Source organism: Pterocles gutturalis, unplaced genomic scaffold, assembly GCF_000699245.1.
Source record: "Pterocles gutturalis isolate BGI_N339 unplaced genomic scaffold, ASM69924v1 scaffold9415, whole genome shotgun sequence".
Taxonomy (NCBI): Eukaryota; Metazoa; Chordata; class Aves; order Pterocliformes; family Pteroclidae; genus Pterocles; species Pterocles gutturalis.
In genome coordinates this window covers 1-58023 of record NW_010145956.1, presented here as the reverse complement: position 1 = coordinate 58023, position 58023 = coordinate 1, and the positions used below count along the sequence as shown (strand labels likewise).

The window sequence follows — 58023 nt, the reverse complement described above, 5'->3', positions numbered from 1 at the left end:
AGCGAGCCCATGGAGGTAGTCCCTGCCAGTGGGCCACCCTGCTGAGAGCCCAACAGACTCTCGTGTGTCACTGTCCAGATGGAAAATGACAGCAGTGAGTCAGTGTGACATGAGGAGGAAGACAGAAAAAGAGGAAGCCCAGAATGTTGACTGTATTCTTGCAATTGTGTTCCTTGGCACACACAAGAGGGTCAGTTAGTATTAATGGGAATTTTTAGGGGTCTCAGCTGAAAATCTGGTGACTTTGATAGCTCTGTTGCGTGGGGCTTTCTCAGTGCTCCCAGATTAATCATCTGTCTTCTCTGTCTGGAAGGAAATAACCGGAACAAGAGCTTGCTCGCCACAAAAGGTACAGAGACTCTTGCCCTTTATGGTGCTTTTTAGGGTCATTTGTTGTGACATTTGCGGGTTTGGGGAAATAAGCACACTATAAAAAATAAACAAATGGAAGTCTGGTTGTTGTTCGACAACTTCAGGCTCAGTGGACAGAGAGGCTTGAGTAAAAGGCAGTCCAATTTTTTGTTCCAGGGCTCTTCAACTTGTCTTGTAAATCTCTTGTGCTCTGATGTATGCCCTAACCTGGCGGTGAAAGCACTGTGATAGACTGAGTAAAATCTCTGTGAACTTGTACTCTATTGCCAGGGGCAGACCAGAAAAATTACTTTTCCTTTATTAAAAAGAAAAAAAAACACAACCCCCAAACAAAGGCAGCGTCCCCCATTATATTGTTCTACATAAATGAGCAGCAAAAATCTGTGAAGATAAATTTTCTTTTAGGAAATAGTACTGACTTGAGGGCAGAATGCTGGGCAGAGACTCTGGAAGGCCAGGTTGTTTCTGCCACTTGTTCTGAGTGAGGTGGAGGAGGTCTCTGTTCTGCTCTCTACTCCTCAGAATCCATTTGGATCCTTCTAGAGAAGATGGATACATTCAGAAGAAGGCCATACTTGCTCCATCCTTTGGGGTTACATTAGCAAAAGATGCTCTTTAGTGGGTGGTCTCCTTTAAAAGCTTGATTTACTGGCTCGGCAGGTATCTGTTCATCTGGATATGGAAAATAAATGTACAGATATCCCAAACTCTGTGCTCACTGTAGCTTGACTCAGTACCAGTCGAAGTGTTGTTCTTTCACAGCATTCATGCCCTGTCAGTTTTAATGGTTCTGTCTTATAAATAGTACTGTAAGGTTATTGTATTTGATCAAGAACTTTCTTCAGGACACATCAGTTGAGTCTTGAGGAAGGAATTTAATTTAAAATTGTGATGTAGTGTTCCAAAAGCAGTTGCTATTTTTAACAGTTAACTGAAAGGTATGTGTATATATACACATGTATATGTATATATAAACTATACACCCAGTCATCAGATGTGCCAGAATAAATTATCTGGAACTTAACTTGTGTAATTTAACATTTTTACATTAAGAAAAATCCTAATGAGCCCTTTGCCAAGAGTTTTTGGAGGAAAATATTTTTTTCAGCATTTTGTTTTATAAACAGTATTTAATTGTTTCCTAGGTGCAGGGATTTTCATTAGGAAAGCAAGAGGCAGGTAATGGCAAAGCATACTTGAGCCAAAATGTTCACAAGTTTTGTATTTTTTAAGACCATATGTTTAAATTATGCTTGTCTAGTCTGACCTCCCTGTGTTACAGAGGTCTGAAATCCCAGCTGGGGATTCATACTTGGAAACCAAGAATCCGATGTCCCAGTTAAGTGTGACACCTGGCACACAGGCTGTGGGGAATGTGGTTGTTTAACATGCGAGTATTGTTACTGCAGTAATCCCATTCGGAATTATGAGCTGTACTCTAACATTTGGACCTCTTCTTAGAAGTATTCAAGAGTAGACGAGAGAAGTGTGCGGCTGTATTTTCTGTTTTGAGAAAAGTAATCAGAAGTTCTTTGTGCAGTTCTAAAATTCTTCTTTCCCCCTACTGGCAAAGCTGTATTAAGTATCAATATTCATTAAATACCACAGAGATGATAATGTAATAAAGCAATAATCCTCAGACCCACCTCTATACTTCTCTCCAGAAGAGCTAAGGTTGAGAATATAATTAAAGATTAAAACTCTGTTTGCATTCTGGAACATGGAGATATCTTTTTGTACATGATGGGGAATTGTATTAATAAGGAAGAGATCAGTTTCCAATAACTTCCGATACTAGGAGCTCATTTAATATCCCTGTTCGTGTTTAAGTTTCTCACGGTATTCCTGTAGCTTGACTTTAGCAAGATAGTGTAGCAGGAACTGTAAAAGAACATGTTGCTGAAATATGTGGCACTTTTGCTCCACAAATTAATACTTTTTTATATGAAGAAAAAAAGATTAAAAATTTGTTCTTTGTATTGTAAGACAATAATATTTACGTACGTAGGTTTAATTACTTTGCAGCTGTGTACCATGTAGATGGAGCATTAATTTTAGTATTTGGTATCCTGTGCACAGTTTGGATCACATCGTTGTGCTGTCTGCTTTTTATTTTTTGTAAATTGATGAACACCTGTCCTGCAGGTGTTTTGTGAAGCTGTTGTAGTGTAAGTTACAGCGTGTTGCTGTATGGTGAGGCTGCTTCTATCCCTAACTGGCCTACTGATCTTAACGGGTTCAGAGGTCAGCAGCACATCCTGCAGGGTCTTTTGATACTCAAGTTTCTAATATTTCACCTGGTTCAACTACATAGAAAATATCTTTAGAAGTTTCTATATTATACTTCATCAGCTTGTTGAATAACACTTTCCTTTAAAGAATCTTAGCCAACTGGTTCTTTGCTCTTTCATTTTTTTCCTGCCTATGTGTATGGTTTTGTTGAAAAGTGAGTAAATAAAACAGGTTTTTCCTCCGTGTTAAAATACACTGTAAAGTTTATTTAGTTTAAAGTGTAAAGTCAAATACTACTTTGTCTTGCTTTTTAATAAACTCCGTAATTTTGCACAGAAGGTCCAAAATATTGGCTTTCCCCCTCAAATACACATTTTAACTACCATATCTAACCTAGCTAGGTAGAGTACTAGTTCTTAGTAACCTCTGGTAAAAAGGATTGTGCTCATTAAGCAAGTGGTTTTGTGAGCATTGGTCCATTCCCTAGAGGAAAATCTATTTCAATTATAAAATCCATGCTGTGCATTCCAGGGGTTAGTATTCCATTCTTTGGTAAATACAGTGGTAGGGGGGAGTATGATGTAATGATGCTGGTGCATGGTATGCATTCCCCTAAAATTTTTCAAAGGAATACAAATAGTGTATATGTAGTATTTAGTTCCTTTGAAGGGTGATTACAGAATAATATGATCCTATTCAAACTGCTGCTGACAGTACTGCTTCAGAGAATAGCAACGTCCCCAAGTGAATTTTTTCAAACCATGTGGAATATAATAGAGAAAAATGAGCAAACAGGAAACCACTATTTTGACAGCTTTGTTACAGGAAGATAAGTGCTGAGAAATTCAGATCATAATGGATTTTAGCAGCTATTGAAATGTGATCGTTTTAAGTTATTTTAAGATACAAGCACGTTTTGGTTTGTTTTGGGTTTTTCTTCAGGTTTCCTTTCTGCCTACCAAGCAGAGATGACAACAGTTGCTTTTAGACAAGTTGTTTTAGGGAAGTGGGACTGGACCCTGTTAGGGAGAGACCTTTCGTTTTAGGTTTAGTGAGACCCTTGGGTACTTCTGGTTTCCTTAAATAAGTATTAAAGTTGTATCTCAGGGAATGGGAGGAAAAGTTATAATTACATAATCCTAATTTCTTCATTTTCTTCTCAACAGTGTTTCCCCACCACTGAAAGCTAGGAAATCTGTTTGTCTGGATTACTACAGAGTACCTTTGCCACCACAGTATTAGAAATTCCCAGTTCAGTTACCCTTAAACTCCATGGCAACATTTAATAGACGGCTTGGAGCTGGTCTGGCTCTTCTCAGATTCAGTAGCTGGGCACTCAGATCCCAAAGCTGAGGGAGGATCTGCCATGTTGTATTACAGAGTACGAGGGGAAATTCCTGGGTGATAACACATCATTAAACTTTCTTCAGCTGAGTTTTACCAAGAGAACAGCTGTGCATGTGGGTGTCACGTTGTTCTTTCTGGTTTTCAAATGTAGCACAAGAGAGTTAGCCAGTCCTATCGTTTGGATAAAAGATGATTCGAAGCTTTTAAAGAGAGATTTTTTTTTTTTTTTTCCTAATGTCCTGTGTCAGCAGCAGTGACAAGCAGTTTGTGGAGCGCAGTAGCCGGCTGTTCTCAGGTGATGAGCCTGCCGTGGCTTTATCCTGTTTCTTTTTGTGTTGGTTTACATACTGGGGGAAGAAGCAGTCTGCTGTGAAATGTAATAGCAATCTGTCTCTTTTAGTTAAGTGGTGTTTACTGTTTAGCAATCAGTATAATTTAACTGGAAAGAAAAAAAACTCCCAAGTATTGTTTTGATTCATAAGGGGGTTTATTAGACAACTCCAGTGAGATCAAATCCAGTAGCTTACCAGAGAGATAACACTGATTAGTCATCTTGCTGTGTGTGGCCAAAGACACTTTACCAAGCTCTGCTCAAAAAAAAAAAAAAAAAAAAAAAAAAAAGGAGAAGGGGGTAATCCAGTTGAACTTTTGATTTCAGTGTGAGAGGTAAATTCTAAAATGAAGTGCTATTAATTTGTTTAATGTCTGTGCTTTGTTTTCACTGTAATTCACTCAGGTTATCTATGGTGTTTAGCTTTGGAGCCATGTATGTGTTTTGTAACCTGTTTACATATCAAAGACAGAGAAAGGCAGCCAGATGATTTTTTTTTTTTTCCCTTTTTCAGTCTGTGGGCTCTTGAGGTCAGTTGATTGTCCTTTTCTGTGCCTTATTAAGGATGTATGCAGTTTCTTTAGTCAGTGTTAAACCAGCATTCAGACAGTAGGAGAAACCCTCTTATAGCATTAATGTATTTTGGGTTTTTCTATATATTTATCTCCAATCAGTAGAACTGTTAGAGCCACAGATAGAGCTGTATGACTTGGGGAGTGGGGTAGGTTCTCAACTAGACCCTTAAACTATAGAGAGGGAGCAGTTCCATAACATCCTGTTGTGGATTTTAGCAGATTTGGTCCCAGTACGTCCCAGTACGTGTGACATGAAGAATGGTGGGTGGGGAGGCTCTTCCCTGCTTCCTGCTCTTTGCCCTCCAGCAGCAGTGGGTCACAGAGTGACTTCTGGGCAGCTCACTAAGTGGTGTTAAATCGTCTGGGAACACTCACATTGCTGCTACTTGGCTACAATGTGACTTTGTGTGTAAGTTTTTTGGGTTTTAAGGTGGCTTTTTTTTTTTTTTTTTTTTTTTTTTGTGTACATTTTTTGTTTTTTAAGGGGTTTTTTTTTTTTTTTTTTTTTTTTTTTTGGGTAACAGCAGCTGTTCTTGCGGCTGGTGATGCTGGGTACCTCAGTCCTGAGTCAACACTTCGCTGTTCTGTGCATCTTTAGAAATGTGATTCTTTTAAAAAAATTAATCTTGATCTAATCTCCTAATATGTTGATGTATTTGACAGCAGGGTTTCTGTAATAATCTTCTTTGTTTTGTAATACCAGATCAATGCTTTTTTTTGGCCATAGTTTCATTTCATTCCATTAAGTACTATACAGCTGCATATTTCCTTACAAAGCAATTACATCAAACCAGCAGGCATTGATCAACACAGATTGTCCAAAGTAAAGATTTTGATTAAACCCAAATGTTCCTTATGCTATTCATTAACAGGATAATAATTTCTGTCCAGGCAAGTATAAGAGACAAGGGTCTTGGATGTTGCTTTAGCCCTTGTAAATTACCAAAATGTGCATTAGTTGTGTTGTAAAACTTTACAGTGTATTTTAACACAGAGGAAAAATCTGGTTTATTTATTCACTTTTCAAGTATTATTCTAACCAACCACTCTGGAAGGAGAGTGCATGCAATTAAGATTTCATCATTTCTTTACAGTGTCTAGAGCTTCGCTTATTAGGGTGTTCTGAGCTGTTGTGGACTGATAGTGTTAGCTCAGATGTCCTTCTCATGGACACCTCCATGAACGTGTCTGTCTTGAAGACATGAGCCAGAAGAGGCCTGGGGCTGATTGCTGTTGATATTTTGATGTCATATTCTGCAAGCTAATCCTGCAAATAGAATAGCTCTGAGTGTGCTGTGCAGCCCTATGTTACTGAGCACGGTGATTTGAAATAATTCCCATCTCCTTTGCTGAAGATGGGCTGGATCACTCCATGGCTGGGAGATGGAAACGCTGCATCTCTTTGGAAGGTTTGGGCCATGGACCAGCCGAGATCTGGATGTTCATTTTCTGGAATATGGCCAGATCCAGAGCAGCACGTAGCCCTTAGTGAATGTTAGTGTTACGGGGGATCGCAGCTCTCTTGTAAAAGAGCAAATTTCTGACTCTTTTGATGTATGTTTGCCTCAAAGGTAATGTTTGCGAGAGAACCGTGCCATTAAAAAGTGGCAGTTAATTAAATGTTGTTCCACAGTCCCAACTGTTAGAAGATGCCCTTGCAGCATTTAGAGCAGAACACTAATGTGGCACTGTACTTGCAGTAAAAAAGAAAGTTAAGGATGAAGATTTTAATGTGTAATTAAAGGCTACAAATACTGGTGTAACTGCTTGTTTCTGTGTCAGAAAAAAAAAAAGAAAAAGAAAAAAAGGAACACACACTACCAGGGGTTGGACTAATTAGACAGTGAAGAACAAGCTAGATAAGAGAGGAAATTTGTATGAACTTAATAATGATATCAAAGCTTTTACTAAAGCTGTGATTTTATCATATGATTGCTTTAACCCCCCCTTTTTTTTAGCTTTACTATTTGGGGAGGGGGATTAGAGGCTGCTTTACTGCAGCAATCAATTTGCAAAGAATAAATTAAAACTGCCGCTTGCCAAATTCCGAAACGCATTACAGCAAGTGTTTCCATCTGCATTGGTTGTATATTCCCTTGTCAAAGATGACAAGCAAAAAAGCAGAACCGTGATGAGGTGGAGGGAGAAGGTCTCTATTTTGGTGGTTGAGCAGGAACGGCGTTATTGCATGATGATATTGTATAATGCGGTGCGATATGAAGGTATTGTGAATGTGCTTATTAATGACTTTATTTCTGTTCCTCTACATGATTCCAAGTAACCTTTAGCTATTTGAGAGAAAAATTGAACAGCTAGACTGTGAGGTGGGATAGGAGGACTTTCAAATGTGAAACCCGTACTGTTATGGAGAAGGCAGCTCGAGGTGTACCACAGTACGAAAACTTTGAAGTGTAAGTCATACCTGAAAATAAAAGTAATTAGGAAGTCCCCTGTAGTTTTGACAGTAACTCCACAGATAGGGAAAGTTTTCCCAAGTAACAAACTGCGGATGGGGATTCACGTGGGGACTGAAGTGGCTGGTCACTGAGGACCGCAGGGGATGGTGGGCTGGCTGTGCTGCATCGACTGCATTCAGCACCCATCAGCTGACCGCAGTTTGGAGTTTGAGAAAGGCAGTTAAATGCCCTTTCTAACTAGAAAGGATACGTAGTAGGAGAGCGGCTTTGCTCTGCTTTCTTTACTTGATGTTAAAAATAACTGTTATTACTTTTTAATTTCACTTTAGGGCATTCTCTGGGTATTCATGTGTTCACAAGGAACCCGATGGATGGGTTAAATGAAAAAAGCTTGGTTAGCAGAATCTAGCTGATGACTTCATAGAGTTTTCCTCTAAACATGGTCTTCATTTGTAATGATTTGGAGTATTTGGGTACAATTATTTTGCTTGTCCCATATTCCCAACTGCCAGTGAAAAAGAAATATAAAGTGGAACCATGAGAAGTTTCCCTGGGTGAAGTGACATGGTTTTAATTGTTTTACAGATGTTGTTTTCTGTTATTTACTGTTATTTTCTTTCCTAGTGGTTTAATTTTGCATGGCACTTAGTCTTTGCTGAATAGATTTTACCTAGTAAAGTCTTAGCACTGGTTTTGTAATTTCAGTCATGTTACTGGGTAGGATGTGTATAGCATTTTGGAAAGAAGCATCTTAATAGTGTCACGCGTATTTCTAATTAGGCATAGATACATTTGCCGTGTTATTGTAGTTTATTTCCGTGATTCTTACTTTTGCATGGGCAACACAGGCAGTAAAACACTGTGGACAGGGAAGCCCTTGTTAATGTTGGCAGATTTAGTTCTGACTTTTTTCTGTGGCTGCATGCAGTTTCTTTATTGCCTGTGAGTCATGGCCAGGGGAATCCTGTATTAAGTCCTCTAATTTTAGCAACCAAAAGCATCTCCATGCAGCACTTTTTGCATTGAAATTAAATTTTTGCTAAGTTTATCTGGACACCTTCAATGAAATGAAGTAAAAATCACATTCATTGATCATTCTTCTCCATTATTGCCTATAATACTTTGTTTCCATCTCTTACAAAATGTGATTGTGGAATAGTGTTTGGCCTTTTCATTCTTTACCACATACATGTAAGAGCACTTAAATACCAAGATTCCTGACTAAGTTACTGTAGAGCAAATTACTGTTTTGTGGAGTTGCTCTATGCCTCAGTTTCTCCGTGTGAACTGTGTGAATTGTATCATCTGGGAATAATGTGGGAGTGCTGAGAGTGGCTCGAGTGACATTTGTACAACGCTGGGGTAAGGGAAGGCATTAACTCTAAGACAGATGCCTTCATACAGGGAAAAGTCTGGATTTTTGTCTTCTACTGTCAGTTGTGTAAGACCAGTTAATTTTGTACAAAATTCCAAGTCCAGGAGTGACGTGTTGTGAAGAATGAATGACTGTATCATTCCTACTTGCAAGAGCTAATAAGAAGCTTTAACTATCCACTGTCAGCATTCATTCTGGTAAATGAATGGTGATGAATTATTCCCTATCCTTTGTGTTCTTGCCTTTAGGTGTTCGTTTCAGTGATGGAAAACAAAGTGCATACACATGAAATAATTACACAGTAAGCATGGCTGGAACCTGTCAGTCTGTGTCAAGCTCCTTAGACTTCTTGAATCTCTAAATTGTTGAGCTCTTTTGCTGATGGTTGCGTTCAGGGTTTGGCGTTAAAATGTGCTCTAGAAATGGCAAAAAATACCCTACTGTTTTGATGTATCTTAAGTCAGAAATTAATATCTGTGTCCAAAATAGCTCTATAAAACTGAGGTCCCCTCAAGCCAAAAACCAGGCTTTTCTACTTTCCTATTTTACGTGCAGAACCTTCTTTCTTTTGGCTTTTGCATTTTGACAGTTGCTCACTAAAGATGATGCTTTTGCTCATGACAAATTTGTGTGTGACTTGTAGACAGGTCTTATAAAAGAGCCTTTTGTGAGGGACTGAAAGACAAATCAAACTTGGATCTAAATTTGGGGGTAATCAGCTACATGGCAGACTCATACTTTGAAGATTCATAATCCTATCTAACAGTGCTTTGCCTTTATTATAAATAATACCTAAGTTTAAACATTTACTGCTTTTAAACTTTTCTTATGGTTTGATTTTAGATTTAAGAAAAGAGGGTATTAGGCTCATCAGCCAAATGTCACTGAGGTGTGTTGTTAGCAAGTAACCCATAAATTTGAAAGTTTAGGAGAGAATTCCTGGTTGATAGTCATTGGTTTGGTGTCACAGTTACTGAATTGCAATCTGTCCACTGAGCGCACTGAGTACACCCCGTAGTTGTTAATTCCTCCGGCTGTTCTGTCTTTATTCTTCAGGTACCATCTCTGCTCACTCTGTGCCTGCTGCAGCTTTTTGCATTTTCTAGTAAAGGTGGCACTCACGGAAACCTCTGCTCTGGCAGTGGGTGCTCCAGACTCTCAGCTCTGAATTCTCTTTGATTTCTAGTTGGAGACTGAGTTGGAAGGGACCTCGGGAGGTCATCTAGCCCAGCGTCCCAAAGATGGTCTCTTGTCAGCAGCTAGATGAGATTAGCCATGATGGCTGAGTCGTGAAAACCTCCAGGGACAGAAGACTGCACTTGTAGCTATCATCAAAGCAGTTCACCTGCTTCTAGAGGTCCAGTTAGTGCTGGTCTTGTTTAAGCAGGTCAGCTGAAAAGCAGCATCTTGAAAATAACCCAGTTCTAAGGAGGGTTTGCGAGGGGGTGGCTGATGGAGGGAGAAAGATCTGTTTGGAGAAACTACACTAAGTAGTAATGTAGACTATAATAGGCTGCTTAAAAAAACACAGTGAGAAGCAGGTGAGGTAACTAAAAGGAGTGCTTAGGATGTGAAATAATATTTGTATGATTTTTTAAATCTACAATTTAGTTTAAAAGCAGTTTATATGTTGATACTTCCATGATCCTTTCTACTTTGAAAGTTGCTCTTCATTTAGACAGAAGGTTATTTCTTCAACAGCATGATTTTGTAACATAATAGATGATAAGCAAATCTCGTGCTATCTAATCGTAGGTATTTCTGAGGAAGTGAAACTAATTTCTTGACATCGCAGAGCAATGGCAGCCCTTGTATGCCACTTGTAAAATGAGCTTGTTGGCAGAAAATGCCAGGTAGGACTATTTAACATGTGATTATGCTTTTAAAATGAAAATTTATTTTCAGTGCAAAGAGAGCAACTTTAACACCACAGACAGAAAATCAATTATAATTTTTGCTAGTACAGCTAAAATATTATCTGCTGCTACTAATTTCTTTTTGTTATTCCACAATTGCAGTCTTCCCTCTGTTTTTTATTAAGTCATTGATGAGAATAGAAATTCTGATATTGAAGCCTGAGTGGTGTAATACCTTTCTTTCTCTCCTGGTATGTACTTTTGCACCTGTCTGCTGGTACAGCAGCATGGTTTTGTCATCTGCTTCTATGCCTGTATGTATGCATTTCAGCCACTTAATTTTTATCATGTCTTCTGCATCATCCTCCACCAGCATCCTCTTATGCAAGTGAACCACTATTTGCTTTTGCTATTAATTGCTTTTTTAAAGAGTCAGTGTCTACTGGGTCTTAAAGCTCTGACTAGTTGCAGCTTACAAAGTCTGTTTCCAGTATAACAGGATGGGTTGCAGAAAGGCAGTCAAAGCAGCAAGCCGCTGAGTAGTGCAGCTGAGGATGTAGCTATAACTGCATTTCATTTGTTTTCAGTCAGACATTCTTTTTCAGTTTTCCCATCTTCATGGTCCTTTTTCAGAGATGTTGTACAGGTGTTGGTCTTGTATCTTTTGCCAAGTACAACATTGTACAACAGTACTTGTACAATACAATCAACAACTAGTATATTTGTCTCCTTTTTAAAAATACCAGTAAAATGCCATTAAGAATGTGTCTGTCTTATTAGGTGAATTGAAATGTATTTTGTGTTTTGATGATTGCAATTAGTCAAAAAGTGAAGAAAAATTATTAGACAGAAGTCAAGTAGAGAAATGCGTGTCAATGCAGTGAGCAGCGAACGCAGAGTGCGCATGAATGGAGAGCTCCCTTGAAACATCTGCGGATTCACTGATGTTTGGAAATATAACTGCAGGACAAACCTTTGAGGTGATAGATACCATTTGTTAGTATTCTGTCTGTTTGGTTAGGACATCAGCTTCAACTGGTTTACTTTCAGTAGCTACATGTTAGCTAATTAATCATATAATTTGTTGCCATGTTTCTAGGTGAACCTGTATCCTGGTAGCAGCATGAGTTTGAGATAATGGTTTCCTAATGATCGAAAGAGCTGTAATGGCCCCGGCCCTCGTGGCTGGCTTCAACTTTCCTCTGGTTGCTTTTAGAAAAACCTTTGATATAAGGTTACTCTTAATGAAAGTTGTGTCTGCTGATGCGGATAGTTTGCAGCTGTATGTGTCAATATAGCTGAGTGACATTCTCTTCTTCATAGAGTATATTCTTAATTAAAACACCGTGCTACAATAATATATTACTATATAGTGTTGATGTGTTTGATATCAGACTATTCTGCAGCTTTCACTCTCTGATGAAGCAGAGTTTTTGTTGTTTTTTTTTTTTTTAATTGTTGGGGTTTTTTTTGTTTATGCTATCATCAAACCTTTTCCTAGGAAAATATAAAGCTCTCTGTTGGATGGAATACTACAGAAGGTTTGCCTGGAGAGTTTTTAATCAAAAAATTATTGAACTCTTTTTCACAAGAAACCTTTCAGCTTAGACAGTGTAACTGTATAACGTGAGGAGCCGTCTCAAGTAAAGGAAAATATATAGAGTAACTTTAAAACAAAAAAAATCAAAAGTAACCTTCCCTTAAAATACGCTATGATTTATCTCTGTAGTTAAAATTTTGTCTGTGTGCAGGGAATGTCTTTAGTCGGTGTAAAAATCTAATTAAATCTGCTCATGGTAGTGATTCATAGCTGACCCTCTCTTTGTTGGAGCATCTTATTAGAATAATAAACCACTCCCTGCTGAGAGATCCTGTCATTGACAGACAGGCGAGACACTTGGGCTGCTGATTAGAAAAGGTTGATCGGGCTCGTATTGTCTTCAGAGTCTGCAAGAAATCTTTTACTGTCCCTTCCGTAGCGGAACTTTTGAGATGCCATTTGGCAGAGTCCGAGTTCTCCCTTGTGACCATGTACAGTCCCATCCAGTGCCGGATTACTTCATGCCACTCATTCACATTACAGAGGGCAGTCTTTTTTTTTTTTTTTTTTAACTTTTGGGTTTTTTTTTAGATTAAGCACTGTGACTGCATAGAGACTTTTCTTCCTCTAATCTGTTATTAGAAATAATCTGAGAATTTTGAGTTTATTTTGGGTAACCAACTTGACATTCCTTAGAGGAATTTGCTTTTTACAAGTTTTGAGCTCAATATTCATGAATACTCAGGGAAACGGGCTGTACAGGTGATCATTTATTGGAGTGTTTAATCTTTCTTGGTTTTTTTATTCACCTTCACTTCCCTAGTAATTACAGAAGAACAGAATGATCTTAAGTGTCCTTAAAGGCTGGTATCAAGTATCCTAAGTACCCTTACCCTGAGAACTAGTGCTATTAAGACTTGTCTGTTTTTACCATAGCTCATAATTTTAATAAAGCACTAGATCTTGAAGTGGATGTTTGTTATGAGTGGCCGCTTGAAGTTTATTGGTGAGAATCTTCACTTCCTAGTCCTGTGTATTCCAACTTCTTGTTCTATAACGTAATTCTAAAGGAAGAAATGAGAAACATAGTAATGTGTCACTGTGAGGACTTGAATGAAATGACGGAGACCACAGTTTTAAAGCCTTTGTGTCTATGATGGGGTTTTTTTAGTTGTGCTTTTTCTCTTGCCTAATTTGCTCATTCAGGAGCTTCTGTTGTTATCGAAGTATGCTTAGATGTTAGCATGGTTACGAGCTTTAGAAACCCCTAAATACAAGAGTCCAGCAGAGATTCTAAGGTAATAGGTAGCACTGGCTTAGCTTGGATCTGTAGGAATGAAAACATTTTGCGTAAAAGCTATCTTCCTCCCAGTAGCTTCTGGTGGGTCATGAAGCATTAGAGATGGTAGAGTCAATAACTGTGCAACACATCCTACATGCATTGAATAATGAAGGGTGAAGCTCCGGTACGTGTGCTGATGCCTGCATTAGATGCAGACATGGCAGAGACAATAAGCTATTCTGGTTTTAGCTGAAGTTAAAAGGAACATATGGTAAGAATGAGACAAGTTTTCAGAGTACTGATCCATTGTGAATTTAAAGAATATTTTAAAATCACATGGTACTGCCTACAAACCATCAGAAAGTGATGGAAGTAGGGGACGCTTTTTTTAAAAAGCAGAAAATGTCAGTGCTTTGGTAACTTAACTGGTACAAACAAAACCTGTCTTATGAAATGATCCGCTCTGCTCTCCTGTTTTGAGATGTTAGTCATTCCCCAGAGGGTTATATCCTTTAATCTTCCCTTCCTCCCATCCTCTGGAATTTGAGTTGCCCTCACTAAGTTCTGGGACTTGGTGTGCCTGACATAAATGATCACTAAGATCTCCTCCTTCCAGCAGTGGTAGGTATATGGTCAAGTATAGTGTAGAAAAAGGTCGAACTGTGCAAAATGTAGTGTTTCCTATTCATCAATCTCTCCACCCAAAGGTAAAATCTTGCTGGTGTTGATAGCTATAGAATACATAATAGGTGTCATGCATCATCTGTTGCTTTTCATGGAGGTAAGTACTGTAATTTCCCCTCTGCTGAGGGAGAAATAAAGCACAAAGAAAGTAAGTGAGAAGACTTTGCTGTTGAAGTAATTCTTCAATAGCAGAGCTGAAAATAACATGTTATAAAATACTGAATTGTAGCTTTAGAAGGCTGAGTTCAGGAGCAACAGCAAGGAGTAATGTGCAGCGTCAGGATCCCAGCAGGCGGCCAGTCCCCCCAAGGGACCTTCCCCATCTGCAGGGAAGCTTGGTTTGGGAATCTGGCTGGGCAGGTGCACCGAAAACCAGCTCAGCCCGTTACCTTTTCTAGAAGCCGGACTGAACCTGATGCGTTATTTTGAGGCCTTTGTCAGAGCACCGTCTGGTGCTTCCTGGACATCAGCGGGTCACAGCTGAATCCTCTCTCCCTGGCTGTGTGATTGACTGGCGAGGGCAGGAGAGGTGGCTTCACCTTGCAGCGCAGACCCAGGCAACCCCAGGTGAACTCTGCTGCTGCAGGTGGGGGGGAGGGTGGGGACTGTCCATCTCTGAAACCCCATGGGGGAGAGCTGGGGATAGTTTGTGCAAGCTTTTTTTTTTTCTTTTTAAAGGCCAGCTGCATCTCTTGGCTTGAGTTTTTCCTGTATGGCGCAGCTTTCCTGTATGGAAACATGTATGTGCATGTGCAAATTCAGGCTAACAGGTGGGGCACAAATAGCTTGACAAGTTAGGAGTAATTCAGGAACCATCTTCGTAGTTAAATGCTGATGTCGTGTTTCTCATTCTCATCCAGACCCTTGAAAATGACTGTTGTTAGCGTTTATTGTTGGGCTGTGGAGCAACATCTAGTTTCAGGAAGAAGTGGTAATATAAACAATACATATGTGCTGTGATGTATTGCTTCTGAAATTCTATTACTACTGATGCTGCATAGTTAGGGAGGGCTGTTTTACGTCCTGAGGTATGTATAAAGGAGTTAATGATGTTTTCCATAAAGCACAGGCTAGTGACAGGCTCAGACAAGATCCTGGTGATGACTGTAAAGCAGATGCAGGCTTATTTTGTTAACCAGCTTTCACACATTCTAGTATCCATGTTCCTCTCTTGATTACTGCTGTGAATTAAAGCCATTTTGAAGAGTGTTCCACATGAGTACAAAGGAAGCTATTTCCGTGATACAATAAAATCTCTATGGGAATTTGACTGCAAGGTCTCTATTTGTAACAAAGTTTTCCTTATTAAAGTTACGCTTTTTGAGGTGGTGCACTGGAATGTGATATTGCAAACAGATGTCTCTCTGTGTTAAAAAACAAACTATGCACTGACAAAATTTGTGGTTTTTAGAGTGCATTAAAGAGGTATTCATATTTAACTTAAATGTGCAATTGTCCAAAGACTCTTTGATTCAGGGGCAGGTTTGCATTCTATAAGCATTCAGCATGAAAACCTGCGTGCATTTGTAGTGTCACTGTCAGCTCACACCTTTGAGGACATTCCTTGCAGGTTTACACCAAGTTGCTTACCGATGGATTCACAGTAGCACTTAAGAATTCAAATTGTGTTTGTTGTATAAACAATACAGTGTAAGTAACAGATTTTATCATAAACCAATATTTTATTGTTGTAGTAGAGTGACCCCAGTGTACAATATTCTTGGCCCACAGTGCGTGATCCCGGCAGGAATTGTGCTGGCGCACAGTGTTTGCAGCCGCACGGGGAGCTGAATCAGGAAACTGGTTTAGATTTAAACCAATACTTTTTATTTTTAAGCCAGATCAGTTGTGTGATCCAGCTCTCCCAGCACAGCGCAGTTGAAGTGGCTGTATGCTGCAGCGTGCAGGAGGGGATGTGTCAGTGCCTTATGTCACTGTTGGTGCTAAAGGCTGAAAATTGTTGAATCACAGCCTCAGGTTTCTAAATGTCTTTGTAAATCCAACCATTAAACACTCTGTCTTGGCTTTTAGAGAACTGTCCAGATGACTTTGCATGCCTTCTTAAGTGCTGCACCAGGTTTGGCCTTTTGTGAGTGAGAAGTGCAGATGGTTAAGTGTTTACACAGCTATGTGTGCATATGCTTTTGAAGCAGACCACCCTGTGTTTATATGTAAACACTTCTAGACTATTTAGGCACACAACTTAATCTTTTGCATCCCCTCAGTAATAAAACATAATTCCTCTATGGCCGAAATAACATCCCTAGCAAAGCTGAAAACAAGCTAACTTGCAAGAATAAATGGAAATCTGCCTTCTTTCAGGTTTGGAGTTGAGTCTTTCAGGGCTTTCAGAGGCATGTTGTCTCACTTTGCCACTGCAGGGTGGGGCGGAGTTGGGCATGAATCTCAGCAAGTTTGTTCCTTAGGACCTTTACCCAAGGATCTTTGTCCGTAGTTATTAGCAACTTTGTTCCTTACAATCCGTGGATTCTAGGTTGCTTCTTCCCACACGTGTGAGTTCGTATTACCGAGACACTCCAATGCCAAAACTCCCTCGTGCTGATCAGATGTTGTAGCCTCAAGACTGAAGAACTGTGTATAACTCGAGAGACTCAGGTTTGCCCCTTCTGCCCTCAGCTTACCTCATGGTAGTTAGAAGTCAGTTAGTCGTTTGTAAGAGGTAACGTTTCCTTTATAGCGTATCACGAATAAAGATTTCACAGCAGGAAGGGAGGCATTGAAGGAGTAGCAGAAGACTGAGTTGGTGTGCAGGTGAGAAGGGAACAGAAGGAAACAAGAATTGCCAGGAGGAGCCTAGCTGGAGTCTTCCACCAACAGAAACTTGGAAATTGGGTGAGAAGAAAGAGGAAACCACTGAAGCAGTATGTTCGGAAAGGACAAGAGGACAGTGCTGATAACTGTAAGAGAAGACAGCCTGGCAAGGAGGTTTATAGCTAGAGGAGAGCTTGGTCAAAACAAGCAAGTGATTTTAGTACAGGAGCCGAGAAACATGAGCATTTTTATAGAGGTTCTAGAAAAGAAAAGAGCAAGAGCCTGAGTTAACAATAGGAAAGAAGGAGAGAGGAAAAAACCAAAACCAAACAAAAACCCACCACACCACCCCAAACCAAAAACCTGTGGAATTTGGGGGAAGAGGCAGAGACTTCCAGGACTGGTGTACAGACGTAGTGGATTGTGCCAGCTGCCTAACTTAGTCTTGAGACTTGAAGTTGCTTTCTCAGTGTGAAGAGTTCTTGAATTTCTTTTCACACTCTTCATTGCCTATCCAAGCAGGAAGTGTCATCTCACAGAAGCTGGCAGAGGTCACTTTTAATAACTATTGTTAATTGATGCTTCTGAAAAGCCTTCTATCAACTTGAATTTGCTGCCTGCAGAGACTTGCTCAGCAGGTAGCTAACTCAAATTAAAATCTTAATTCTTTGATTAATAAAAGACACTAGAACTGTGACTACTTTGTATGTTTTAAAACATAATATTTCTCTAATCAAGTTGCCTGAAAGCTATTTAGTCTCAGTTTAAAATTTATAATATTTGAAATCCTGCCCCTGCTAAAAGCTTTAAGTAACGTATTGAGCCTGGTTCTGCAAAAAATAGCTGTTCCGTAGGTCCTGGAGTGCAGGCAGGCTCCTTGCACCGATGCCTTCATTCGTGAATGCTGCATATGCTAGCAAGAGTCTGCAGGGCCAGCCCATGCTTTGGAAATACCAGACATGTGAAAAGAAATTATTAGCTGTGTTGAAAATAGTAACTGAAAGACAAAAAAATATTCAGAGAGCAAGTAAATACTGTGCTAGTAACTGAGAGAATGTGTGGAGAGTTTCCCCTGCTGCTGTTCAGAATATAATGAATTCAACAGAATTGTAGAGTTTATCTTCATCTCGCAAGTGGTGTTTCCACTGAGTGTATAGGAAAGATTGTGCTCTTTTATGTTAGGAATGTGTATTTTTTTCTCTCTTTTTCTCTGTCTCGCCAAGATCATTTAGCAAAGTTGTCTTTCTTCCTGAAGATCTCCTCAGAAAATTATTGTTAATAGTTCTAGTTCTAATCTTTCAATTGTTGTATTGAGTGGAAAAAATGAACAGCATGGAAGTGAAACACTGTGTGGGATAAATGCTATTTAAATCTTGTCTAAGCTGTTAAACATCACACTAACATTGGATCGCTGGATCTACTCCAGTAAAAATAAAAAAAAGAGAGGTGACATTAGAGAACTAAGCCATCTGTCCAGTGTAGAATTGAAAGGCATTTATAATGAATTACTTTTCTATATTACTGTTTGGGGACCCTTTGTGTGAATCAAAGAGATGTTACAAGACCGTTTATCTACAAAGATGGTTCCTGAGCTATTTCTACCTTGTCAACCTGTTGTTTTAGTAGGAAACTTCTCGTTAAGCATTTTGCATAACTGATTAGTCCCTTGTAAAGAGTATTTTCTGACTGGCTTCCAAAGTGTCCTCTGTCCCAGGCATTGTTCCTCTGATACGGACTAAAGGGTTCATGTGTATGCTTATTGGCACAATGGCAGAGATTTTTCAAAGAATATCTCTGTTGCTTTATTCTAGTGTTGATTTTTCTTCATGTTCATAACAAGACTTCATTTGGAGTGTAACATCTTGAATTAATTTTAGTTTTTGCTTATGGTCACGAAGTAGATTGTTGTGTTTTGACTTTTGCAGTATTAATATAGCATGTTCATAGAAAAAAGAATTCTACTCCATTAAAATGGAAATAACAATTTATAGTGTTGTCAGCCTTGGAGAGCGTCTGGTGTCAGGTCTGATCGTACTGGCTGGTTCTGTTGCACATTCAGATGCATACTGCTGAATGATACTATTTATCATTTTTAAAAGAAAGATTTTCTGTCAAAAATATAATTTGAAAACCTCCTTGAAAATTATGAATCTGTGTCATGAAAGAGAGAAGTATGAGAGAAAATGGGAGAGGGAAGTTGGTACAAACCTGCTGTTAAAGCTTCTTCAAAAATCTTCCCTGTGACCAGTGAAATTACATTAGCAAAATTGCTTTAGTGTTTGGTATCATGATCGGAAGTCCTGTAGGTCGAGTCTGTTCTTTTCTGACTAGGGTGCATGCGGGTCTGGATTATGCTGCAGGTATTGATGCAGTTACTTGAAGCTTTTTTTAATAGAATGGGACTAACTTAGGATGTTGGCAATTGTGAGGTGTTTGTGTTGTCTTTAGAGGCCTAGAAGGATAAGTAAGATGAATTGGTGTCTGTAAAGAGTTTAAATACTGTCCCGTAACTGAATATGGGGATTATTGGGGGTGATATTTTACAGTCCTTTGCAGTCTGTCTTCAGACCTTTTTGAGCATCCTTTGCATGAAGCCATGGGGAGGGAGTTTGTCTGGAAACTCTGTTCAACCATTTGTGGGTGGAACAGTGTCTGCTCTATGACAAGAGGAGAAACTACTACCGTATAATTCCTTTTTTTTTTTTCTTAAGATTAGTAAGTGGCAAATGTTTGAGCAAATCTATTTCCATTTGCTTTTCCCTGCTTTGTGTCATTTCTTCTGGGTTTGTAAATACTCATTCCAACCAGCATCTTGTGTAAGCAGGAGAAAACTGAGATGTGGTAAGTACATTGAAAGTTAGAGTGCTTGTTGGCAAAGTAAAATTAGACTTTTCTCCATCCTTAAGTGCTACGCTTCTCTGAGACTGTGTAAGAGGTTCTGTAACGTAAATAGGAACTATCGTATTTTTGAGCTAAAACTGATTGGACAGAGATGTGTAAATTGTGACTGCTTATTTTGGCACTCAATTAATGTATTCCAGTTCTGCAGAACAAGTTCCAGACAGCAGCTTTTTCTCTGACCCTCTTTCCAGACAGTCTCAGGAGTACACTTTATCTTGTCTTTATCATATGTTCTGCAGTTTCCTCTAAGTCGTCACCAGTTACACTTTTACTTTGCTGCATCTGATTTATCATATCCATCCTTTCGCAAGATGTTTTACCAGATGTCCTCTCTGAAGGGCATATCTGTAGAAGAATTTTGCCTTAGATTAGGTTGTTTGTCATTTTCTATTTGAGGCCGCCATGTAGTCAGGCTAATTTAGTAATTATGTATGCATCTTTGAAGAGCCCTTCTGTTCCGATGAGTCCTCAGGAAACCCTGATGTCTACTTGACAAAAGGCAAAGGGGCAAACCAGAGGTGTGTATATCAGTGCTGCTTGATCATACTGGTCTTGGATTTTTCTCTAACATCCTCTTGATGAGAAGAGAAGGAGAAGGCTACCAGCGTGGATGGTCCTGACAGAGTTGCTGAGCCTTGCCGAAGTAAAACATTGTATTTCCTTAAGTTTGTGGTCTTAGTTTTCTTTTTTTTTTTTGTCAACTGACTTATGAAAAGTGGTACAAAATTAACAGGCTTCTAAGCCCTAAGGGTCGTAGTAACTCACCTTTAAGTTCTTTCAGGAGCTGGTTAATACAAATGAGGAGATTTCTCTTTTGCTGTATGCGTGGTTTCACTTAAAGGGAAGACTCTTGAGAAGTTCCCTCTGAATTCCCTGTTCTGCCGTGTACTGCTCAGGTAGCAGAAGGTGGTGGTTGGGTTTGAGACAAGTTTTAAGGCACACGGTCAAGACAACTTTCATATTTAAAAAATAATCAGTTCTAAGAACGAACTGAAGAATTGGTTACCTCCAACCAGCCTGGATCACATTTTCGAAGGATAAACGTACATGTCCGCTGGGATTTTTCAGCTGGATCTAAGCAGATTAAATGCCTAAATTGAACTGTTGTTTATATGATTTAAAATTACTCACATTTTCCTTCCTTAATTCATATAGGTTGTGTCAGTGTCTTGTTGTATGCAACTTCTTTTTTTTTTTGTTTTGTTTTTTTTGTTTTAACTTACAATTGCCAGAAGCTTGGAAAATTAGAAAACTCAAGTTACACGATAATCTGCATCGCAGTGTGCAAGGCTGTGACACATTCCGAACCACATACTAATCAAGAAACACAGAATCTTTTTTTGCCTATTTCTCAGTCAGTCATCTTTATTCACGCGCAAGCCATAGCTGAATTTATTTGCGGAGCCCAGAGTAATTGCATTTACGAAATGGTATAAACTCTCATGCTGTATAAAAAAACGGATGGGATTTGGTAATGTTTAAAATTAGTTAGGTGCGTACTGTTGATGTGTAGCTTACTCATTCTGAAGCAGTGTCTTATGGGTCTCCTCTTTCACAGTGCTGAAGAAGTTCTTGGCTTATGGATGTTTTGACTTTGCTTATCAGCAAGCAAGCTGTTAATGAGTCATTCAAGTGAATGGGGAAACTTTTTTCTGCACAACTAGAAGTGCGGATTAAGATTTTTATGCAAAATTGTCATAACTAATTCTTTTGTTACTTTTAAAAGTGGGATGACTCTACCAGCTGTGTGAGTGTAGCTTTCTTGGGTTTTTTATATGATTTTTAATCCCTTGCAAAATAGCAATTGGAGCATAGCATCTCATTGTTTTTTGGGGTTTTTTTTAGCAACTAACATAAGAACAGAATAACTTTGAAGAGCAAGAATTCAACATTTTTTTTGCCTTTTGCCTTTGCCTTGAGCAGGTTAAAGGGAGATAATTAGATTTTTTCAGTTTTACTGTTAAAATACCTGGGGCAACTGATTTTTCCAAAATATTTTTTTCAGAGCACGTCTGTGGGCTAGCATGAAACCAGTTTATTCATTCATGGATCTGTGATGAAGTTGCAGAGTTTGTAGATGCGTGTGATAACAAGGCAGTAGTGCCTCTCCCTTCTGCGTCCTTCAGGAGAACTGAAAGCGTACCAGAGGATAGATCAATGCACAGATGATACACACTGTCACGTAAACTCTGTGCATTTGCATGTGTCCAGAGGAATGGCTGAAGGATGTGAGACATGCCCATGGGATGGGGAGATATGCCCTGGGAAACAAGGTCTCTGAAAGGAAGTTTTCACTGTTAAAGGATGTCACCAGGGAGCAAAGACAGATGTGTGCTGGCTCACTTTGGCCTGTATAACCAGAGGGGTTATACCCAGCAGAAAGGATTTTACCTTTGTGTTTGATCAACCCAGAGAAACTCCAGGAATGCACTAGCCAATTTCAGAGTCACTGGTGCATGAAATAAATTGGAAAGATTCAAGAAAAAAAAAAAACACAACCCTAAGAATAGTCTGAAGTCTTTAGGAAAACTTCTATCTGTTTAGTTTATCAAAGAGAGGGTAAGGAGATGATAACGTATGAATTCCTGTGCTGGAAGAGTAATTGTGATAATGGATCCTTTTAACTTCCTGAGGCAAAGGTATAGAAATATGATGGCAAGAGTTTGAGGTTGACCGATTTGGACTAAAATGGATGCATGTTTTTAAGGGCAGAGGAATGAATTTTCAAAACAACTTAGATGGGGCTTTGGTGTATTTCCTCTTATCAGTAACTTTTTGAAATATGTTTACGTGCATTTTTGAAGAATATGCAGGTATCAAAGAGAAAATAATTCAGGAAAGTTCTGTGGACATAGTTAAAAAGCAATAATCATCTGACTCTGGGGCAAGGAGAACGCGTGTTAATACTCTTGTTTTGGTTTGTTCGGTAGATACGTTGATGATGTGATCAATCGCATTGATAGGATGTTCCCTGAAATGTCTATCCAGCTATCTCGGCCAAATGGAACCTCGGCAATGCTTCTGGTGAGTTGGATCATTTAATCCCTTTTCTCAAGGGATTGAATTACTGTTCCTAAAGTGCAGGTTATTAAAGTTTGGGGTTTTTTTCCAGAAACATGCTGTTCTTCATTTGTCGCAGCAATGTAGGATCTTTTTTGCTCTTAAGCAAATGAGTGATAAAAAAAATTTCACCTTTAAATGAAAGACCTGTTACTTTTTATTGTTAAATGTGATTGTAGAAATATGAGTGCAAACTCATCATGATAATTAAGAAGGAAAAGGCTGGTGGGAGGAAGAAAAGAAGAAGGAAATCAGTATGATTTAAATTTGTTCAAATTGTTCTTGGGTCAGTGAATTTCTATTCTATGATGAAGTCAAGAATTTGCTTTTGAAGTAAATGAGCAGTAAAGGCTGTATTAGAGATAAACAAGTCCAATACATTTGACTTATTTCTGCCCGACCAAGCAAGATTTCATTCCGAAAGAGCCTATTGTTCACATCAGTTTTCACAGGCAGCTGTTGTTCTTATAGCAAGAGAAGTCTTTAAAGCTTTTACTCTGAGACAGCAATGCAGAAGCGGAATTTGTAGCATGGCAGTTGGATGCTGATTTTCCTCTAGTAGGACGAAAGGCAGAAGTTGCATCTTTTGCAAACGTTAAATACACTGCACAGGTGAAGAACTGAGACCGCATCAGTCTTTTCCATCTCGGATTTGTCATGACACTTGCTCTTATTTTTTCCTTTCTTACATAGGCTATTAAAAAAGTTTTGGAGGTAGTGTACATGGGAGTATATTTCTTGCTTCCAGGGAAATGGTAAAATGAATATGAAAATCAGATATTTTGTCGAAACAGAATTGTTGAGTCAAGATAAGTCAACGTTAAGGTCATTTCTTAGATTTGACATTGGTTTTAGAGTTTGTTTACTTTAGAACACTATTATAGTTAGATTTTTGCCTATATTTTTCAAAAGTTCTAATAATTTCTCTGTAGTTAAGTATAGCTGTGATTATGTTTAGTTTTAGTTAATCAGCTGCCTAACATCCCATTATTAACTTTCTTTGAGCAGCCCCAAATTTGCAAGAGATTAATTGAGTCAGAGGTTAAAATAAACAGCTGGCTTTAAAACATTTAATCTGCAATTGTTGGATTCACCAAGTGGAACAATATATTCCAGAAAAGAATTGAACTCATCAGTGCGGTCTTAAGAAGCTATAAGTCTTGGAAGCTTTTGCATTTCCTCTTAAGCTGACTTTACATTTGACTGTTTTCCTATAGAAAAATGTCTGGGTTTACTGCCTTACTTTGAAACCCTTTCCATTCTCTTAGAGCCCCTTTTTGCATATGGTAAGTGCCTTCCACTTCTAAGGGCTTCTTGAGGTCAGAAAATAGATGACACTTTTCAAGGTTCAGGTGCAATTAGGAAATCAGGTAAATTATCTTGTGTGTAGCTGGTTAGGAATAAGGTGGGGTAGATGGGGTAATTGTAAAAGAAGCGGTTTTTACAAGCAGTGGTAACCGGATTCCATGTTGCAGTCACTCTCCAAATCAAGGACGCTATTGCTGCTACACGCCAGCAGCCCTGTATTGAACCAGTGGTATGTGTATTTCCTTTGGATCAGAGATCAGAAAGATTGTTTTTAAAGTATTTTGCATGTGATTGTGTGATGGTTTTATCATTTTTTTTTTCCTTTTAGGCAGGTTTTCCCTCTTTCCCATCTGTCTCAGTTGATGTTGCCAATATGGCACTTTCCATCTGGCCCCAACTGCTACAAAAACTTTTGCTGTTTTCAGCCACGAATCATTCAGTGAAAGGTGCTGCAGGATGGGCAGTGTGAAGAGCACTTCCCCCAGAATAAGGGAGGTTTCTTCAGAACTTGTGATTTCTCACTCTGAACTCATCCCAAGTTAGATTTGGAGATGCTCCCTTGCAGCAGTGTGGTTTACCGCAATACCGAAGGATTCAGATAGCGCTTATTTTATTTAAAAATATTTCATAACCATGCTGTTTGCCTGGAGTTAATTAACTAAGTGTATAATCCCAACCATTTTCATCCTTGGAACTGTTCATATCATGCCTGCTGTTGCTTATGAAGGTCTTTGACGCACGGGTCCAGTTGTTATATTAAAACATCTTTAAACATAATCATCCTATTTACCAGAAAAAAAAAGAAAAAAAACGCGTATTCATTCTCAAAGGCCCTGGTAAGCACTATACATATTTTAGGAATGTGCAAATGCTTGGAAGGAGATGGGGAAGAAGGGGGAGGGAGTGCCTGTGAGATTCTTTGAAACTTCAGAATAACTGGAGAATTTGCCAAACAAATCATCTTTAGGAAGAAGACCTAATAGAGAAAGTTTGAACCCCAGACTCTACAACTTCATGCGCGCGTGGAAATCAACTTACGTCCTTAGCTGTAGAGGTGGGACTTCCATGGTCTAAGATTCGTCTGGTGTTTCAAGAGGAATAATTAGCAGCTGTGTGAGCCTGCTGGTCAAATCCTCTGGCAAGTAACCTTTGTGAAAAGCTGGGTTCTCCCTAACCAGGGTCCAGCTTTCACGTAAGCTGAGAACTTTAAGCAAAAAGAAAAATAAACTATTCCTGAGAGCATGAATGCTGTGTCTTGAAAGGTTGCTGCCTCCTCGTCCTTTGAGGTTGCTGCTTCCTCCAGACAATAAGGAGGTTTTTTTATGCTTTAGATTTATACACAGCAATTGTGCCTCATTAGTCTGGATTTATGCTACACAGACCAAACACATAAATAATTGAAAACTTTCAGAGCGGTGTGAAATCCTCAACTGATTTTAAAAGCAGTTTATCATGGCATTTCAAGGTGCTGTTTAATCCCAATCTTCGCCAGTGATTTTTCAATTAATCCTTTAATCTCGCTGTGCATAAAAAAGACTAAACATAGAATTATATCAGCTTTAATACCAGTGTTATACAAAATTAATTTCCAGCTGCAGCAGAGGGAACTGCGGACTCCTTAAGGTTTTTGTGAGATTTTGTTGCTCAAATGCCAGGAATTGTAAATAGATAAACCTCATCTTGTATGTTAAGAAAACATGAACTGATTTTTAATTAATTAAAAATACTTAAGATTTTTTTTTTCCAGTGGTTAGTTGTATTCTTAGATATACATTATTTTTTCTAATAAAATAATTGGATGGTATATGTGATTATTTCACACATCTTGTTTCCGTAATCAAAAATCAGTGGGTTTTTTGTGTGTGAAACAATTCCTGTGTACAATTCATTCGTTAATATCAGAAATATTTCAGAAAACAGTAAACATTAGCCCCACTTTTCCAGCTGACAAGTATTACTTCCTTAGGGTCATGTACCTAGCTAGTCCTAGTCAGGTTTAGAAACTTAATTTCTTGTCTTCATCTGGGAACAACTTTGTCTTTAACATCGTTTGTATCCCCAGTGTTTGTAAAGCTGTATAAAAGCACTACTGTAGAAGATACAAGCACTGGGTAAATATTTTTACAGATAGTTGAATAGTTTTCTGTAATTTGAGCTGTTCCTAAACCATACTGATATGTGTAACTAACTTCCAGTTTGAAAAATCAGATTGTTTCTGCCAAACCAAAACTCATGGCAGAAATCAGAACAACTTCTTTTCATGTTATCTTAGAATTTTTTTGGTGGTAAATTAATTTTATAAATGTATACTGATGCATAGATTTTTAATAGATCTCTCATATAAAAGTATGAAACAAGTTTTTACACTGTTTTATTCGTTCTCCATAGGATCAGACACATTTGCATTTGAACTTTCAAATCTTGTTCCAGGCATTTTAAACAGTCTGATTGTATGGAAGTGGGCTGTATTAATTTCAAATAGTCTAGACATCTGTTCACTAAAACTGAATAATCTCTTGTGTCTCATTTTTGTTTATCAGTGTTTTACATAGCATTGTTATTATTTTCTGTTGGAAAATTGAATTACAAAATTTATTATTTGCCCACCAAACAGATTTTTGTTCAAGAGACCCTGATAAGAACTGGGTGGGGGGAGTTTGCTAAGTGATTTGAAATCAGTATTGATGTCATACTTGATTGGAAACAATTTAATGCTGTTATTTTCAAAACAATCTCTTTTCTCCAAGATGCTTAGCAGTGTAAGCGCTCCTCCTTACCCGTCTGGTGATTCGTTAGGAAACTAGTGATGAGGAGGCACTGGGTAAAGGCAGGCAGGTTCCTGGGAGGGATACCGGTGTGGTGGTCACGTTGGGTGGCTCAGGCACCTCATTTTAGGCACGTAGGATGAATATGCATTTAAGGGTTTACTCTCTTGGAAGCACTAGCTAGGTTGTGGTGTTTGACGGAACTGCTGGGCTGTTTAAGGGTCTCTGGTGTGAGCTGGATTCTTGAGGAATTGCTTTTGAGCTCGTAGCAGGACTGTTGTGACTGCAGTGGCTTCACTTTGTCTCTTAAGAACCAGCATTTAAAAAGCATTACGCCAGCATTTGAGGTCACATATGCGGAGGAAGAATGTCTTAAGTCAACAAAGTATTTGAACAGGGGCTGGCAAGTAAGTTGTAAATTATTCTCTGCTTGTCTAATATAAGAATGCGGAAGATGAGGAAGAGTCTCTTGATGGGAAGGTGAACAAGAGTAGAAAAAGTAGAGAAAGACCTGGGAGAAATTTCCTCAGCTTTGCTCCCTCTGCAGTGTTCCTGTGCCCCAGGGCTGCTGTCGAGTCCCAAAGGCTCACAGGTCTGTGGTGATATTCCCAGAGATGTATATTCTGCAAGACATCGTTCTCCATTCTGAATTACAGCACACCAGGGATTTTACAGGGATAAAAAGGAGACAGAGTCCATTTCATCATCTGTAGCAATGCTGGACGAGGGTGACCCTTCCATAAATGTGACTGGCCACTGGCAAAATTGTCTTCTAACCTTTGAACAATATTCTGTGCCAGTTTGTTCGCCTTACTCAGAGAATGTGCCGCGTTACTGAGGGAGAGGATCACCAGCTCATCCCTTACATGGCAAAATCATTTAAAATCCTTCATTTATGTTGATTTTTTATCATGGACTATTGCAATTAGGTTAGACTAATGAAAGGTAAATTCCAGCCCTTACATAAAAAGAGAAATCCTTGTAAAGAACCTAATTAGTATGTTTGTTTATTTAGACTCTAATGGCTTAATTGCATCTTATCTTGCTATTTACAAATAGGCATCATTAAAGAATAATGAGCACGTGAGGAAGAGCGCAGCGTTTGTACCAGCACCAGATGAGACACAGGAAAAAAAAAATAGTTGAGAGTCTAGGTGGGGTTTTTTATTTTATTTTTAATATAAAACCTTATTTTTCAGTGTGTATATATATGATTTCCAGGTGTTGTACTGATTAGTAAGACAGATATGCACCTGGGAGGATAAGCTGATGGCTGGCTGTATGGGAAGAAGCAGGTGTCTGGCCTTTTGCTGGAAATCTGCTCAGCTTGGTTACGTCTCCGGTTTGATGTTGCCTTATTGTTTTCTAAGGTGAATAAAAAATGCATACAAACTTGTGCTCCTTTTTATACAAGCAGGGAAGTACCCATGGTAATGGAAAATAATGTTTTCTTTCTTTTAGCTCTGCATTGCAGAGCATCTGCATCTCAAATCAGCAGCAAATTCCCTGGGATGCCGAGAGGAAATCTGGAGCTTTGGGAATTCTTTGCAAAGTGTTGGAGCTTGGTGTTGTCAGCATACGTTTTCTTAATATCAAACTTTTAAAATACATTTGAAGGAAGAATATTTGTTAATGCATTTTAAAAATTTGTTTATAAAAGGGCTTTTCATGTGGTATCAATTTCAGTGAGGAGGCAAAATTAAAAAGGGGAATTTGAAGCTCTTTCCTCCAGGCAGAATTCTGGCATGGTAAATGAATTTTGATCCTTTTCATTTCATAAACTAGTTTTGACCCCAATTCGGGCTTATTTGGAGAGGTACTTCTTTTCCAGTCATAAGTGATGTTAAATGGGAACTTTTTTAGCAGTCTTAGGAAATTATCTAAGGCATCCTCACTGATTATTCTGTTTCCCCCTCCCCCTTTCTTGGCGTGCAGTGTCTGTCATATGCTCTTTGAGAATTAGCTTGGTGATAGACAAAATATTTTTAAAGCTGGGATATTTCAAGAAGATTTTTATTTTATATATCTTTGTCAGAAAAGCTGCGTAATATTGCAGATTTCAATCAGCTGCCTGTCCTACCTACTTCTGGAGCTTGCCATTTTAGGAAGCAGGAGATTTATGAATAACTTAACTGTCTGAATTTAGCATACTTCAGTTAAAAGGAAGTTAGAAGTACATTGTTATTGCCCAGACCAAAACAGAAGCTACAAAAGTATTTAACTTGCAACTGTTCCATTTTCTGCTCGCAGAACTGTGGGGCATATTTTTCATTCATATTAATTGAATTTTAAAGTGACCTTGTACATGTATTGATTTGAATTAAAATTTTCTACATGAAGGACGAGTTGGCATATATCCTTCAGGCGAAATATTAAAAAAAAAAAAAAGCCAAGTGCTGTCTTAACAGAATATCAACAGAAGAAGTTGAAATTTAATAGGAAAAGTTGGCTTAGAAAGGAAATTGTTGCCTTTTTGTCACAATTGAAAGGTGTCTTTTCTGTGTAATGAAGTTTCTTTCAGTTGATACCTGTGGAAACGCAGGGACATTTCAGTGCCTGTTAAAGAGGGACCATCTGGGTGAGGCTTGACCTCAAGGAGGAGAGACCTGCACTACTGGAGCTCAGAGTGGAACTACCAAATTACTTTTTTTACCAGAGCCATTAGGTTTTTATTACCTTCTTTCAGGTGGTCTGTAGGGACACAGTTGTATGACTATAAGTGTAAATTATGTTCCATACATAGATCTTTTCTGAACATGGACTCCAGGTAGCGAAGTTGAGCAGGCATTGAAAGAAAATGGTTTGCTGGAAAACATGATTTGTAAAATATAGTTGAGGTGAGCAAAAACATTAAGTCCTGAAAACAGTTACAAGTCTTGATTATTAGAGGAAAAAATAAAGGATATCCCATTTATTGTGTACAATACGGAATGTGCTTTACTCTGAAAATAGCTGTGGGAACATACTTTTTGGCTTCCAAATCGAACAGCATCCTCCAGTCTAGTGACAGGCTGTTCATTCTTTGTACTACTAGCCTCATTCTTTCAGTGCTGTTAAAATGATGAACTATAATTGCTGTGAGGTACACGTAGTTTTACAAAATTTCTGCTTCTGTCAGACTTAACTAATAGTACGGTCCTACAGAAATCATCTGAAAGTCCTGATCTCTCTTCCAGCCCGTATAAAACCTCCAGGAGTCCCATGTCAAAAGTACAGTGGCACAAAATGGGAAACAACAAAACTGTCTTTCTGATTCCAGTGGCTGATCAGCATTATAGATCAAGGCACCTCTGGGTCCTTACTTTGTATTTAGCTCAGTTGATACAGCGGTAAGTGCTGAAATAACTGGCACTTTACTTATTTGCAGACCAACTGGGTCTTATTACAGCATATCCCAGTAGGATACGACATTTACACCCAAATTTACAGTACCTGGCATCATGATATGGTTGTGTGAGAACACTGGGCAGTTCCATACATGTTCAGAAAATCCCAATCCATTGTAAGAAGGCAGGAACCAGAAAAAGCTGTTCATGGTATATGCGTAACACAGGCCTTGATACAAGTTACCTTACTTCAGCCTGGAACGTCTTTTCTTCCAAAATTCTCCCATTCTTCTGAGCTGCTTTTTCTCTTCGTGTTCTTGCAAAATTATGCCTAGCAGCCTATCTTCTTGAAGTCTACCATTGGCTTTTTTCCCTTCTCCTTTCCCTGTCCTCTCTCTTGCTGTCAGCTTGTTCTTCCCTGTTGTTTAGACTCATCTCTCCTAGAGTTGCTTTCTCCATGTCTCGTGCCAAAGAATTGTCATCACTTCTTTTCAGGATTTTTAACTCTGTTCTGTTATATAGTGATATAATAAGCAGCATTTAGAGTAGTTTGGGTAACTGTTCTGCAAAGTCCTGTATTGGCATCCCATTCCCAGCCTTTCTGACAGATTTCCTGTCTTCCTCCTGGGGCGGGGGGAAGCATCTTGGCACTTCAGAGTTGATTTGCCTGTTAGTCTCTTAGTCAGCATCAGGTTGAAGTTACTCGTGTTGAAACAAGATGGTAGGTAGGAGTCATTAGCAGGAGATAAAAAGGAAAAACAGGTAAGAAATCAATAACGATAAATATTGACTGATTTCTTTGGGTGTGGATTTGGCTGCTGAGGTTAGCAGTAAGAACACAATTGTTCCAGCATGTGTTAATCTATACTGGATGAAATGTTGGAACACAGACAATAGAAAATGAGCTGCTGCTGGGTGGGAAATACTCAAATGAACTAATTGTTTCTTTTTGTGTCAGTTTTATGCTTTCGTGGGTGAGGAAAAACTCTGTAATAATCTCGGTATAACAAAACACAAAGAGTTATTGTTAGACACACGTTTTAACAATATTGAAGTGCAAGTTCATCTTTGAAATGTAAATTGATTTTTAGATTAAAATGCCTTCATTATTGCATTTTTTGTCAATAATATAACTTAGGCTTCTTTCTGTTGTTATACCCTGACTGACCCTATATATTTTCCATGGTACTAGTTTTATTCTTTGCACTTCATGGCTTTCACAGAAGAAAATTAAACCTTTGAAAATGTGACATTTTTACTTTTTAGCTGTAGTTTCCTTTTAAATAATTTTACTTTTTTATTGGACCTAAAATGTTTTCCATTAAACTCATGGTATGATTTTAGAAGCTAGCATTAGAAGAGTCTGATTCTTTTTTCAAATTATTTTTCTCTAAGTGGACTTATATTGGAGACCATCAAATACATCCAAAATAATCACATTTGCTCATTGTTTTTGACAAGTTATTGAGTTGTGGTGTTAATAAAATTGAGAGAGTTGCTTGGCAGTGTCATGCCTACACAAGGGAATTCTGTGAATTCGTACATTTTTGGTTGCAAATGAATGTTTGCTCTGCACTTTATGGTCTGTCTCTCCCTCGTAACACACACACACAGTGGTTTTAGATCTTTGTCTATAAAATATTGAAAACTGAAATTGCATCAACTTAAGCTGTTAACTTGATGGTCTTGTGAATTCAGACACCATTGACTCTCCTTCAGCTTGTTTTACTCCTTCTCCTGTTCTTCACAGGTTACCTTAGGAAAAGTGTTAAAAGTGATAGTGGTGATGCGGAGCCTCTTCATTGACCGGACCATAGTAAAGGGGTACAATGAAAACGTCTACACTGAAGATGGCAAAGTAGGTTATTGAATATCCAGCAACATTAAATTTTATTTTTACCTGATATTTGAATGTTAGAGAACAGGAATGCTAGAAACATAAAACTGTAAAAAGACTGTAGTGTAATGTTTTGCAGAATGCTCAGGTTTAAATTTATCACACTTTGTTTGGATTTTGTCTGATTTATTTCTAAGTTCTGAAGCCCTTGCCTGAATTTCTAATTTATCACCTTAGACCCCAGTTGCCTTGTTAATAGTATCTACTGAGAAAACATTTTTTCAGTACATCAGTAGCCCACAGTTCAGATTTCTCTTTTCTGAGAGCCGTTGGGAAATCTTGGGCTAGTTTTGTGCTCAACTTGATAAACACAACTGTGTGAATCACTCGTAGGTAGTCCTCAATAGTTTGTTTGTCAGTAATAGCGCGTGTTGGACGGCAGCTATTAAAGCAAGTGTTACCTGTTTCCACAAGTGATTTGTTTTATGAACAACTCACCCTGCTTGAACCCTCAAATTTCTTCTGGCTGCACACACTCCATATGGCTCTCTTTAGCACATCAGGAGATGTTAATGGGACCTGACGGCCTTTAGCTCAGTTGGTTTCTTTTTTCAGGGTGGAATGGTCTCTCTTACCGAGACATCCGCCAGGACTCTCCTTTGCCAGTAACAGTACTAAATACCTCCATGTTTCACATTCTCTCTCTGGAGCTTTCTCTTCTGATTATGAAGCCTATTAAAATAAAAAGTTCATTATATCAAGAGGAGTACTTGGCACCCATAGGCCATGTTATAATGAGGTGAGACTTTTTTCCTTTCAAAAGTGATAACTGTGTTGTAGCACACAGAAGCATGTTGTGTACTGACCCAGAGTTCAGCGGCTCTGTGTCTGAACCTCTGTTCCCTAAAAAAGGCCAGGAGCTGATCTGCTGAAGGAAATCGCACAGCTGTGTCTCCTGGATGAGAGATTCTCCCTCAAAGGGTGGGGGATTGGCTTAAGGAGTAGTAAAATAACAACTGCCTGATTTTGCTTTGCATTATTCAAATATGCAGGTTTAAATACCACATTGCTGCAGAACCACCTGCACCACACTGCCTGTGTATTAGCAGATAGATACAGACTTACAGCACCAGCCCCTCTTCACCCCAGGTTCTGCTGGGAAGTGAAAGGCGAGTCTACCTAAAGAGCGTTGACAGTGCGTGATGGATTCCCGTGTCACACTTCGTTTGGGTGTGCTCATTTTCTCTGATGAATCCAGTTTCCTTCGAAGCTCCCTTGAAATATAATAATGCTGTATGTGCTGGAAAGCTAAGTAAAAGAGTTCCTTTCTGAAACTCGGCATCTGGCGTTGAGCTTCTGTTTAGCTCCAGGTGAACTCTCCTGAGAGCCGCGTACCATTTCTCTGTCATCGCTTGCTGCGAGGGGGAGAGCGGACTGGCTGAGGCCAGCTTTGGGCACGGGGCACTAACCTTTGTCTGCTGTCAGTGGGGAGCAGTTCAGCTTCTCCAGAGCATCAGCGCTAACACCTGGCTTGTTTTCATGCTTTAAGCCAGTCTGCAGGGGAGTCTGTTTTCTCCTGATTTAGCTTTGTGTCCAAAGCTAGGTTATGTGACTGCTCCCACAAGGCTGCAGGAACCTGTGACCTTTACGTGGCAGTTTGCTGCTCCATTGGGCCATCCCAGGGCTTTCACAAACTTGAAGGTCTGTGCTTTAGGTATAAATAGGAACATTTCATTTGACTGACATAGAATTGGAGTTGTAGCCACTTAAATCATGAGGAAATTTGGCTTGGAAGATTGAATAAATGTGTAGCTTGCTAGTTTTGCCAACTGGAACACATATTGACAAACAGTGAGCTCCCTCTTTTTCACTAATTAACTACACTGGTAATTGGAGAATAAGAATAAGATGGTGCTCTTGCAATGATTCGCTTATTGTGCCTGCTGGGAATGAGCGATTGCAGTCAATTGCAAACATAGTCCATTCCAGTTCCTTCCCTGTCACAGCAGATGATGTTGGGAAGCTACTCCTGTTAGGTTTCACCATACTATTGTAGCTTCTCTGTTTCTGGCCTTATAGAGGGGAAAAATGCACTAGCACTCAGAAGAGACACAGAAGAGTATGAAAAAGGAGATCAGCGAGTACAATCTTTATTAAATAACAAAAATACGGAGAACCCTCAGGATCACAGCAGGAGGTGATAATTTTCCCAGTGAGCAGTTTACATAGTAATTGCTGATTTGGGGGTTAGCTTACGTATTCGGAGGAAGCATTTAGTATCTGAGCAGCAGTGATAAGATTAACTGGGGTGTATCATACAATATGGCAGTTCTGAAGCTCCTGTCTTTTCTGTAAGCCGTGTTGAAGAGGGGACACTGGATAAGCCGTTGTGCTTCTTTACACTTAAATAGCTGAATGAGAGTCTCTGGAATAATTCTCCTAACTGCACAAGGGAGAAGTTCCTTTCAGTAACAAAAGTGAAATAGAGCAGGGTTTAGGGCAACAAAATATATTCAACAGTATTCAACAAAAGGAGAAGTGGCCATCATTGGGAGACAATGATCACACAGACAGTAAGTGAAAAATGGACTGTGCACAGAAGAGGCCAACAATTTGCTTGCAGATCAGAGGAGTCAGCATTTATCTCTGAAAGTACACCTGTTCTAGCAAATGTCACATTTCTGGGAAGAAAAAGGGAAGAGATGAGTGCAAACAGCAGAGGCATGGATAGTCTGGTCCCTTAGGTGAGTTCAGAAATAAAACAAATGTGGGTGTTTCTCGCAGTTGTGGAATTGTGCATGGTGGCATACTAGGAGTGAGGCAGGAAAGCTGACACTGCGTTATCCAGGTTGCTGTAGCTTGCTGTGTGCTTGTACGTTGTACTGTGTAGGTTGACAGGTACTTACGTGAAAGCTTCACGTGGTTTCTGCTGTACTGAAGTCTAGTTAAATTGGATACTCCCTCTTAGAGATTTAAATACTTTCAAAATTAAGGTGAAAAAATAGAAGTCTTAAGTTTGCAGCGAGTAAAATAAGACACTACATTCTGGGGTTTCATTTTCAAGCTTTGCTTATACAGACAAAGAATCATTGCATTTCCTAAGTGCTTCATGTACTTCTCTCGTGAATTATTCACAAACCCTGCAGAATATGCCTTTGCCAAGTTCCCAGCTGCATAACTTAGACATTTTTGGTGACACTTTGCAAAAACAATAGGTGAGATCTGGCAGGCTCTGTCATGTCGTGGGTTCTGTACGCTGATCGCTCTGCAGCCTCCCTTGCTTACCGTACTAACCCATTGTGTCCACCACGTACTGATGCATTTTAATTAGCGCTGTGGTTTTAGTGATGGCACCATGCCACCCTTCATTTCAAACTTTGACATACTCATTGTGCCCTGGAATTTAACCAGGGATAGTAATTAATTACTAGTGTTGTCCTGATTCCTGAATAAATGAAGCTATGCAGCTCACCCTTGCAGGGCAGGCTTATTGTCAGCTGAGCCATTAGTAGCCCTAGTCTGCCAATAAAAATAAAACGTATCGGGATTTTTTTGGCATAATAATGCCGTGCTTTTTTTGGATGCAGAGACCAAGAACCACCTTGACAGGATGTATTTAGAGTGGGTACTTCACATTGCTACCTAGCCAAATTCCTATTTTTGCATCCGTTAGACTTAACTAAGGAAACATAAGTGTCTCTGTTGAATTACCGTGTTAAGGAACTTGGGTTATGTTAATGCTCTGACTTCATTAATTACCCCATATCAATAAGAAAAGGCAGCTTTTAGCCTCCTAGCATAAGAGAGGAAAAGAAATAGTAGTATCAAAGGACAGCTTCAAAGACAGGCAGAGCTGTCTCTCGGGTAATTTCTGATCCCTGCATTCTTTCCACTTCAAAGCTGGATGTGCGTGTGTTTGGGTGAAGGGGGGGTTGAATCCGATTTCTCTAATAAGTGTTGGCACCAGACCTGTTTGATATTAGATGCAGGGAACATTCTGATTTGTTATCGCCTTTGAAATCGTTCAGACGACCTTCAGAAAATGGCCTCTTGTTACTTATGCTGGGGGTGGGTGGGGAGAGTGGGGCATTGGGGAGAAAAAGCCCCAGTTTAATTCACATGCAGAGGATGCCCTGAAATTGTGCTTTCAGCAGTTTTTTAGTTACAAATGTGTGTCTTGATTGAAAGTGAAAAGTTGAAGAATAATAGACCTATAACGATGCATTCTTTAATCTGCCTCTGCCTTAATCCACTGTTTCGGGGGAAAGGTGGGCAGTCATTTAGGATATATGCGTGTGGTTTGGGAGGTTTGGTAGCTTTTTATTTTTCTTTTTTTTTTCTTTTTTTTAAAACATGGATAACATCATATCTGTAAGACAGACATTCATTACTTTTTCAGCTTTTCAATCTTTATGCCAGCTAATGAACATTCCAAACCTGTTGGACTCATCTTACTGCAGCATCTGAAGCAGACTTTTTTTTTTAGATCTTGAGTCTAACTAGAGAGGATCACATACTTGGTTTGATCACTAGAGATTAGCAAAACCATGTATACATTCCAATTATAGCAATTCTGTCTTCAGCCAAAGAAAGCCTTAAATTACCTGAAAACAGTTTTTTAAAAATGCACATTAATTTTTTTTATTTTCAAACGTAGACTTTTCTAATACAGAAGTGCAATGCTTCCTTCCCAACAGGCACAGGTCTGTTATTAAATCAAGCTCAGGTCCAAGTCCAGGCTGAACCACTGCTTGTGGGCTCTCGATTGTAGACTAAGATTCCTGAGGTTAATGCTGTATCAAACACCTTTCCTGTGACAAGTTTTATGTATATGGAATTTTTGAGTACAGTGGGATCTGTAGAAAAAAATGTGATTTGCAAGTCTGGGATTGATGGAAGCTCCTCTTGCTCATCCCTGCTGCTTTTCCTTGACGGAATATAAGATATTCCACAGGGCTGGGCTAAAAGAGCATTAGCATGTCAGTTGAAATTGTTTAACCTGTGAGCCATGTGGTTGTTTAACAAGGGCAGCCTTACCTTCTGGTTTCCGGGGCTAATTTTGTTCTTCTAGTTTGTGTATAGTTGAGCACACATTTAAGTCATGGATATGTGCAGTTGTCTACAACCTTAAATCTCTTTTAGTGTGATTTTTGTCTGCAAATGTAAATGCAGTTTCCTAAGGGATGTTTTATTTAGCCCCAGTAGACCAGTGCTTTGGCGTAATTCAGCTAAATGTTCTTTGTGTCGTTTGTAACTGAATCACTTATTCAGACACAAGACAAGCATAAACTTAGTAAAAATGCCCTCATTTTAGAAACAGACTGAAGCTGATGGGTATTTGCATAGATCAGCCACAACCCCATACAAATTAAGATTTTGCTGTTTTTAAAGAGAAGGCGTTAATTCAACAGGTCTCGTATATATAATTGGTTTTTTATTGAAACTGTGATGAGCTATGTTCATTCTTCATTGCAATACAAAGGAAATCTTATATGGTTAATTCCCTTTCCTGGGTTGCAACAGGTGAAGGCAATGGGTCAAAATATTGAACTGGGAAATGTGTCTCTGTAGATCTGTCTGCCTGCTCTTTTGATTTGAACAGCTGCTTAGCTTCTTTTTCTCTGTAATCACGTGTGATAATATATAACTCTTTTTTTCCTACCATAGCTTGACATATGGTCTAAATCCAACTATCAAGTTTTTCAGAAGGTAAGCCTCAATTCATTTCTCTCTACATAATGCGTATAGGAGATATGTGGAGTTTATTTTAAATATCTTGGCCCTTAAGTAAAATAATCCAGAATTTATTCCTTTGTCATCACAACTCGCAGGTAACAAACAGTAATCTGTAATAATGGAAAACTGTGAGTAGAAGACGAGATCGCTTCTGCTGTTATTTAATTTGGATTTACTTCCTATCACAGTTCTAGTCCATGGTTTGGAATAGGAAATTGGAGATTATACTACTCTAGCCTTAAAATTTAATGAAGAATCTTGAAGTTCTCTTTTTGTATTTGAAATCTTTTGGGTGAGGAAGGACTGTTTCAGGTTTGCTTGGATTTCGTTTTGTTGTTTTCTGTTGTGTGTCGTGTCCCCCCCCCCTCTTCCTGAGGGCTTATGTTTATTCAGTAGAACTCACTTTCCAAAATGAGTTTGGAAATTTTTTCCATGACGTTATTGTGCCTGCTTGTCTTCCCATGACGGTATAAGCAAAAGGAGTAACTTCCTGAAATCAACACTGTTCCAGAAGTAGGAAAAGACCAATGAGAGAATGGGAGCAATAGGTATAAAACTACTAAGAGGGTTCAAGTGTGTTTTGGAAAGACCTGTGTCTTGCTATTTTACAGGCAGGGAAGAGGAGATTTTTCTTTTAAGGCCTCTTGTCAAAATGCTGTAAGTTCAGATTGATCCAGGTTGAAATTCTGATTTCTTTACCTTCAAGCCACAGTTCAAGGAGCTGGAGTCTCCAGCCAGTGTGCTAGCTTCCTTTCATCTACTTTTGTACTTTGTGTAACAAATGGGGGTCAGGACTCAAAAGGGCATAAAAGCAGGGGTCAAAAGTATGGCATATTAGCTGTATCTGTGCATCTTCCTTCCAAGATTACAGATGCAGTCCAAAGGAAGACGTTTGCCCTATGATATTAACCTGCTAGAGATCAAAGGATAGCTTTTGGGGAGGGTGGTTGCTCCCTTTCTGCCTAGCATTAAAGCAAAATTTTGCTGCAGTTGATTCTTCACTCCAGAGATTAGTGGATTAAATATTCTTTCCTTTTTTTCTCACTCCTCAAAAATATTAAGCGTCAAGTAGGGTAATACAGCAGAAAGTAAAACAGCATTAGTCTTAGTAACCTGTTTATCAGTATGCTTTTAAATAATTGTAAGGATCTATAATTAAGTGCATCATCTCAGTTTGCCCATGTGTGTTCAGTTATAAACTCATTTGGGCGTAACATAGTCTTCCTGGATGTTTTGGTTTAGGATAACTTGGAAGGGTCAAGTCCTGTTGACATCGTTTGTCCTAAATTATAATAAATCATGAGGTTTTGATGATATCATTTTAGTTGTCTATATGCAAGGTAACAGAGTAGATTAAACGTACAGCTTTGTTCAAAAGTCCAAGTTAAGGACTCAGGGAGTGAAAATACATACAGTAAATTTCTCTTCAGGTCCAGGTGATGGCCTTCAGCCCAAAAGTGAAAGAGGTCAGTGCATGAAATGCCCCTCTTACTGCTGCCTGTGTCACTGCATTAGGGATAAATAAGAATCTTTATTCTCTTCCTAATTCTCCAAAATAATGTGATGTGACCTGAATATTAAGTTTCTGTCCTCCACTTCTCTCGCTGTAGATAATACTAAATGCATTAATATTTACCAATTAAAAAAAAAGACTGTAGGAGACTGCCTGTAACGAGTTGAACAGCTGGATGTGGGGTTTTTTGTAGTAGTTTTACACAGTTTGTTCCCAGCTCTGTCTCTGTGTTACCGTGGGCAGCTTAACCTCTCTTTGGATCAGTTTCCGCATCCCTTAGGCTGGGGTAATACTTGCTGACTTCACTGGAGCTACTGCTGAATTGGTTACGTAGTGCTCTCAGGTTCTTGAGTGAAAAATGTAATAAAAATGCAAGGTGACGGTATTTCCTAATCAATACATTCTGCACTATTGAGCTGATAGGTACAGAAGTTCAGACTAGATCCTAAGTCGAATTTTTAGATAAACAATAGAAAGTGCTTGTGGTTCAGCACAGTGAGTTCTCTCTGTGGTGCTGTGCTGGGTTTGGTTTTGTCTCCGTTCTCTGAAGGTGCACTTGCATCCAACACCCAGGAATAGTGATTTAGCAGTAGCAAATGAAGGAAATAAAGGATAAAGTAGAGCAACTATTATACTGTGTTACTACTGTAGAACCTCTGCTGCAGGATCGTCAGAACAAATGTTTTCATGCCATTAAAAAATCATCGGTAAAAGTGTCAGAGCACATCTGAATGTTCCTGAAACGTGTTTCTCGTGGCAGTCACCAGTAAGGCAACGTGGAAGTGCTGTGCTGAGGAGGAAAAATACGGCTAACTGCTCCCCCTGAGGAGGCTGGGCGGCCCCTTCGGCTCTACCGCCTTTAGCACTGTAAAATCATCACCCTCTGAAGGGCAGGGCTGTTTCTCTTTAAAACCCGGACCAAGTTCTCCGGCTCTGTCTTCAATGCTAATATAACAACATCTGGAGCTCACAAGATATCTGCCTGTGGCAGCAGCAAGCCTGTCAAATTCTCCCAGGGTTGCAGGATGGCTTTCTAGGTTAAGGACCGGAGACCTCTGATCTTCAATCCAACCCTGTCAAACAAAGCTAAATTTGTCCTGACTTTTTGTTTGCAAACGTTGGCTGTGTCAGCAAGCCTTTTCTCTCTCTCTCTCTTATTAGGCAGGATACCCGAGCGTGTATAATTTGATGAGGGACGACTCCCAGAGGGCCCATTACTGTTAAACTGTACAGTCATTTTCTGAGTTCCCTGGAGACTCCTTGAATCTGGTCCTGGGGTGAATAAGCTTTAGAGGCATTGAATCCACCAGCAGGGTTAGATTCAGAGAATGGAGCTGGGAAAGAAGAGAGGGAAGGCTGAAAGGACAAAAGCGCAAGGAGCAAAGAAAAGGTTTTTCAGACTTCGACGTTGGTCTGACATTTAAACTCTGTAGGAGCGGCAGCTGTTTTGATCTTAAACCTCCTTATTTTAACACCTTGTATCTCTTGATCCACTAGCACAAGAGGAAGAACAAAACAGGAGATAAGAAAATATTTTGGGGCTTAAGTCTTGGTGAGAAGAAGAGTGTACATGAGGGCTGCATAATTCCAGGTCATTGTGCAGAGGATTAAAAAAAATATATGTTGTAGAGAATGGTGCAGTACTCATAACTTCACATTCAGAAAAGAGACAAAAATATAGAATAGTGGAACTGCTCTGAGTGGATCAAAATAGGAGATGGTGTCAAACATTAACTGTTTCATGTATCAAGCTGCTCAGTTAAGAGCAGCCACAGCTGTTTTAACTGTGTAATATGAACAGTTTGACTGTTTAAGTCATATGTGTAGGCTTTAAATGCATATATTTCATTCTGATCTCTGAGTCCCATTCTTACCTAAATGATCTGTGAATTTTAGCATGCCACAAACTGGTTTTGGTTTGGTTTGATATATTTCTTCCCAAGGTATGTTTTCACCTAAATTGGAGAAGCTGTTTCTGCCTATCCAGCTGTTTGTGAGCTGGGTGATCCCACAGTGATGGAACTCTGAGCACAATTTTCACCATGACAAGGGCACATAAGTATTGTAATGTATGAAGATGTATTCTTGTCAATAATCTCAGAATAAAATCACATGCAGGATGAATGCATGCATGAGACAAATATTGGGCTATTGATGATGTCTGTTCAAGGACAGGAGATGGACGGTTCCAGGGTCACCTGCGTGATCGCTCCGGTGCATGATCAGTACTTGGCTCTGCTCAAAGACCTGCTTAGGTGAAAAAAAATCTGTGACCCGGTCCAAATAAGCAGAACAAGCGAAATAAAAACTTAAACACACTGTGACTTCTGAAAACAAGGGATAAATCCTATGCTTCAGAAAAATCTGGTAGTGCTTTAGTGAATGGGGCGTGGGGAAGGGTGCATAAAGGATTTGTGCGGAGTTTGTTAGTGTCTGTTCCTGGAGGCACCATCTATCATCCTTCTGAGCCCCTCTCATGCACCAGGCTCTGCGCACTGGATTCCCTCCAGAGAGACTCAAACGTGGTCCTGGAGAGAAGGTTGAGTAATGGGAATCCTTGGAAATGAGCAGAGGCACTCATGCAGTTTTCTACACTGTAAAATGTCTAAACACTAAGAAAATAACTTCCTTTTGTTCTTTTAGCACTGTGATCATCCTCCAGAACTCACTGCTGCAGGCTACTGTTAAGGCCATGAACTTAGCAGAGTTTAAAAAAAAAATTAAAAATCTTTCAGGGGATTTAGAGAATCCCTTTATATTAGACAGAGTTCTCAGTGCCTCACTTGAGGGGATAAACCAGTGAGTGAGTGGCAAGGAAAGTTATGACTCTTAAAGGAAGTTTTGCCCTGACTTTTGAGAACCACATTTACTGGCAGTGAGATAAAGTACTAGAAGAGAGGCAGCTGCTATCATTTAGTCAGGTGGTGTTTGTATTTTTCTGTTCCGGTTGTTATGCCAGGTATAGGTTCCTACCCCTATGCAACACGTCTGTGGTGGAGCAAAGCTGTCCCATAGGTCCTTGCTTTTGTGCTGCTTGCTCCAGTTAGAAGAAGCACTTGTTCCGCTTTCTCAGCCTGTGAACTGGGAATGCTACAGGACTCATGGGTGTCGTCAAGGCCAAAGAATGCCACTCTCTGGATGTGTCACCTTTGGACAGCACATTTCAACAGAGCAGTACTACCAAGTGGGTAAAGAAATGCCCTAGAAATGACTGGTGTTGGTTCAGTTGAGACAGCTAGCAGGGATTTTGGTTTCTGCTCGTCGCTGTGCGTTGGTCTCATGAGCTGTTGATAACTTTACCAAGCAGCCGGCTGCAAGAGGGAAGCCAGGAGCCTGTCTCCCCATGGCTGCAGAGCAGCAGCGAGGCTCAGCAGGTATTTTCTCGCAGCGGGCCGGTACCAGCCATCCTGCTGGCTGTCTGGGGCCTGCTTCTTCGCCAAGAGCGACAAGTGTGTAGGATTCGATTTGCACAAAGTCCCAATGAAGATGAGGTTTGATCCTGTTTTGTATTCCTGATGTACAGAGTGCTCTAGACAAGGGAGCAGAGATGCATTTAAGAAGTACATGCTTGTAGTCAACTTGAATTTGGAAGTGAAAAGGAGAAAAAAATAAAATCTCAAGTGGTGTAATTAATTATTAACAAGAAGGGAAGTTTTCTTGTTCAAATTGAAAACAAGACTGAACCTTACAAAAGCAGAAGCATTTCATACAGCCCCAGACAGCTTAGGTTTGTTCAAAGGAGACCGAGACTGTCTCTTTGCCAGAGTTTTTTTTCTTCCCATATAACTGAAGTCTCTTTTGCTCTGTCTCAAAGTGGGAACATGCTTAGTTAAACAATAGCTATTTTATTTAGCAAAATTGTGGCTTCAGGAGATTGCCTTGTCTTGCCTTTTTTTTTTTTTTATTTCCCCAGACAAAAATTCCAAGTGCCTCTCAATATATGAATTGTGAAATATTGAGCTTTTCTGCAAGATTACTTGAAAATCTATTTCAAGGTCCAGAGAAACAGCTGTCCCAATCAATGTGCACTCTTCTGAATGTGCTCCTGTAAAAAAACAGGTAGAGAAATTAGAAAGTGACGGATAACTTAGATAGCAGTAGGTAAAGTATTGCAATAAAAGTGAGGGGAATAAAATAAAACCCTGAAATGTACAGAGTGTCATCCTACACCCGGAATAAATTAGTTTGTGATTCCAGTTTGGCTGGAAGAAGGAGTGTGTCCCCGAAGTGAGCTGGCGCATATGCAGTTTGTTTTGCTTTGCTTTGGTGTGAAATCGTGTTGCCATTAGTAAAGCTGTATATTGATTCCCCACCCCTCACTCCCCCCCCTTTTTTTTTCCTCTTTTAATCTTGGGCAGTTTGTGCTTTCTCTCATCATCTCTGTTACCTGGGGGGGGTTAATTCTCCCCTGGGCACTGGCCAGTTTATCATTTGCCCAGCTCTTTTCTGTTGGACATCATGTTGTTTGCTAGTTTGGGGGGGGGTCATTCCCCTACTCTTCCTCAGATTTGACAGTCACTTTGATCTTTTTTAGAAGCACTTTTTCAGCACTTGCTTATGGGAGAAAATCGCCTCCTTTTTGTTCAGAAAACATTATTAGTGTTCTAGCAATGCTGGGATGGCTTTTATCTCCCTGTGGAATCTCATTAGCTTTACATTACAATAGGAACAGCATATGTGCAACTTTACCAAAGTGGCCAGTCAATTTAAATTTGTTAATAGCAGTATTTTTTTGTTTTTAAGCAACTTTCTTCAGTGCCAAGAGAAAACAACTTTGTTGTTCAGGAAAAAAAAAAATAATACAATTTGTTAGAAGTAGAAATACAGCAGAAGGAGAGCGGCTGCTCATAAATATCTTCAGAACTTTCTATTCTTTGGCATATCTGGTACTATCCTATAAAAGCGCCATCTTAAAAGAAAAATATTCATATAGCTACTAGGGCCTGGATTACAGTCATTTCTGAAAGCTACATGAGATGTGTTTAAAAGAAATGACTGATTTGAGTTATGCGGGGCTGTTAAGGCACTGTTAATTGCCTTTGGGTTTTTTTTAATACGGTAAGATATAAATGGCTTAAGCAGGTTGAGGTCCATTTTGTGACTGTTTTTGCAAACTCACCAGAATATTCCCAGTCCCAGAAGTTTTTCCTTCCAAATGCCAGAATTGCGTGTCCTCGCTCACGCTGAATGGGGCTGTGTTTGGAGTCAGGTGTGTGCAGGAACGCTGGGGAGCAGAATCTCTTTCTAAAACGCTGGTGTAACTTAGAACTGGATTCAGTGTGGGACAGCCTGAGCTGATGTAGTGTTCTGCGGGGGAGGTTGGTGTGGTGTGAACTAGAGCCTGTCTGTACATGGTTTATTCAGGAATACATCTTCTGTAGATGCACCTCCCTGAATAGCTTCAAGCACGAGGCTCTTTCCCCAGCGGAAGTTTTGAGCGCTTCAGCACCGTTCTCATTGCTGAATTAGACTAAATACAGATCAGGAACAAGTGGAGCTTGCTGGGAATAGCAATTGTAACTTGAGTTCACACTTTATCTTACTCAGAATTTACTACGGTGTATAGACAAGCCCTGGGAAGAGCACTACTTCTCCCTGTTAAACTGGAAAATCCAATTTAATCACTGACTAAATAAGCATGTAGTTTGTTGGATGATATTGGTGATGAGGACCATTAATAGATTAACAGGTTAGAGGATGTGGAAGTGGTTGTGTTGTCTTGAGTTCTTTAATAGTCCAGCCCAAAGTATTTTGCTAATAATTTCCGCATTAAGCTCTGAGAAGCAGCAAGCTGTTGACTGTGCTAATAACTGAGGAAGCTGACAGGCTGCTGTTAGTGAATTGTACCACAGCTGTCAGAAAGTGCCTGCTTCCACAATAATTTTAAAATGGTAGTGATTTAAAAAAAAAATATCTATCAAAGCATTGGTTGGTTTTCCTGATTTTTTTCTTTTAATTATTATTATTATTATAAATACGCATTTTATATTTATTCTGTCTAGCTGTAATTCTTAGATGTAAGATATTTATACAGCTTTGGGAAATTAAAAAGCTTTCTGTTACAAAATTAAAAAAAATCTGATAGAAATCTTTTACTAATGCAAGTATTTGTAAACCATAATCATATTAATTGGTTCCTGGTTTCAGAGGAAATGAAAGTGAGAGCTCAAATCCAGTTTGTTCAACGTAAGCAACCTGAAATAGGACAATAAGAGTTAAATATTTTAAGTTTTCCCATTAAGAAATGGAGAGGAACATACTCATTTTTCTGTTAAAATGTGTTTTCAAATCACGGCATCTTATCCTGTTGTTTTGTTTTGCTTTTTTTAATAAAACAGACCCTAAACCAAAGCCCTGGCTTTTTTGGAAGTCATAACCTCTATTCTAATAAGTTAGTCTTCCAGAAGTATTTAACTGAGCTACATTATTAACTGTGGTTTTTCTTTTGTTGAGCAAATCATCATAGGTTAATAGAATATATTCTCTATAAAAAACAACTAAAGCAAAAAATGGGAACACAGAACGAGAAGACCAAAGTGCTTTCCTCTGGCGTGATTTGTTTAGTGATTTTGCTGGTTTCTGATTTCACAGAATACATGGGATTTCAATCACAGGAGCACAGGTTCTGCTCTTACGCTGTAGACATTTGAAACTCAGGCAGATCATTTGCTATGAATGCTTTTATTTTATATAGTAGAGAAGATTTTTTTTTTTTCTTTTTACAGCTGGGTTGGTAGCCCAAAGTGGGAAGCAAAGCGTATTAGTTTAGTATTGTTCCGTGTGGCACAGAGCTGGATGCTTTCCTTATCCCTTGGCTCACATTAGCCACCCATCTAGATTCCTTTATCAACACTCTTGGGTTTTATAATGTTTTTGAACTTACAGAGGTGTGCTTGGTTTTACTGTATGCATATGAAGTATTTCTTCTGTAATGAATAAGAGTATATTCTCCTCTCGTCTGATAACAGGTAACAGATCATGCAACCACTGCTCTGCTGCACTACCAGCTGCCCCAGATGCCAGATGTGGTGGTCAGATCGTTCATGGTAAGTGGACTGGAGAATACATTCTTCCAGATAGACTTTAGCATGCTTTCAGTGACTGGCGTTAGGCAGTTCTGATGCAGTTGTAATTTTGCCAATTTAAACAAGGTAGGCAGTAGAGATTGACTATAATTCTTTGTATCTCACCCCCGGACAAGGATGAGGAGCTGTTCCTCATGACCTTGGGTTAATCGGTGTTGGAAGGCGGAGCTGTATACAGTTCTTATGTCCCCAGGTCTCAGTATTAGCTTGATAATTCCTGTTTGCAAAGCTCATCTGGGTCATCTCTAAAGATCCCAGGAAGAACTCTCTGAACCAAAGGCTTTGCTATGGCCCAGCCCTTTCACACTGTTTGTACTGTGCAAGGAGCTGAGTTCTGCATGTACAAAATCTGCTCCACTGAAGGTTCCCCAGTAAGAGAAAAATCCCAGGTAGCGTGTTCCCAGCTGAGGCAGGTTGCTTGTCAGCTTGTCCAGGATGGGAAGGGATGAGAGGATGATGAGGGAGGAACACCACTGGGAAGAGTCCATTTTGCTGTGTCCGCTTTCAGCCCAACTTTGTTCCTGACGAGTTGCATGTACTCACCCAGCGCAACAGCAGCTGGTGAATCAAGGAAATGCTTCCTGAAGTGTTCTGCTGTTTTCTTACTGAGTAAAATGAATCAAATACTGCTCTACCTTGATATACAGATTTAAGTTTATCACCTTTAATTCTGCTTGTATTTAGAATTTTATTAGTGAAGTAAATTGTGTATAAGCAGCCTGGTTAATCAGAGGGTTTATGATTCAGAATTCCTTCTACTAAGGTGAATTTTGGCTGTGGAGACTCATGCTGTTCTCTCTGCTGCAGTCTCTCAAAGGAGGCTTTTGAGAGAGGTTTTCTCTGCTTTTCAGACTTTTTCCTTCATTGACTTCCATTACCTTACCCCTTCACTTGGATCAATATAACTGAGACTTCTGAAAACAAACATCTAATGTTGCCATTCACAATTTTTAGGTGTGTACAGTAGCATTGGGGGTTTTTATATTTTTAATTTCCACTGTGTAATTTCAGAACAGTCAGGCTCCCTTACCTGCTGTGCCGGTTTGTTTATTTAACAAGAAGGCTACTATGGTAAGAGATTTGTGATGGTCTCTTCTCTTAGACTGCGCCTTAAACTAATAGGTTTTGAAAGGTGAAAGCAACTCTTACTGGTCAAATCCATGTTTCAATGTGTTTCTGAAAATTAATGTTCGATAGAATGAGTAGCACGTTTGCTTAAGCCATGGACCTGCTTTGTTGATTTGATAAAACTAAAACTTTTGACAAAGCAAAACCAGATGTACGCCAGAAGTGTCAATATATTGGTCCTTTCTCATGTCAGTTGTGCAATCCACGTGACAGGATGTAGTGGAGCCCTAGTTTTCTGATGGGAATGAAGAACACATTCTTTTTTCCTTTCAACAGATGTCTCAAGTGCACAATTTAACTTCATTTACCTATTTTTGTGTTATGGTTCAGAAAATTTGATTTCTCTGTAGTGCGAGCAAAGCCCATCCAAGCTGAAGTAAATAACAGCAATTTACTTGTAGTGTTCTGCTGCCCTTGTCCCCGCATTTGCTGCTAAACCGGGAGAAGATGTAGTTCTTTTGGAGGAGAGTTATTGACGGCCAAAGGTTCGGTTGCTATAGAGGAGGCTCTGATGAAGATGGAAGGATTTGTTTCAATAAACTCAGCTGACCTCTTCTTCAGAGAACAATTTTGTCTTATCGATGTAATTCAGTAGGACTTTAAATGACAAGATTCATGTGCATCCTTCACAGTATAAATCTGCTGGCCTAGGTGGTTTTTAGTTGCATATCTCCTTGAGTTGGGAATTGAGTTATGCAATGCTCATCGCTGTGTGTGACGATGGGAACAATCCACTTGAGAGGCAGGAACTTTACCTACAAAGACCTGAACTTACTCTGTGTTGTTCAGCACTCGCCTTTTATAGATGTGTTTACCAGTGTAATCAGATTTCAAATGGTACGGTATTTTTATGACCAATGAGTATTGATCTTAAAATTGCATTAGAGAGGAAGTTAGTTAGCTTGCTGTGAGAGTCCTTCCATCTTCAGCTCTGAAGAGTTCAGCCCGTTGCAGTGTGATTGCAGCAGGGGTGTGATAGATGATCATAGGAAGAGACAAACCAATATTCGGCTGAAGAAGGTACCCATCAGGAACAATTATACTCCAGTAAAAATATGAGGAGCATTACAATACCTGCCTTCTACCCCTGTTCTCTACCTGTGAATACCTCCTGCTCAGAGTACATGAATTTCTATTAATAAATTTGCCTAAGTGACTAAAAAAGCAAAAGATGATTAATCAAGTGGGAATTCAGCTATACAGTGACCTTGTAATCTTCAGCACGTTTCTGTTTATAAAATCTCTGTATACCTCACTGGGGCCTCGCCAGAGTACATCCGCTGTCCTTGCTATCGCTGTTTGACAGGAATGATGACAAAGAGGAACATCCGTATCCAGGTTTCTTTATTTCTCTCTCTTTTAGACCTGGTTAAGAAGTTACATAAAGCTGTTCCAGGCTCCGTGCCAGCGCTGCGGAAAGTTTCTGCAGGATGGCCTGCCGCCCACGTGGAGGGATTTCCGAACACTTGAAGCTTTTCATGACACTTGCAGGCAGTAGCAGCCCAGCCGTTGATCTGCAAGGAGTGAACAATTTGTCGGACTTGGAAGAGAGCTGATGGTTTAAGGGATGGTTCCATGCCTGAACCTTTCATCCTGTACTAAGTAGTGAGGTTGCACTAATACATTTGACTGTTTAAAAGCCATCAGTTTGCAAGGTACGTGTGAGACTGATGTATTTGGAAGAAGATGGTAAGAAGCTGTGTGGGATCTCTGCTTCTGAGCTGAGATGATGTGTCTGGGGAGCTCTGACAGTAATAATCATTATTCTAAATCTTAATGAAAATATCTGTACAGTTTGTGTTTTGTGACAGAATTTTGCAATGTTGAAGGCTTTTGTAAGCTTGAAATAAATTTTATATTCTGGAATTTGTGGTGTTTATTTCATTATTTCATCAACAAAATGGTTGGTTTTGGTGTGTATTTTTCAACGCTGCTCTTTTCTTTAGAAAAACGAGAAACATTTAAGCATGCATGCTGATACGATGGGGGGGTTTGTTCTTGCTGGTCTGTTCCTAGAAGAGATGATGGCATTGATTAAACGTGGAATTTCAAAGGCATGTGGCAGCTTGGAAGATGCAACATACTTTCTAAGGCAGGGGGAAACAGATGTTTCCCTTTATTAAAATTGTAATGAAAAATGTTAGCAAAGTCTGCATGTATTAAGTGGTTAGAAAATGTGTGATGAGCGGTGGCAGTGTGTGTAATTCTTCATGTTTTAGGACTGAAAGCAGTAAAATAATTCAGCCCTAAAGCACAGCTTCTGCAGCGCAGACACACAGCGTGTTCTCTAAATGATTTAAAATGTACATGCAGCACGCCAGCGAAGAGTAAGAGCTTCCCAGCAATCGTTGCACTGGGGATGGATGGGAGTGTTCAGTTCCTTCGAGCTGTTTTTCCTTCACCCAAAGATGGGAAGGTCCCTGGTCCTGTCCCAGTGGAATGCTCGCTGGCCTGGGGCTGTAGCAGGTTAAGTGTCGTCTCTGGTCTTTCCTCGAGGACCATATGTTTCATCTGCCATCTCCTGATCACCGATGTGATTAATTCCACTGTCGTTCCTGCTGCTGCACCCTTGTTTCCTTTACACGCCACAAAGGCTTCGGTAATAAGCTGGGTTTTGGGAGGTGGGAAGGGGAGGTCTGGAGAAGCTTCATCACTCGGTTAATTTTCAGATACATCGACACTAAGCTGTAGTGCCGCAGACTGATTTTTGAGGCTCCTTCTGCCTGGGTGAGAAGCTGTTGGAGAAAGAAAAGACGCCCTTCTCAAAGGCTTTGGGTGGTGGTAAGGTTTGGTTTGGTTTTCAGCAAGGAGTGTTGGGTGAAGTTAATCACATTTAATAAAAGGAAGGGGATAGAAGGGGACACAAAAATAGGGCAGGAAGGGGAGGGACTCTTTTTACAGCTGATTGAAAAGGTGTTCAGAGACTTGTAAAGCACTTGTTTAATTAAATTTTAACCTACAGCGTTTATGAAACAGCCGGTTTCATAGCTGTGGAAACTGAAAAATGAAGGAACTTGAGTATCACCTTGTGCTTGTGGGGTTCTAAATTAACTGTGTTTGCCGGTAACGTAAAAGACTGAGTTCCCAGAGACAGCAGCTCCTTCCTGCGAGGACAGCGTGTGATGTGGGAATTTCGGCTTTCTAGGTATAGAAATCCGTGGAAGACTGGCTCGTATAAAAGAGAGAGAAACTTGAAAGAAAATATGTGTTTATGATTTCCTATGGAGGCGCAACACTGTGTATGAAGAGTGAGGGTATATTTGTTTGAGGGTGTTGGTAAGGGAAATTTTCTTCTTTTTTTCAACTTGTTTTTCCCCTCCCGATCACCAAACGGAAACATGGCCATAGCAGTGGGATAATGCCCGTTTCACATCCAGCTGCAGCTGGGTTACCTAATGAAATCTTGTGCTATTATTTGACCCAAGTAGCCTTCTCGGTACAGAGATCACCCAAGACAGAACCATTTCTGCATCTTAGATGAGAGAGAGCATTGTAAATAAGCGGCCATGCTATCTGCCCCGTTATGGTACTAATTAGAAGGCCTGGGTTTCTCATAGTGTAAGCATTTCTTTTTTTTTTTTTTTTTTTTTGTGAATAAAAGGTCATAATATGGCATCCAGCCTGCTTTAGGTGCTGCTGTCTGCTCCGTGCTGTTTGCGCTGAAATAATGGCCCAGAAAGCAAATCCCAAAGTTCACAATAGTATTATTTGTGGAATGATGTCTTGGTGCTTGGAGATAATTAGTTGCAGAAAACAGCATCAGCCCGTCTGTGTGTTAATTGAGCCTGAAATTTTAAACCTGTAATTGCCGAGCCTGATGGAGAGTCATAAAATTCACTGTAGGTACCTCAGTGTGAAAATAATTGTCCTACAGAAACGCGACGCAAAGCTGGTTGTCGTGTCCCTTCCTCCAGAAAACTGTGGTTGGAGGGAATCTTGTTCCCTCCTGGAGGCCCTGGGAGATCCAGTGATTCCCATCCCTGTGAGGCTTGAAGTGCAACAGCTTGGGATATTTCCATTCTGGGAGTGGAATTCAACTGTGTAAAATCTTCTAAAGCCCACGGATTGCAGCAGTTGGGATGCTTCGTCCTGGCAGGCTGCGAGCTGGGGGCCAGTGCTGGTGTCACCGAGGTGTGCGGTTCCGGGCCAAGCAGGAGCTCAGCTCGGAGTTTTGAGTGTGAGGAACAGAAACTGGGAGATGGCTTCTAACTAAAACGCTGTTCACAATACAGCATTTTGGTGTTCTTCCTCAGCTTGGTGATGTGATTAATTTTCTACCTATAGCTAAAAGCATTGGGTGACAAAAAAGTTGACTTGCAGGATGAGTGACCTTGCTTTTTTTAATCATTGGAGTTTGTTGCAGCTTTTACACCAGCTGAGATCTTTGAGGCAAACAGCAAAGAGCACACTCCCTGAGGAGTGGTTGGCTCTCGCCTCTTCCAGAGCATCCTCTAGAGCTGCATTGCTCCTTATTGCTGCAAGGCGAGCGCCGCTGCAGAATCAGCAGCAGCCAGATTGAACAGGAACCTGGTCCAGAGGCAGAAGCAGCAGTGCTGCTTTCAGTGGCTCGGGCTGTGTGTGTCGCAGAGCTGCGTTGTTCCGGCGTTGCTGTTTGTAGCACGAGGATGTATTCATCTCACCTAGTGCTGCAGGAGAAGCACATCGCCTCGCCCTGCTCCGTATCCCTGGGTACCAGAGCACGCCATCTTCTGTTGCATCCCTGATGTGAAGAAATCTCATTTTATTTCCCCATGTGCAAACCCCACCTACTGTGCTTGTGGCGCATGCAAGTGCTAAAGGTTACAAAATCCATCTTTTTGCTAAGAAAGCAACTTAATTAACGTGAAAGTTGCTCTCGTGAAGGGGACCCGCAGCCGATCCGCGGTGCATATAGCAGCCGGCTCCCCTCTTCCCTCCCAGCACCCCTCCCCAACCCACTTTAATTTCTCTGCCAATATTGGACAAATGTAACAGGCTGACTTTTTAATTTTCTACTCCCAGGTCTCCCTTGTCCCCTCATGCATTTTTCATCACGGCTCATGGCTCCCTCCCTGCCTGCCCTGTGAACAATATTGATCGACTGATTAAGCCATCAAGCTATGGCAAACAACTTTAATTTTCTAACCAAAGCCTTTCACTTCTCTTCCCTTTCTTGTATATTTGTTACCTTCTTATGAAGTTTTTAACGTCTGCTTGGAAACAAATACAGTTTTTGAATTAGTCCCTGGGTTAATTGGGAGCTACGCACCACCGAGAGCAATCCCCATCAAAATATGAACTCGTAAAATGTAAAAAGAGAGAGCGGGAAGTGCTAGGGATGGTCTCATTTCAAAGCCAATTCCTGCCCAAGCTTTTGGAGAAGGGCTTAAACAAGACTTCGGGTGCTTGCATTTTCTCTTTTTATCTCACCATAGCCTTAAATTTTACCGAGAGGAAGCCCCCACAGCAGTAGGGCATCCCAGCCACACCTGCAGCAGCAGGGCTCAGGTGCCAGGCTGTGCTTCTGCAAGATGTTGGACCACAAATTAACCTTCTCAATTAAACCCACCAAAGGCTCATCAGGTTTCATACGTACCGCTGCCTGCATGCTCTGAAAACAGAGTTCCTGCAAGTATTCGTGAGACCCGGTTGGTCTGGTAGAACATTTCTGAGCCATGATGCTGATCAAGCGAAGGGATTCATCTGACCCGAATCCCGGGGCTGCAGGGGGGTAAAAGCAGCTTTCCTGCCACACTGGTCCGTGTGGTTTCGGTGAGGCTTGTCAGAGTTCATCTGGGGGTTTGCAAGTTGCTTTTCAAGGTAAAAATGCAGCTTAAATATTGGGATATTTGTCTGTGGCTGGAAGCCTGCGCTGTGCAGGGATGCTGCAGCCCTGCTCTAGGGGCTGGTCCTGTGGGTACCGCTGAGTCCTGGGAGCACAGAGGGAGAGTTGTGTCGAGGGTCCTCGTCCTGAGCGTTGCCTCGGCTGCTTGTCCTGATGTCTCCAGATCTGTGCATGGCAAAGATGAGCAAAACCTTTCAAAGGAACCAGACCCCTGTCAATGGAGGGTTTGCGTCAAGGCAGAGCCAGGACCAGGCACCTTTACATCCCTGTAACCACCCTGGAACTCGGTCTTTCTCCTGGTTTTAGCTGGGAATCGGTTGCTCCTGGATCCATCGGGGCTGAACCTTGCAGCCCAGTGCCGAAGCCTCCAGTTCTCCCAGTTTATCACGACCACACCATTGCCAGGCAGGGCTTTTGTTCTCCTAAACTCGCCTGGTGTCCTTCAGAGGAGATTTTTCTGCAAGGAACCCGGGGGGAGCGACAGCTTCAGCTGGGTTTCTTGCTATCAGCAGTCGGCTGTTCTGCCCGTGGCCGTTTGTCGGTGGGAAGCAGCCGGGGTGCGGATGGAATTGGCTGTTCGTGAGCAGCAGCCCCCAGACAAAGCTGGGTTGGTGTCACCTCTCGTGCTTTGAGGGATTCTGGTTTCAATATCAGATAATTAGCTCCTACAAAGACGTGTACGTGTCATGAACTTGTTAGAATTTTTGAGGTCGCCTTTTTTTCTTCCCTTTTAACACCAAGTGATCAAAACACGAGACGTCTCCAGATGTGCTCCTTGTTAACCGGGAGAGCGGCGAACCCTCCGGGAGGTCAGGGCTGGATGCCTGTGCAACAACCAGGGTTTTGTCATCTGGCATTTTATCTTCTGTGAAGCTCAACGGTGGCACTAACACCTGATTACCAGGTTTGTGTCGTAAAAATGAAAGGGAAGGAGAAAAAAAAAAAAGTATGGCATGTAAACGGTCTTTGATTTGTACGTTGAATTGTGCGAACCCAGGGACAGCTGTGCGTTCCTCACTTTATTTACTTTTTTATGGTAATAAGGAGCCTAAATTAAAATGAGAATCCTTGCTGGTAACAGAGGCGTTTGTGCTGATCAAAAAGTTGCGCTGAAAAGCAGAGGGCTGGGAGCAAGGACGGAGATGTTTTGTTGTTCAGATTCCTGGACGAGTCGTTTGGGGTTTAGAGCCTCCGGCGTGCACCACGCTCGGGTCTGGCGTCGTTCAAGTTCCTGCAAACCGGCTGAGGAGTATTGCCAGAAAACAACAAACGTGTGAAAAATATTAATGGTGAGATAATTCTGAATTTGTGAGAACAAATACTTGCATCGCGAACGTGGTTCAGAGTTACCCTCATGGCGCAGTGATGCCGGCTGGGATTGACGCACCCAGTCACCGTTAACCTGTGGGGCCCCTGTGGAGATTTCGCACCAAGCTGCTCATTCGGCATCCGCAGGTGAAGAATGATTTGGAGGGGATTTCACCGTAGGCTTGGTATAAAAATAAAATGGATGGTGGGGAGAAGCCGCCTGTGCTCGCGCAGCGCTGCCCTGCCCTTGGCTCTCACCATCTGCACTTCCTGCAGGCATTTTGCTTTTATTAAGGTATTTTTAGCCTTTTTTCTTTCCTTATGGCCTCACTACTCTCGACAATCCCTCTTTAAAATGCTGAGAAGAACACAGGAGTCTTTTTTTCTTTTTTTTCTTTTTTTTTTTTCTTTTTTTTTTTTTTTTTTTTTTTTTTTTTTTCTTTTTTTTTTTCTTTTTTTTTTCTGAGAGGTGCTGAAGTCCCACCAGCCGGGGCTGGGCGATGACAATGGGGCCGTGGTGTCCCCTGGGTTCAGAACAATCCACGGAGCAGCGACAGGCAGAGGTGACCTGCGGCTGCTGTTCATTCTCTGCAAGATAAAAAACTCCCCCAGCCCTCGGTTCCTAGAGCTGAAGAGGCTGGAACCCGCCAGGGGATCTGAAGGAAAGCGAAATGTCAGAGGAGGCTGGTGAATGGGGAGAGCTCTGCCCGGGGCTGGGGTGTCTGCATCCCCCCGAGGGGACGATGCTGGTCCCCGTGGGATGGAGGAGCCTGTCCAGCCCCTGGGGTCAGGGCGAGCCAGAGGCAGGTGGGGTCCCAAAATGCTGGATTTGAGCAAGAATTGCTAAAACACTTTACCAGGAGGCTTAGTTACTGTTTTGTTTTCTTTCTCTGGGTTCTTACCCAGCTCTTGTATAAACCCTGCTCTCATGGTGAATCCTTCCTGAGCCAAGAGGTGATGGCTCTGGTGAAACTCTTCCACGCTTCCAAAAATTCTTCCTAAATTCCCCCAAACCTGGTTTTCTGACTCCCTCAGCTAAGGGGAGGGAGCAGAACCGTGCCGGTCCTTCACACACGGGTCGGTTCCACTCCGGCGCCGCGTGAATCCCCTCTGGGTCTGCGGTGCCGGTTCCCCCTGTGGGTCCCGAGGGGGTGACTGATGCCGACGTACGACGTGCTCATCGTCTTACCTCCCCCTCAGTTCGGTTCCCATCGCCCCACGTGGCTTTGAGGCAGCAGCCCTGGAAGGTGACGCTCCAATGAGATTCTTTGTATTCAATATTTTTCTCCTACTGAAAACAATGAGGGAATTAAACGGAGGGTATCTAACAAAACACGCCAAAAAGGGGAGCTGCTAAGCTCTGAAGGTTTCCTTTTTGTTTTTACTGTGCGCCTGGCCGCACTCACGTAATTAAATTAAATTAATGAAATTAAAACTGCAAATTGCTGACGTAGGAGAGTGGAGAAGCCGTGCTATGAAACACTTCAAATTACTGCGACGTGACCTTTTTTCCATCCTTAAAGGTGCGGTGGGTGATCAGTAGGGAAGCAAATTCCTGTTCGGACTCTGCTGACAGTGGCGTTAATTGTGGTGGGAAATCAGAGGTGAGCTCTCGGATGTGACTGCAGCAGCTGGTACCCGGGGGGTTCGCAGGTGTCTGGGGGATCCTGACCCTCTGCAAGACAGAACCTCCTGCACTCACTCAAAAAGCTGAAAAGATTCACCTTCTCTTTGTGAATTTAGCCCTAACCCTCAGGCAGAGCCCCGCGTTTGACATCTGCTTCCAAACCGATTTGTTTGCTGCTGTTAATGATTCTTTTGGTTATTTTGGCTGTTAAGAAAAATTCAGCAAAAAGGTTACTATTTATTTTTCATCTAAAAACATTTGTAAAGGGTTTTGTTGGGGATGGGGGAAGGGGGTGGTTCACCACTACTTAAAAACCAGCAAACCAGCCCAACACGGGGCAGAGCTGGAAAAGCGCTGAGTCGTCTCTTTTTGAATACAAGCCACCATCTAGCACACGGTAGAGAAATCGATCCATCCTCACCCAGGTTATCAGAAGCACTGAAAATATTTATCATTAAATAGTGGTGATAGAAACAAAAAGTAGCACCTTCAGCCCGTGAGATGAAAAGTTCATTTGCTTTGTTCTTCCCAAGTCGAGCGCCGTAAGAGCTCTGCGGAAAAAGGCTGGATGGAGACACAGTGTGGGAAAGGGACAGCCTTCAAAGGTGTTCAGAAAGCAAAGTGATTAAGTAAAACACAGCAAAACAAAAAAACAAACAGCAGCCAAAAAAAAAAAAAAAACAAAACCAGAAATTAAAACCCTACCTCTACATCATTGATTTGCAAACTGCACTAAAAAAAAAAAAAACAGAAATTAAAACCCCACCTCTACATCATTGATTTGCAAACTGCATTTTAAACTGGTGCTGCCAGGGAAAACTCTCTCCTGAAAGCATCAGCACAGAGTAACGTGCTCTCGATCTGGATTAATGTTATTTTCATTCTGTTGCTTTACCAGCTTTAGATAAAGCTGTTCTGTTTAAGGCTCCTGTTCCAAAGAAATAACTTACACCTTTAGATACCTGGCAGTTTGTCCTCTTCCTCCGTAATTTTGAGGAAGCTGCAAAGACCAGAGTTTCTTTGCTGTTCTTTCCTGCTTCACTCAAAGGTCATCAGTGCTGAGGAGTCTCCTGGCTTGTAGCATCCTCCGACACGAGTTCAGAAGTGGGTTTTGGCACACGGGCTCCACTCTGTCCTCCAAATCTGTGCTTAGGTTCCAGCAGCTTTCCCCCTGTGCTCGAGTCAGTAGGACGAGAAAGATCTCCTGACTTTCGTTACAACAGGCAATGCTGGTTCTTTATTGGCCACGGAAAGTCGGATTTCTTTAAAATGTAAATTTTGAAAATAGATATATTCTTATCTTTCATCCCTGAGGTATCACAGGCTTTCCAAACCCTTTTTAATCTCGGATTGATTCATGTCAATGGGAGCTTTCCACCGGCTTTGATAGATCTTGGAGCGGTCCCAGGGTGCAGCGATCGCTGGGAGGGGATGCAGCAGCTCATGAACCCGGTGAGGTGATGCTCTGGGACACGATGAGGCATTGTCAGCCTGAATTAAATAGAGGCAGCTCGTGGGTGGGCAGCTGTGAACCCCTGGAGCAGTGAGAGGTTGGGGATGGGTCTGGGCAGAGCCTGGATCCTGCTGTTGGGTCAGTGACACCTCCCAGGGTGTCACCCACGGTCCACGGCCAGGTGTGGGAGGTTCTGGAGGAGTGAGGTGCAGCAGGAGGGGGGTCTGGGACCGCTGGGACGGCGCGGGGACACTGGCGAGGGGTGTCGGGGGTCAGGGATTAGGAGTGCTGGGTGAGAAGGGACGGACCCTTTGATGCTCATCTCACAGTTGGGTGCATGGGAAGAAGAAATGAAGCTGGTGGGGGGCG

At 40.6% G+C, this 58023-nt stretch overlaps 1 protein-coding gene across 1 annotated transcript; it reads left to right on the top strand.

The window, feature by feature from the left end:
• Positions 1-22294: 22294 nt before the first annotated feature.
• On the top strand, positions 22295-48940 carry LOC104470577 (mediator of RNA polymerase II transcription subunit 27). The gene is made up of 6 exons (XM_010085548.1): positions 22295-22323; positions 22615-22708; positions 31894-32001; positions 37648-37689; positions 46198-46275; positions 48806-48940. Exons 1-6 carry the CDS (start codon positions 22295-22297, stop codon positions 48938-48940), a joined length of 486 nt encoding a protein of 161 aa, XP_010083850.1.
• The last annotated feature ends 9083 nt before the right edge of the window (positions 48941-58023 follow it).

Coding starts and splice junctions, on each gene's coding strand:
- LOC104470577 (XM_010085548.1), top strand. CDS start 22,295: ATGGATCCTTTTAACTTCCTGAGGCAAAG. Junction 22,709..31,893: donor GAACCTCGGCAATGCTTCTG/GTGAGTTGGATC, acceptor TGTTCTTCACAG/GTTACCTTAGGAAAAGTGTT. Junction 46,276..48,805: donor TGGTGGTCAGATCGTTCATG/GTAAGTGGACTG, acceptor TCTCTCTTTTAG/ACCTGGTTAAGAAGTTACAT.